Raw genomic sequence first — 59,900 nt, 5'->3', positions numbered from 1 at the left:
CCCACTGGTGACCACACACTTTTAACCAGCCTCCAAAATAGAAGATTTCTACGTTGCCGGCACAGCGGTTTGGCCCATCCGTCAGCTGCAGCAACAGCTCTTGGAAAGATATAAAACACTTTGTTAGGCAAAGCGTGGTCTGCTTGCACGTGGTGACATTCGCTTCCTGCTGTGCAAGAAAGCGGAGAAGCCAAAGAGGGCCCCGAGCTCCTGGAGACCAACGGGGTCGCGTGCACCCCAGGAGACCCATGAGGGCCAGAACCTTCCCAGCAAGGGGGCCTGCGCTCTCCGCTTTGGGCACCCTGCTCTTCTGCAGAGAAACAGGAGGCCGTGGGCTCTCACATCCTGCCCAGGCATGACTGCCCCCATCATCCCCGTGGGAAAAGCCTCCGGCACAACTTTGGCCGCAGCCCCACCTCGGGCTCCCGAGCAGATGCACAGAGAGATGCGGAGGCAGCAGCTCACGCACACATCATGGTGCCCAGGGGAGGACGCCCCGGCAGACAGACTCACCATCAGCTATGACAGCATCTGTGGGGAAACACAAACACACACACGCACACCCATGAAAACCGCAGCAGCGCAAACCCCTTGGGAGGAAATAACCAGGCTCTCGCACATACACCCGCTCCCAACAGAAAGCTGAGACACCACCGCTTTGATGGGGAGGCTCCATCGGAGTCCCCTTGGCCCAGGCAAAGAGGGGCAAAAGGGCTTTCTGGGAATGGGGGGCCCTGGCAATCCTTTCCCCAAGCACCCTGCTGCTCTCAAAACCCGCTTGCCAAAAAATATACCCCACGCATGAGAAGCAGCTCGTTTGCAAAAACAAACAAACAAACAAAATGGATCAGAAATTTCAGAGATTTCATTACACTTTATGCATTCCTGGGCTCACCAGAAACAGCCACCAATAACTTTCTTCCACGAGGAGTTCTCCATAAACTCACAGGAGGAACAGTTATCCATCACACAATTTAGGTTCTGAATAGCATCACATCAATACTTCTGAATACAAGTATTCCATACAAATGATTTCCCCGCAGTGGGCAGGATGCTCAAAATATAAAACTATGGTTCATGCACATCTTTTAAATGAAAAACCTAATAAGTCAGACTTACAGGTAGTGGACTCAGTAGTTGTTGGGGGAGGTGTACTGGTTGTTTCTTCCAGAGGAAAAGGAAAAGGAAAAAAAAAGATACGTGACACACTGCAAGGCGATCGAGCAGGCCAATATAATGTGAAACCTCCCCGGGTTACTGTCCCAGCCCCTGGTGGCAATGTGTGGCTGAGACAGTCTGGAGTCAAGAGGTTTCTTTCCGTTTTACCAGACCTCACCAGGCTTCTCCTCTTTTAGCATATCAACCTGCTTTGTGAACCCACCTAAACTTCTCACATCCACCTGGCCCAGGGGCTCCCACAGCCCCCCGGTGTAAAAGGTGTCTCTTCTTGTTTGTTTTGAATGTATCTGCTGGTTTCACTTAGTGGCTTGACCTCTTGTACAAGAAGAGGCTGTGAACAATTGTCTCCTCCTCCTCCCTTTCTCCACACCAAGAGCAAGAAAGCAACCCAAAGCAGCTTAACAGAAAGGAAGGGGACAGGAAGCCACCTGGGGAGAGGGTCAAACCAAGGCAAGTGACGGAGGGAGGTTGCACGTCCCTTCCTCATCCTTCGGTCTGCACAGCCCCATGCAAAATGGCACCCTTGAAAACTGCTGGCGGATGGCAGGTTTGGCTTGGTCCCACCACACTTAAGTTGCTTACTCTTGCTCCCTGCCCCTCCCAAACCCCACTCCTGGTCTCGGCCCACAGCGAGCAGCCTAAATCCTGGCTCTGGGCACCCCGGGAAGGCTCCTGCACGGCACACAGGATGCAAAGTCCTCCAGGTGGCACCAACAGATCAGCGGCACCTCACGGAAAAGGGCTCTGGCATGCCAAAAGGGGTCATCTCCTTCCTACTGTTTCCCTTAGCCTCACCCGGAGGGTTCAGCCGGCCTGAGCCGCAGCTTTATATCGTGGAATAGCTAATGGTGTATTTCACAGACACAAAGGCTTCTGCTCTCAGGGAGCACACCTACTGATAAGAAACAACTTGGCCCTAACGGGAAAATACTCCTTCACATAACACAGGTCTCTGAGTGCTAGCAATGTCTAAACACATGTTGCTTATCTTCACCTGGATGCTGTTAAGCTTGGGAAAAAAAAAAAAAAAAAATCAAGCAGTGATCAACTGCATACTAGTTAATCTGTGTTCCAGAGTATGAAAGATAAAGTCTACATGGCCTAAGACTGCAAAGTTTGAAGTCAAGAGGTTTCTTTCTGTTTTATCAGACCCCAGCAGGCTTCTCCTCTGTCAGGGTATCGTGTGCATCTCATATGCATGATTTCCCAGCAGCAGGTAGGAGGATAAAAATATAAAGCTACCTTTCACACTCTCATTAGGCCTAGCATGTAAAATGAGATTAAAAAGCCCTGATAAGTCAGTCTTACCAGTAGTGGTCTCAGTCGTTGTGGTCAAGGAAGGTGTACTTGTCAATTCTAGAGAAAAATAAAGACGCACAGTGAAACCCCGTTTTTGAAAACATGAACACAGCCCGGAAACATAATGAAAGAGATCCCCAAGGCCGGACTGAGGCAACGATAGCCTGTCACCAAGACAAGAGTTACCAGAAAGGAAGAAGACTAGCATTCTCAGGAGGATGAGGCTGAGGAGAAAGAAGAGTCTAGCAGAAAACAGAAGCAATTGGAACAAATCAGTGAAAAACAGCCAACTGAGTTAACTGAGGCCCATCTAGATGTGGGATACAGGGTCCCTCAGAACAGGTAGTTAGCAAACTCAAGGGATAAAATCCGCTAACTCGAGTGCCGCTCATTAGCAAAGTCCGATTTCCCATCCCACGCAGCTGCCCGGGAGAGCCACCTTCCCATCGCCCCCAGCGGCCTCCAGCCTTGGCCACTGGCACGTGCTTAGGGAAAAGGGGATGCAAAGGGCACAGAGAAAGGGAAGCTTCCCCAAAATACTGTCCGTCCCACTGTCAACATCCACCTCACCACAAGTCTTTGGAGAACAGCAAGACCCCGGGCAAAGAGGCTCTGCCATGCTCCCACACAAAAATTCCCTCCCGGGCGTGTGCCTGCTCCCCAGGCTGCTGCACCTCAGAGCCTTTCCCGGTCATCTCTGCACCCCTAGAGCGCAGGTCACGAAGGCTTCTGCTCTCAGGGTGCACATCTCAATAGAGCATGGAGAAATTAGACTAGGATCATGCAACAGCACTGAGTCTACAATCAAAACGAAATGATCATTTCACAGGGGTGGTTCCATTTGGTCTGTCTACAGTTCCCAGGAAAACACAATCTGCAAACCTGTACTCAGTTAAAATTTCTCTCTGCCCAAACCATGGATAATTTTACTCTGCAGTTTCAGATGCTCGAAAACTGCTGCACTTACACTGCCTCAGTTTCTCACACAGCAGTATTACTTTAAGGTTTTAGATGAAGCATAGATTTATTTAAGTTTTTCATTGCAGCAATGATTCACTTTTTTTTTTTCTTGGAGAGGAGTGACATGTATATGCAATTTTATGCTGGATTTTAAGTGCATGCATATGCTGCCATTTAGATTCTATAGAAGCACATTTCAGCATCTGGGAGCCCAGTCTGATTGGCACTGAATACCTGACTATATTAGTAATTTGACTACATTGGCTACAAATAGACTAGCCAAGTTTTGAAATGTAAGCATCAGCCTGGAGACAATATTTATTAAGAACAACTCAAACAATGTACATTTCTATATAATTTTTAAGTTACCTGTTGATGGATGATCCGTTGGACTAAAAATTGTATATGCCCAAACTGCAGACATCATCACATGCAACCAAAAAAAAAAAGTTTGAAACTTAGTACTTGCAAAAACATTGTATGAGTTACAATAATGATTGTACAAGGAAAGTTTACATGCATGGGATCTCCTAGTGACACTGACAGAGGGATGTCTGCTGACTTATAAGGGGGTAGATGAGGTTCAGCTACCCCTGGATATAGAAAGCCCACTCGGTGGGCAACCTGGCAGTTGGAAATATTCCATCACTGACTAATGTAATGTATGGCAAGTTTGTACATTTAAAGTGATTTCAAGATGTAAAGGAAGATCCTAAGGGGGAGTTACATTGTTTACTCAGTGAGTAGGGAATTCTGATGAGTTCTGACCCTTCCCAGTTTGCCCCTCACATGTGCAAGGCATTAAACATAAATGGATTCAACGGTTAAACAGCAACTCAATATTTTCCAGTTCAATATCAATAACGCAGCTCAATTTTCAATATTCATCCTCACCTCAAATATTTATAGAGGGAGCAAATAACAAGAGCATTAAAAAACCCAAACCGAGAAACAACACTAAATTGCTATTTCCTTCCATTGTGTGCAAGAGCGTGCGTGGAAACAAAGAAAGGGGAAGTGGGTTTTTTCTCCCAGTTCATTAGTCCAAGTCAAATTAATGACAGAACTTCACAGTGAAAGAGAAAGGGATGGAAAGACAGCAGCTGTCACAAACTCTTTTGATCTTTTTCTGTTCCGCCCTCCAGCAAAAAGAAGGCAAGAGCTGTCGCTTAAAAATAAATGCTTTGTTTCTCACAGCACCATCATGGCACTCTGCTGACACAGGGAAACCTCACCTAAAAAAGGAGGGGAGGGTCTTTTTGGATGCAGGAAGACCACTTTAGCTTGTTTCAACTTTTCATAAGAAGCATCCTCCCTTCCATCAAACCCACTGATATTTGTATTAATCCCCAAAGGTATAAAAACATCTGTGCAGATCACTCAGCAACCAGTTCAGATTAGATTCATAATAGGAATTAGACTGTAGGAAATTATAATAATATGAAATTAGAGTAATTCCTGTTGTATTCTAATGATTACAATAACAATAGAAACAGGAACATCATACTTGTTTTTATCTCAAGCGCTCTGTCATCAAACACCACCACCATGTTATTCATTACAATTACCTAATCAAATATAAACTGCATGGTTCAAAGAGCACCTGACACTCTAAAATAAATGTGCATTTCATCAAGAAAATACTTGCCTTTAAAATCATTACCTCAATACAAAGATTTGGAAAAATCATATCACTGGCTTACAGTATATTTATTTTAAATTTACTTTACTAGCCTCTGTAACAAAAAATGGGTAAGAACAACAATCTAAATACATCTAAATAAACTGTTTAAATAATAGATATAATTATTGATTTGCTCAGCTCATAGGTTAGATCAGCTCATTTTTCAACAGAGCCAAGCTGTGCTGGCAAGTTTAATCCTCTTTTACTTTTAAAACTCAATATTAGCTTGAATGTGAGATATATCTGTGAAGCTGATCAGAAGCAAGACTCTTTACCTGTATCTACCTGAATTCCAAGACTTATCATTACCATCCAAGAAAAGACCATGGTAGGACCCATCTCAACAGAGCTCCTGACGGAAGAGGCCATCGGAATTTATAGGCACAGAAGCTAAAGGGGTGTAGCTCAGTAGGTCCACCTGGCCCTCGGTGAGTCAATACTGAACACATGCCCACACTGCTCTTACTTCACCTGCACATGAAGATATGCTTGATTTGTTACCCAGCTTTTTATAGCTTCCTGATTCTACAAGAAGATAACAGGGATTCCTCTGGGAAAACATTTCTTTTGCTATTATTAATGTAAAATATCCCAGTCTTAGGTTTGAGTCATATTTATCCCAGTCTTGGGTTTGAGTCATATTTGAACCCAAAGTTACTTTTAAAGTCTATGTAGTCTCTGGACGGTTTTCCTTCTTTTTTGTTACTGAAGACTTGGAAGGGGAAGAGTCTGCGAGGAAGCAGTGGAGGGGCTCAAGGAGACCCTTGTGACTGACCTGACTTCCCTTGGGCAGAGATCCCCACCAGGTGTTGGAAGGACACCACCAGATACAATGGTCATGTCTCCAGTCCTTTAAAATTGTTGTGAAGCTACAGTTTTAAGGGACCGAGTCAAACTTCACACGTAATTACCACCAAGTATTTCTCAAACATTAGTCATACATTAGTTAACTTTCAGGAAGTAGAAGAGTTTGGAATTAGGATACTGAGCTGCCTTTAGTTCCCCGTTCCCTTGACTACTTTTATGAGTACTTTTGTCCTGATAGATGTCACATACAAATTCACTAGAAAGTGAGTATGTTACACTTTTTCTGACCTTCTCTTTTCATGCTTCACCAGGGTAATAAGACTTGCACAATAAGTTTGAGCTCTGCAAACCATCTACTGCAAATTTGAAACCAGCAAAGTCATCTTTCGGGTTTCATTGCAAACTCAAGTCAAAATTCAGAGGTCATACACTGATTATTGTTAAACTGCATGAACCTTTCCAGAGAACCAGGAGCTTAAGTCAGGGGATAGGGGGAAGAACAGAAAATGAAGGAAAAGAGTCATAGCCTCACTTCCCAAATTCTCTATTTCTGAAGCTCTTAAAAGAACTTTACATATTCTTTTACACAGTCCTCACCCTGGTATTTACAATGTATTTAAGATACTGGATCCAGCTGAACCTTACAAGGGATCTTTACGAAGAGAAATTGTTTCAAATCATGGATTAGATCTTCAGTGGATCTGAGTGCTTGTCAAAAAAATTGCACTTGCAACAGCACAGCTAAATTTGGCAATGTCTGAACAGTTTATAAAATCCTAGAATGATTTAGCCTGGCAGGGGCCTCTCGGGGCCTTCTAGTCAAACCCCCAAGTTAAAACAGGGCTATCTCCAAAGTCAGATCAGGTGGCTCAGGGCTTTAATTACTGTTGTTGCAGAATAAAAAATTCTGCATTTTTTTCCTACATGAATTGTGCAAACACTTTTTGTAGATAAAGATTTGACATTGTGGTGATTCCTGCTGCTGGTTTTAGATGGGTTTGGTGTCCTTATTGTTTGGTAACAATTTCTGGGGATTCAAATATTTCTCACGTGCCTCATGAAACACACAAAACACACAGAGTAACCGTCCTGACTCCAGACAGCCAGCACCTGAACTCAACAGGACACTGCAAAGGAGAGCTAGGAGATCAAAGGGAGAAAGGAAGCTCTAGCCCTCTAGAAGAAGGGTTACTTTGTGAGACATGTTAACAGCTCATTGACTCTGTAAATAACTGTAAATATATTACATTGACTATGTAAATATAAATATTATCATGGTTTTGCAAGCCAGATGGAAGATGTGAGAATTTCAGAGAGACTGAAGGAAATAAGGGAGGAGGCTTGATAAATGGGTTGAGGCAGCTATTATGCACCTTGAGAGCTGGAGGGAAAAAAAAGAAAAAGAAAAAAAAACAGACAAAAGCAGCGTCAAAAAGAGTTGACAAAAGCTGTTAACATTGAAATGGAAAAAGACAACATGCGAGACAACTCCAAAGACTGAATCTGAGACCTTTAAGTCAAATTTGAGGTGGCTGACCCCAAAGGCACCAAGAGGTTGCTTAAATCCAATACTAGGAGCGTGTCCTTCCCACCAAGCTACAGGCTGAGTCGTCTGCCCCTTTTGTCGGGGCCAGGAGTCGGCCACCCGGGATACTGGGGGCACTGGGAATTTGGACACTTCGTCTCCGGGTGGCATGCCCCGGCCAGAGCACCTCTTCTTCACAATTAGGTGAGCCCGCTTCTTCGAGGCAGCCTGAGCCGCCGCGCTACGCCCGCCAGACCGTTTGCCCCGCCTGGCTCCCCACCGGTGCCGCTGCCCAGGGGCCAGTGCAGCTACCTCACACACCGAAGGACTGTCAGGCTGCACCAGCGCTGCTTATGGGCAGACGAGTAGACAGAATGAATTGCGGAGAAATCAGAGCAGTATCGGTAGCGCTACCCCCAAGGCAGTGCTATTCACAGGACTCGCGCTCCACAGCGCCGGGTGCTTTTCCAACAGACTTCACCCGTAGTTCTGCACAGGCACAGCCTGGCACAACTCTCGGCCCGTAATTCAGCTTGCTTTGCCTTCAGCATCCAGCTCAGGCTTCCACCCCACTTCTAGCTTGGCCCCACATTCCAATGACCATTCCCTCACAGAACAACTGATCCATTTTAAATATGTCCAGTGGCCAAAAACATTAGGTGAGCTATTGAAATACTAACTCACATAAGATGAAACTACTTCTTTTGTTTCCATACCTTTTCAGTTCTACACGTATTGTATCTGTTATAAATTTATGAATATTTTAGCATTATTTCAAGATGTGGGTATCAGAAGAAAAGGAAATCGAGCTTGAAAAAGATCATATCAGAGTCCATTCTCTTTGACTGGAACTGCTCCCTGATTCAGAGGGAGTACAAACGGGTCAGAAAAGGACAGAGATGCTTACATATAAGGAATATCTATCCTAAAGCAAAAATTTGCATATCTTCCTGAGGTAATGCAAACATTTTCCAGCATGTGGAATTACAATCAATGACAGCATCTGTCCTGTACTGGATTCTATTTGCTTCATTTCCAATAATGTTTACATGATCTCTGATACTGCAGAAAAAAAATCCAAAATAGTCCTCTAACATTGCCCTGACTTTTGCGCAAAACTTTCTTCACACCAGGTTGGATGGCCTATGGGGAGGTTTCTTGTCTCTTGGCTCATTTCCCCAGATCTGGAGGCTGCTTACAGATATGATTGTCAGTCTGGATCCATACTCACCCTAAAGGTCAACTATGGCATGAAACATTTATCTTTTGGGTGGGGGAAAAGGACACAACCTGTTCGAGCTGTTTTTTGTTATTGTTATCATTCAGTTCCTACCACTTGCCAACTCCTTTAGTTCTACTGATATCAGAATTTCTAGTCCTTTTCTTCCTATTACAACACCAACGGTGCAAGGCCTTCCCTAGACTGGGTTAAAGCCAAGGGCAGAAAGCACAGCTCAGTTAGCCTCTTTGGCACATGCCTTCCCCTGGTCCCCATCCTCTCCTCCCTTTCTTTGTTCACTCTCCTAGCACCTCTGTGCCAAGCTTTGTTTACATGCATGTTCCCAAAACAAATTTCAAGGCTGGAGTGGTTTCATTACATAATGAAATCAAGAGTTATGATTAAATTATATTCACTTGGAACAGAGGATGAAGCAATTCAGTCAGCAACTAGAGACTGCCACGCAGCTTGGGCTCAGGAATACCGGGCTCCCCCCTCATGCAGAGGCCTCGTGCAACCTCCTGGGCTGCACTTGCTCACAGTAACGTTCATTGCTGAATGGCCATTAAGGAATAAATGCGTACAAGCGACAGCAGCATGTCTTAAAAGAGAAAAAGGAGCCAAATTTACTTTCCTTACAGAAGACTTGCTTGCGCTTCTCCAGTCCCCATCCTCTCCTGCTGCTTTGCTCAGCCACGTGACACCTCAAGCTTGCTTCGCTTGCAGCTCATATCCTACTCAACACCACTTTCGCAAACATGCTCTTCATTTCATCCCTGAGTTTTCCTGTGACACATCTCTGGCTATGTTCACTGTGGATGTGTGAAAGCCCATGCACAGATATGACAAAACTAATTTACTGTCTTTCTTGATCACAGTGTATCACGACCAGAGAAGTCACAGCTGTGGAGACCTGTGTAAATGCTGCAGTCCCCACAGCACGGCTATGTGCCGATCTCGCCTGTTTGCTCCTCATGTTTACCTTCTCTTGGCTCGCTTTCCTCTCCCAACCCTTTCCTCTGATCTCTATTGCTAATTCCTTCTTCCTGAAGAGAAGCGGTGTTTAAATCAACACCGGCAGCTCACCGGGTGGCCCAGTGCAGGACCGCGGTGCCTGCTGCGTTGCAGCTGTGAGTACCCAGGTAGATTAAGTGACACACGAAGAGCTGTTCTCAGGAGCTGCATAAGGAAAATCATTTGCAAAACATGTTTTACTGATCTTATAATACTCAGGATTTATGACACACGTTCCTGAGCAATAATTAGAAACTTGGGTGGAGCGAACATTTTTGAAAAAAGGGAAAAAGAAAGCTCTTCACAAATTCAGGTCAAATTCAGCAAATAACTTCATATGCTAGAGTATAAAAAAAAATTTCTGTTCTGTATCAGTCATAATAAAATATTTTAAATTAAAGTTGTTTGAAACTGACCTAATCTTGTTTTTAAAAGCTTGAAGAACCTGAGAGCAAAACTAAACAGCTCCTTTAAGGCAGTATAAGATGAAAAAGTATAAATTGAAAAATCTGTTATTCACCCAGTGCCGCTATCATTGAACTGCTTGACCGCTCCCGAAAGAGGTGTTGTGTTGATCGCTCGGGGAGGAGAGAGAACTCGAGATGTCTGGGGGAAGGCGACAGGCAGATGGTGATGAGAGATGTGAAACGCGTGTGTAGGTTTTAGAGTCTCCGTGTTGTGTTCCTGCTAGTTGTCCCTCACCTGCTTCAAGCTCTTCAAGGAAGAGAGGAATCGCTGCCGACTACAACCCACCCAAGTTAACAAACACCAGCCTGTTCTCCACATCGGAGTCAGAGGCACAAGCTCATTCCCTCCATGACACTTACACCCAACAGGATCTGTTTATCAAAGGATCTGTTTATCAAAGGTCTGTACAAGAAAATGGAAATCAAGCACCTATACCCTGAAGTGGGGGGTATAGGTGCTTGATTACAGAGCAGAAACAGTTTCTTACACAGTAGAAACAGTTTGGGTCCCTGTTTACTTTCTGATAACAAACACCCTGACATACTACCCTTCATGTCAGAGCACGAGTTACACCTTATAGGAAAATACACTCCCAGACCCCAGCTAGTAGAGAAAGATAAATAACAACTCAATAGCAAAGAACAAGCAAATGAAAAAAACAATCAATCATCTCAGAAAATATCTTTAACACTGTGAAATCTAAATACTTCCTTCTAAGTCAGTTGGCTTACATAAATAGTTATTGGGGAAAAAAATAAACGGACCTACAGCAGGAGCTAGGACTCCTTATTGCCTGTTCTTAAGGATCTAACCCTGGGGATTTCCTTGTCAAACAGTCTAACTCTTAAGCTATTATAAGAAGGCTTGAAAATTTACAGCTTTTTGCAACCAGTAACACAAAAAAACAAAACATAAGTTGGGATAAAGTTCACACCTGTCATGAAATGCTTCATTCTGAGTGATGTCACGTTTAACATCATTTTTGCACAAATATTGACAGTGTTCCACAATGCTTATGTAGTGGGAAAGAAACTAACAGTGCTACATATTATTAATGCGTACTTTAATGTACACAGTTCGACTAAGTTTCTGAACAGTTCATCCCATCTAGTTCTGAACTTAGGGTAACAGCTTCATGAATTCAGCTGGGCTGGTTGCTGCTAGTTCTAAACTTAGCAGCTATGCCTCTTTTTCCAAATGTGATTAGTAACTATATCAAATACTTCTGCCATCCTGACAAAATAAATAAGTCCATAGCCACTCAAAAAGGCAAAACCAAGAGCATTTCTATTCAAAAGAGGGAAGACTGTGTCTTTAAAGATATTTGAAGGATAAAAGGAAAAACACAAAGTTACGCTTCATCAGGGGAACAAATGTTTGACCAGCACAAACACAGGACTGGATTTTGCGGTTCTGTATCCTACTTCCTTCTTGCAACATGTTTTCCAAGATACCACATGGTACTTTGCTAAGTGTTTTCCAGCCTACTGAGTATTCAAAGCAATATTCAGAGGCAAAACCGACTTCTAACACCAGTCTCTAGAAATTCTGACACTTAAGACTGCATCCAGGGGTTAGTAAGGCCACCAAAACCATGAATGATCAACAACGTCCAAACGCAAGTTCCCCCCGCTCTGAGGGACCAGGCCACATCTCCCAACCAGGGCTCCAGCCTGGTCCCAACTCTCCCAGTGGAGACGGCTCCCAGCTCTCCTTACTGCAGCACCGCCCTTTCTAAGGGTGCAGATTTTCTTTCTCTTTGCCCCTGCTTGCCTACAGGAACTAGGATTTCCCCCATATCATACAACATGCCAGACACTGAAGATAAATGCATTTGTGAGCTACTGAGGAGGTAAAGGTAAGAGGGGACTTTCATCACCTGAGGACTTGGCCTTGGTGCTCTCTGCAGTGACTCAGGACCCCCCTTTTCTCTGCCACAGGTTTCTGTGGCACTTCCCATTCTCTGTTCCTCACAGTCATTGCATGGTGTCTAGGAATAATTTTCTACAGACATTGTTTTAAAAACATTGATTATATTTCTCTACTGAAGCAGTCTCTCCTGCAAGCACAATTTCCCTACTGTGACTGAGGGCTAGCCAGGGTCTGATCCTGAAACAGAAAATTCCCCAGAGCAGATCTCAACCAGACTCTCTGTAGGGCAGCAGCTGTGAGACTTACAACCACCATTTTATAAAAAGACCATACAGGCAACGTGCTGCCTCAATAATGAAGCACCAGGCCAAATCCCTCTGGGGAACCATGCTGCTTACCAACACCCACCCCCACTGCACCCTTCGAACAAGGCCAAGTTGCAGGGGAGCACCTGGGCCATCCCACCCCACCCATGGCACCAGCCATCTTCCCAGTATCATACAGAGCTACTGTACTTTCAGTGACACCTGCAACATCAGGGAACCTTCTCCAGGTGCTTGTTCAAGATCACAGAATCACAGAATGGTTGAGGTTGGAAGGGACCTCAGGAGATCATCTAGTCCAACCCCCCTGCTCAAGCAGGGTCACCTAGAGCACGCTGCACAGGATCGAATCCAGGCGGGTTTTGAATAGCTCCAGAGAAGGAGACTCCACAACCTCTCTGGGCAACCTGTTCCAGGGCTCTGTCACCCTCACAGTGAAGAAGTTTTTCCTCATGTTCAGATGGAAGTGTCTGTGTTTCAGTTTGTGCCCGTTGCCTCGCGTCCTGTCACTGGGCACCACTGAAAGGAGTCTGGCTCCATCCTCTTGACACCCTCCCTTCAGATACTTGTACACGTTGATAAGATCTCCTCTCAGCCTCCTCTTCTCCAGGCTAAACAGGCCCAGCTCTCTCAGCCTTTCCTCATAAGAGAGATGCTTCAGTCCCCTAATCATCTTCATAGCCTTTTGCTGGACTCTCTCCAGTAGTGCCATGTCTCTCTTGTACTGGGGAGCCCAGAACTGGACGCAGTACTCCAGATGGGGCCTCACCAGGGCTGAGGAGAGGGGGAGGATCACCTCCCTCGACCTGCTGGCAACACTCTTCCTGATGCACCCCAGCATACCATTGGCCTTCTTGGCCACAAGGGCACATTGCTGCCTCATGCTTAACTTCGTGTCCACCAGCACTCCCAGGTCCTTCTCTGCAGAGCTGCTTTCCAGCAGGTCAACCCCCAACCTGTACTGGTGCATGGGGTTATTCCTCCCCAGGTGCAGGACCCTGCACTTGCCTTTGTTGAACTTCAGGAGGTTCCTCTCCACCCACCTCTCCAGCCTGTCCAGGTCTCTCTGAATGGCAGCACAGCCCTCTGGTGTATCGGCCACTCCTCCCTCCTCTCTCTCATAGAATGGCTTGTTTCAAACAACATAATAAGGAAAAAACAAAATGTCCTAATGTATTAAACATCTTGGTCCATACAATTACAAAAGCCCTTGATAGGTGCCACACAAGCAAGTATGGGACTCAGGATGGTGCAGCCCATAGAAGAGGGGTTTGCTTTACAGTGCTCCCCAAGAGTTAAGGAACACCAGGTGTAACACGGCTGGAGTTACCAAACTGTGGGGTTGCCATAGCTCTCCAATGACCCCATGATTGCTGAACAAACCTAGAGAGCAAGGGGAAGTGACACTGCAGACTCACGCTGTAAGCATCTAGGTACTGTTGAACTTTGCGCTGGGTTACATGTTGAACATTCGTACTGTTATCTGTTGACCATATTGTGGACATATCCATTCTGTTATTGACTGAGGCCATCTGTTCTATTGTGTAACTATGGTCTGGCATTGTTTAGCTGGATAATAAACTATACCTGGGAAGGATAAAAGAAAGTAAGCCACATTCCTCTGTGTGGACTTGTTACCGTCAACTGGCCTGCGGACCTGACAACCCACCCATCAGTGGGGACATCCCTGGTACCAACTGCTGGGGAGAACCTGAATCATCTTGGTGCAGCTCAAGCGTGGTGAGAACAATCCAGGGAAAACTATATTGGAGGAGTGGCCCATAAGCACAAGGAAAGGTCATTATTCCGTGCATCCAAGAACGGTCATTGTACCGTGCATCCATGGCTTAACCATAGAGCTTTGATATGTGTATTCTATTTTTAGTTCTGTTACATTTCTAGCTTTAATATACTTTTTAGCTTTGTTATACTTGTAGATTGTCTGGTGTTAATTGTTTAGTGTTGTCCAGCATTCATCATATGTGTAGAACTGCTTAGCTCTAATAAATTCTTATACATGACAAAATATGATCTCGCGAGTTCAGTGCGACTAACTCCAGAATCCAAAAGAATCCCAGACACCCCTCTATTGGCACGTCACAGCCCTGCAAAGCCCATCCCAGACTGTGCGTCCTGTTGCCTTTGTGAGCAATGCACAGTTCTATACAGGAATCCATGTATGCTTGACTTGCACATCAGGATTAACCCTTCTGAGTTGTTGCCTGGCAGAAATGCAGGCAGATAAAATGTAAACTTAATCAACTTACTTACATGCCATAAAATGAATTTTATTGTAGTTATCTTGATATCCAGAAGGTCATCTCTTCCCAAAGGGATTATTCTTGTTCAAAAGGATAACAGTTTTGTTAAATGTGAATGTTTGGGTGGGTTGTTGAAATTGTGTTTTCTTTAATGAGTGCAAGGTTTCAAGTTGTAGTAGTAGTAGCAGCATAATGAACATAATATAACATGTTGATGTAATTTTGACCAAAGGGGTTTGCACAACCAATTATTATATTTGAATATAATAATCCAGCTGGATTCTAGAGAAGGTTTTACTGTTATATAAAATAAGGGATTAATGGCATGTTATTGTCACTTGAGAGTTATATGATAGTTATTTAAAGACTTCCCTGCAGTAACATCTGGATATCATGATATCCAGACTGTGTTATGGTAAACAAAGGTTAAAAAAACCCTTATAATGTTAGTATTAAAGCTAACATTAAATAAAGCTCTACCATTTCATTTCTGTTTAAGCAAGCCTAGCACTTCTGTAATAAAGATAAGAAAGTACATTTGGCCTTGTTTAATCTTGAGTTTATCAGATAGCCAACAACTGACTTCTGAAATACCTGCAGCTGGAGGGATAGGACCTTTATGTATAAAGATTTTCTACTGGGAAACTGTGTGATGCCCTAACTTGTGAGGGGAACAGCTGAAGGAAAAGCAAGTCAGAGCTACAAGAAAGTAGTCTAGTCAGCATGGAAGGGCTGTGGAAGTACCCAAGAGCTGATAGAGACTTCCAAGACTTAAAACTATACATCCAGAAAACATGCTATCTGCAGGAATGTGGAAATATACTTTTTTTAAAAAATATATTTTATATCTTGATACTTTAAAGTTATATAAAACTTAATATAATAAACAACTCAAAAGTCTCCCCTGTAAGGAAGGTGTGAACACAGACCACTGGATCTCATCGCCCCCCTAGAAAAGCCACACAACAGTGCTCTGCGCAACACAGGCAAACACGCTGAGCCCCCCATCCTCACCCATGCAATGAGGAACATATTGGCAGTTTCTCCTCATGCTGCCTCTTCTCCCCTTTACCGATATCCCAGTATCATGGAACAAGAAGCCTCTCAACTACAGCCAGAAAGCAAACTACCATGTTGAACACTCGGTTTCAATTCGCCCCCTCGTGGACTTATCTGACCACTGTTCCTGATAAATACATATTTCTTTGAAGGCCCTGCAGCTGTAGGCTCAACCCCATGGGCTGCAGCTTCTCTCTCAGCTCTCAGTGGGCTTTCAAAAACGGGAGCAGCCAGGCAGACACAGGCTAAATCACAGTATTCACAAAGAAGGCAGACATAACAAGGACTATGAACTATTGTTTCCCACCATTATTTTTTGTCCGTATTGCTCACACCATTATTTTCCTCTGCAGAGAGGTGATCAGCACCTTTATCTCAATTTTGCAGGTGGGAAAATGTAGACCATGCTTCCACTAGAAGCAGCCACAGTTCATAAACAGATGACAGAAGAAATGCAGCAACCCTGTGTGTGAAAACTGCCCCAGAAACTCAACGAGGGAGGCAAGCAGCATGATGCAAAACTTCACAAGTGTTGCAAGAGAGTGGTCAGCTGGAAACACTCAGTGTTTGCAAGGTTACCTTGGAGTTCAAAAGAAGACAGAATGACTTAGACCTAAGTAATGGTGCTTAAACCCTGCACACAATGGGGCTCCAGATGAAAGCAAGGAAGACCCTAACAAAAACCTCAAGTACAGGATCAGATTCTCTGCTATGATAATCCTGATTGTTCGTTTTAAATAGTTTCCAAAAGAATGTACCTAAGAAAAGTAGTAGTGAATGTGAATTAAAGTGATAAAAGGAATGGAATGGAGGAAGAGAAGAGATTGGTCTGGTTTTATTAGTAACATGGACCAAATATTCATCTTGCTTTAATTATTCAGGACAAGTAGTTTTATATATTTGTAGATCAGTCTTTGAATATTGGAATTGAAATCATTTTAGTACAAAAACAAAAGAAAATAAAAAAACCCACAATGCTTTACAGACACGGAATAAACTAGGCTTTTCCATAACTGCTTTTCTAATGGTTTTTCATCTTGACCTGCTTTGAAAAAAAACTTCTGTTGATTGTAGTGACTCATGGGAAGTTACTGCATGGAAGAGCTAGAATATTTGAGCCATATCTACACAATGAGTCAAGCAACAATAGGGTACAGATAAACTAAGCAGTTGCCATTGCACAGTGCCCTAATCCCCTGGACTGAAGTAGGCACATTCCCTTTCTGATGCAGATAGCTTTGTAGCCGAATCCATGGCAAGATGAAAACGTACATAAGCAGCAGAGGGGTTTTTTAGCAGATTCAGAGAGATCAGTAAATTGCAACTGCTTAGACTGTCAGATACAGATACCTGACCAAGCACCTTCCAGTACTAGTGTGCTCGTGTAACACAGTCTGCTTTCCACAGATACCCTTATTAATAATTTTCTGAGAATCGTTGCACTCTCAGTGCATAAACACCAAACAGAACAGGAAAGGAATGAACAAAACAAATAGATTATATTTTATTCTCCAGAAAGCTAGGCACTATTTCCAAGCTACTAAACTCCTTACCAAACTCAGTAAATCAGAGACTCCCATTCTTTAGCTCCGGCCCCATTTTCTCCTTAATCATTTCCTGTTTATTATCCACTTCCTTAGAGAGTTTACAGGGAACAACAGAGTCCAGATATTACTGTACCATGGCTGCTAAACAAGATTATGAAACTTGGAGGAAAACATTCCAAAAAGCTCAGGTAGATTAAGTTGAAGAGCTGCTCTGGTACCCAAACATGGCCTAGCACATGACAGCTTCCTTCCTAAACTTTTTATTTCCAATTAGCTGGATTATATATTTGCTGGGTTTTAGTAGCAATTCTGTGCAATAAAGAGCACTTAATGAATCAAGCTATTGCACATCTATAGAGTAACAGCACAAACAAGCTGAAACGTAATTAATTCCTGGAGGCCCGGGGGGTCCAGCTCTGACTTCCTGGCATCTTTCACAAGAAAACTAAGTTTGGGAGCAAGAGAAGAAAAGAGATGGAAGAGTTCATTAGTCATTTGCACTAACTGCACTGTACAGATGTGCACACAATGTAGATATGTACAGAGTATACACACAAAGAATGTAAAATAAACTAAGCTGTCTGCTACCAATTTCTGTAAAGCTGAGAATGTTGATAGATGTCACATTATGAGTAACATTACCAACCCTCCTCCTCAGATCAACTTTACCTGATGCTAGTTGTACTCTCTATTCTAGATGGCAGGTTGCCAAGTTGAGGTTTTCATCCTAACTTTGAAGAGTATGGCAAGATAAGCAGCCCTGCAGTTATCACTTCTCTGTTTGGCTCCTTCCTGCCTCACACGGATGTTTCTGCATCTCTGTATGGAGAAAGACACACATCAGCTTGTTGACATTAAACTTCAAAGTGTGATTAATCAGCAGCCCAGGGTAAAATTTCAGTTTCCGTTTTCTGACAATCAGCAGTACTAATAGAGAAGGAGCATGCGTTCTTCTCTGCATGAAGAATGCCAAGCCACATCCTTATTTTCTGGGTGGAAGAGGAAACTGTGGGAAATACTATGAGAACTTAGGTATAGCTGGAATCATCTCAAATATAATTTAATCAAGGAAATCCCTGGTACCTCAAATGAACTTTTCCATTCTTTTTTCTCATTCTAAGGATGGACAGGACTCCTGCAATTACATACAATAGCATATAAATACTTATGGCACAAATCAATACTGCTTTGGATTGGTAAACACTACCTTCTTGACCACCATTATTTCTCCTAGATGTCTACAACTGCAGTTTTAATCACTTCTACAGTATTTTTCCTGATACGTAATAAGAACACATATATGGTCTAATGCCCTCCTAGAAGACTCTCCAGCTGTGAGTAATATGGAAAGATGTAGCTTTAGAAACATTCTCAGCTTAACACAAAGGCAAAGTAATTATGGAGAGGGAGGGGAAAAAAAAAAAAGTCCTCTTTGGCATTCAAGCCACAGGACTTTACTGTTTGGGGTATAAGCCACAGAAACCAGACAATTGTTAGTCATGATCATTTCTTTTACAGCTCTGGAGACTTTCCCCTCATGGAATAAGTGAATTAGCTTTTCAAAACTATATCTGAGTGCAACCACACATAGCAATCTACTCAGCATCACATACGCAGAAACTTTAATTTCCATTCCAGACATTTCAAAATACTGAAAATCATGCCAGGATGTCCGATTTCCTTGATTTGGCATTCAACGCTAACTAAAATGTCCAGGAAACTCATATTTATACAGACTGTGCCAAAACTATTCCATATGAAGTATTTTCAATTGCACTTTGGAAAAACTTTGTGTCCAAGCAAATAAAAACTATTCTAAATCTGTAACTGTTCCCAAGAATACATCTGAAATTCATGCTAATTAACTGTATTAAAGACAAACATGACTTATTTGTCTCTGCAGATCAGTAATCTTATTTTAAGCACAAATATTTATAGACAATTTTGGTGATAAGAAACCATCTGGGTAACTGCAAACATAGTTAAATAATTCAAGAGGGAAATCGAGAGTTCTTAGGGATATCCATGTATTTCTGGATATCTGAGGCAAAGAACTCAATTGTGCTCATGAAGAAAATTAATCAGAAAACTGCTCTCAGATGTATGACAAAAGATGCCAATAGCATAAAAGCTCTTACCTCCCACTAGGTGGAGCTAGGGGATGCATCTACCCAGTAAAGCAGTATGGACAAACATTTCACTAATTTCAGCGGTACACAAAAAACATTTATGGAAGTTCATTTGCCTCCTTCCTGTTCTACAGGCAAAAATGACCCATTGTCCTGAGGCTTTTATGCTTCACAGTAGTATCTACGCAAAGCGCACCCCTAAAGATATATTGTGCTCACTGCCACTGAAAGGACATCAGAAAGACAAAATTAGCTAGGTAGAAATCAAACTAAAATGTAATGTTATTGCATATCAGGAAAATGAAATAACAAACAAAATAGGAACAAAGAGCATCAACCAGTTTCATACATTATGCAACTACTTGTTTTGAAATAGAAAGGTAGATGAAAAAGAACATCTCTTAAGTACAATTTCCTGATGTTGGAGCTTGAGCCTTATTCTTGAATGACTAGTGGGGTGAGGTGCAGGAGTGGAGAAGCTAGGTGGATTTTTTTTTTTAGTTCATTTTTGCTGAGATCTGCATGTTGCTGTGCTATGCACTGTACAGGCCATGGATGATCTGCAAAATATATTACTATTTCAACAGGAAGCTGGAACACTAATCGACATCCATATGATGAGCATTCAATGGAAACATAGTAAAAAGCAATTCAGCAAGATTACACTAGCTTGCACCTTTCATGTTAGAAAGTGTTGCAGCCCTTAAGTGCTTGGCACCAACATATCTTGGGAGGCTCTCAGGTATTTGTGATTTACCATAGTGACTGAAGAAATAAAACATAATAGTTGGGTGTTCAGTCATGTAAAGTGTCAGTACACACATGGTCTGACTGTGCTAGCACCTGTTGTGCAAGTGATCCCAGGCGAGTCAAGGCAGGTACTGGAGTCAGCGGATACAGGGACTCCCCAGCTTGTCATAAGCTGCCTGAAACAGCACTGAAATACACTGGCAGGAGAAGAAACACTGTCAGGGATCTGAATTTAGAAGACTTCTTGCTGTAATTGCAAAGAATACAACTTTCTCTTTTAAAAATAATACACTGCCAGTTACCCAGTTGACGAGTTGCATGAAGAAGCAATAAAATTAGACAGCACCCAAAAAAAGAGCATGTTCAGGAACGAGAATCACTGAAACTACTTGTAAACCTTGAATTAATTCTCTGAGATATGTATTTGAACAAGGACAAAGCAAGAGCTGCTTAGCCTCTTGGGTGTTCATGAGTATTATGCAGTAATTTATAATTTTGTTGATTGTTTTCACCTTGACAGTAAAAAAAAAAAAAAAAAATTCCCTACCTATGCTTAATTATTCCTATAATCGGAATATGTAAGTGTCAATATTCATGTTACAGTAATACCCAATATCCTAGTCAAAAATCAGTTCCTATCTTATGTTCACCAGCATTCAAGCTGCGAATAAAACAGAGCCTGTTTTAAAAAGCTTAAGGCCAGCACTGCAAAAGTTACAGATATCTGAAATATAACAGTATACAATCTGTGATCCACAGTTTGAGAACTTCTGCAGTAGGCAAACAGAATTTCAGGCATTGGTTAAGTCATAATCAAAACAAAATGATAAGGAAAACATAATAACAGGGAAGACAGACAATCTTGGATTGCCTATATGACATATTAGAGCCAGCCATGCTAGAAAAAGCAGATGCACAAGAGCACAAATACCAGCATATACTATGAAGTGGAAGTGGTTTGGTTTATGATGATAAAAATGAGCACATCAAGACACCCCTTCAAGCAGATGTGCCATTCAGAGACAAAACATTTTGTAAGAAGAGGCAAAATAAATCACTCACAAGAAGTACTGTTGAATTCTTTTAATAACACTAGGAAAATATCATAGTATTAAAATTCTGCATGGGATTTTGAAAGGATTATTTTTGTTTGGGATTTGTGTTTATAAACCTTTTTTTTTCTTTTAAACCAACTACTCCTTTACAATGGTATTTCCAGTTAAAACACAGCTAACCTATAAATACCTGAATACCACAACACACATTGTGTGTGTGGGTTTTGTTTAAATCTCAGCTGAAATAATGGTAAATCTATCCAACGCAGGGAAGCAAATGTTGACTTGTTAAGCGGGGAAAGATGTAATAGCCAGTAAAGAATACATTGCATACATAATACAGAAGGAAAAATTATCATCTGGAGTATGTGAAATTACACTAATTTTGCACCTTAAACCTATTAGAAGTTACTCTGTTGGCCAATACTAATCCACTGAACAAGCAGAACGTTGGTCAGAAGTCTAACATTTCCTGTACCAGCACAGAGAGAATGTAAGCAGTCCAATGCTGTTAAAAGAAAACATGAAATCCAGCTCATGTTTCTGGTTAGGGATCAATTTCTTCAGGAACTACTGTTAACATAACATCTTCGTTGCCCCTGCGTACAACCAAGTTCAAAGTACTGTCCTTTTTAATAATGTCACTGACATCACTGGCTGAAGTTATCGACTGTCCATTGATGCTTATAATCACATCATTGTCCTTCAGGCCACCACTGAAAATACAAAGAAGCAATGTATTATTATAATTGCCACTTTATCATCTTTACAATATTACTAGAGAGATCACTGAATTTTTCCTTTTTCCCCATTCAACGGCATCGGCACAGAGACACAGCAGGCATGCAAACAGCAATTACAATTTATGTACCAGGGCACATTAGAATACAACACAAAATCTCAGAAATCAGACTGAGGTACAAGGATGATGAATCTCATATTACACTGTCTGCAAAGGAATTTGCTACTTTTGCAGTAAGGATCCTAGATGCTAATTCAGTATAAGAGATGGAGGCATATTTTCCTTTTAGAATAACTGAGACAAGGTACTTCTATTTCAGAGAAGAAAACTTCCAAGCCTTTATTCATGTATACGTAGTAAAGCAATTTGAGAAGCACTATGCGTTAATACATCAGGAATTTCAGTCCCGGATCTGTGCTGATATATATTTAATATGCCTTACTGCTCTCCTTATTGGCAGCCTCTTCGCCTTGCCTACATATTTGAAAGTTAAGCAAAATGACAATCTAGCTCAGCCACCAGAAATGCAGGTGTCCCCTTTCCCCTCTTCCAGCTGCCTATAGCACTTCAAATCCCTTGTTGTAACCTGAGTGCCATATGCAAACTCCAAACCAAACCCTCCCGTTGCAAACGTTTTTGCACCCCAAAACAGGACACCACAGAAAGGGAGCGGAGCACAGCAAGGCACTGCAGCTTGACACGGCCAGACGGAGGCTCTGCTCTGCCCCAGGCTGTGGGTCCCTCACAGAGAACTAGGTGAGACTGCCACCGAGACTGAGAAAAGGGGTGTTGAGGGATACCGTCGACCATAACGTCTTGCCCAGCCTTGCACAACGATCTGGCTCCAAGTTATGGAAATATTAACCAAGTAACCAAATCAGACATGATTCAGCTCTTCAGCATAACCCTTTTTACAAAACCACAGAGTAGTCATAGGCCTCTTCTGCCCACAGAAAATGCCTTATGTGAGTACCTATCTCAACCAGGATGACTCGGCCAATGTTTTTAGCCAGCTAACAAATCTGGTTGTCTACCTAAGTCTTGATTTTCAACATGTTCATGAGAGAAACCATTTTGGATTATCTCAGTCTCATACAAAGGCAGCTTAACAGAGATCTCCTGTCAACTCAAATCTAGCACAAGCTGCTGCAGCAGAACTCCTCTGACTGTCCATCCAGCACATCTACACAAAACATACTGTGTTTCCTTGGTAGCAGACCGAGGAAATCTATATAACAGGACTAAGAGTCAGGGAGATGGAGCAAATGTGAATGGCATTTGAATTGCCAGGTCAGCCATCAAACTAACTATTCTGATTTGAGTTTGCTTTCAAGTTATAGAAACGTTACCTCACATTTCTTCTCTCTAATTTCTTCTTTCTCTCTGTTAAGTATTGTCATTACCGCAATATAGTAATGTTTTTTTCTGTGATTTCAACATGCGAAGGCAGTAAGTTCAGGCCCACACGTGCTTCACAACAGAGCAAACTATGTTATTCCTGCACTAACTGAAAAGTAATTCCCCATCACAGACATACACCAGTATTCTAGATGAACAATGTTGCTAACAAGAGTTATCTACAAAAGGCAGCAATATTTTAGAAAACAAACTTGACAGTTAATGCTGTATATTTTACAGCGTCATCCAAACTGCAACACAAAGGACTCACCGAACCATCCTCTCCCTTTCTCTCTAGGAGATGATAAAAATGCAGCTCCAGAAATCCAAGCTGTTTCCTGCGTACATGCCTTTGATACTACATATGCTTCTTTGTTGCCACAAAGATTTACTCTTTTCTTATATAATGCCTAGTTTCAGAAAATGAGTAGAGTTTCCTATTTCCTACCCTGGATTACTGAGTGATTTCATATTAACCAAATTCTGAAAGTGTCACCAGCAAGAACTAGACAGACCAGTTCCAGTGACCAAAGATCAGATGCCTTATTTCAGCAAGGCATCTTGTGAAGTATGGTACCAATTAGCATTTGAGGTTCTCAGCAAATATTGAATAATAATATAAAGGAAACATCAGTTCACCAAAACCAAGAGCTTTTCCCAGTAATGTGTCTCCTGATAAAGCTCTCTCAGGGAAGAATGTCTCGTGCCAAGACAGAATTTCCCTTCAGACAGACACACACCAGGACAGCTGATGGGTCTGCAGTTAGAGAAGACTGAAACACTTGGTCTTGGCTTACTACCGCTAATTTAGCGCTAGCATTGGTAGAAGTACAATGGATGTCTAGGAAGCAATCAGCGAGAAAATGAAAATTGAGTTTACACACCCACTGAATGCTTGCCCTCTTAATCAGGAACTCTGACAGGGTTTCACTGCAATACTCTGATACGTTTGTAATATTGCCCATCAGGGACTGAACTAAAACCACAGACTGATTTCAAGCAGATGACCTAATAGCTATCAGATGGTCATAATTAGGTTAATTTAGCAAAATCAAGATAATCAATTAAGCATGAAATGTTCTCTATTATTACTTGTTCAAGTCAGAGGCAGTGGTTTTAAGAAAAAAGCACTTTAACTTACACTTCAGCTGGTGTTTCTGGAATTACTTCAATAACGTAGGCCCCAGAGACAACATCAGGGAAGTCTTTATGGCGATCCTTCAGCTCTTTAGCTTTACTGGAAAATAAAGTAACATTAATAAAAAACATTTTGTCAAGGGAAGTAAAACCACATTTTTACTTAACTTAGTTAACATTTACTTGCTGAGGTATTTTAGTCATGTTGATATGACACCTCAAATTTCAGATTAACCATTAAAAGTATTTCAAGAATTACTACACTTTTTGTAGCCATACAACTTTTTAAACACCTTTTTCTTGTAATGACAGTCATTTCAATACATACAGAAGATCAGAAGTAAAACAAAACATTTAAAAATTTGGTCATTAGTTTAGAACTAGAAGATTCTCAACATCTTAAATAGTATCTCAAGTTTTGAATGCCTTGTTTCATTTCTGATGTTAAGGAATAGTCAACTGTCAAGCACAGCACAACCACCCATTTGCTGGGTGACAAAGGCAAAGTAGTAAACTCGCATCTATTATGGCCCAACACAGACAGAACATATTTGGACCACTCTTAGTAAAGTAACAGGGCATCTAGAAACATCTGCACATGTACAAACTTCTAGTTATTTCTAAAGGACTAAATATTACCTGCTCAGACGAGTTCTATCTGGCTGGAGTTTGAGTAACCAAGCCCACAAAAAAGCTTTATTTTACATTAAGTAAATTTTAAATCAAAAGAATTAGGTATAAATGAAAAAATGTATGTAGCTGCTGTCATTCTTGAAGGCATGACTGTCCTGTTTCCTCTCTGACCTTCATGACAGCACAGAACAGATGGCGACAACAGCAGTGTAGCCCCAAGAAAAATTAACAACTACTCAATATTCTCTTATGAAGTCTTAAGGTGGGGGGGGAGCCATGGAATTGTTTAAAAAATAAGTCAGACAAGAGCTTGCAGAAGAGTTCAACCATGTAACAGATACAGAGCAAAAGGTGGCACAAATTGGCTGAAAGTTGTCACCAGAACCTACAGTGAGGCACATACTGTTGGTTCATCTTTTTAGTCATTTACAAAGATCATTAATTTGATCCAAACGCGCGATGTGATCACACTTAAGATTTAGAAGAATTACCACTTCTACTTACCTAGGAGTAAGAGACATCATTCGTATGCCAATGTATTTCTTTTTGGTTATAGCTTTTCCTATAAAAAGGGGGAAAAAAGTCTTGACCAAGTGCTCTTACCAAAAAGACAGAGCCTCAGACTATTGACTTTGTTGTATTATTATTTTTAGATTTATCTTTCAAAACAGTGAAGTACAGTACCTTTAGCTTGTCTGTCATGAGATTCAGTTAAGAACTTTTTGATTTTGTCAGATGGAATAGCAAATGAGATCCCAGCTGTGACTTTTAATGTGTTAATTCCAATGACTTCACCATCCTGGAGAAACAGGAAATTTTTAATAGCAAATGTGAAATGTCTTGAAGAAAAAAGGATGATTTCTACCACACAATCACAAAGACAAATTCACACAACACATTTTGTAGCTGGTTTTCAATTTTCTAAATTCAATTCATTACTATGAGGTTAAACCAAAATGATTTGTCAATAGTCTAAATTGTCTGGATCATCTACGGTATAAAAAGTACTCCACAGTTTTGGAAAACTGATGTGGATACTCATATTCACACCAAGATAACCAAAGTCAGAATTTGGCAGCTCTTCAGCTTGTAACAGTATAGCAGCATATTCCACAGTGAATTTCAGTCTGTTTATTTCAGCAAGGCATCTTGTGAAGTATGGTACCAATTAGCATTTGAGGTTCTCAGCAAATATTGAATAATAATATAAAGGAAACATCAGTTCACCAAAACCAAGAGCTTTTCCCAGTAATGTGTCTCCTGACAAAGCTCTCTCAGGGAAGAATGTCTCGTGCCAAGACAGAATTTCCCTTCAGACAGACACACACCAGGACAGCAGACGGGTCTGCAGTTAGAGAAGACTGAAACACTTGGTCTAAGACAGACAGATCTTCGCAAGGTAGGAGCAAAACTTCTCTCTTGCTCTCCTACAGGAACTGACTGCTGGGACACTGGAGGGTATGCACAAGCAAACAGCTTACTACTGCTAATTTAGCATGCAGGGTTTACAGCTCCCATACATCTCACCCAGATGAGCCTTACCATTATATCACTGACTCTGTTTCATTAAATATTGAAATATTTATGAATTTCAAAATAACTTTGTACTGAAAAATGTCTATGGCAGGACCAAGAAAGAAGATAAGAAATAAATCAGTCTCCTATATCCCAAAGAACAGCCACTGGAGCTTGTTATGACTACTCCAGTGTGTGGACAAGTGGGAAAGGGCAGCAAGCAAGAATATTAAATGTGTTTTTTTTCCACTGATAAAAGTCCTCTGGTATTGCCTGATGTGGCATTAGAACATTTCTGAAATCTCAAGAGGAAATAGTTTCCTTCCCTGATCTATCCAAGATACAAAACTTACTGGACTTTGGTCCCAACTATAAATTTTAAAATGCAGGTTATTTGTGCTGAAATTCTACAGTGAATTGAGCGAAAAAAATTGCTAAATCTGCAAGGCAGGAACTTTGCTTAGCTCTTTCTTCCAGTTTGTATTGTCCCTTGTTGAGGAAGACTGCCTCTCGTCTACAAGATCCCATAAGCCCCTATCCAAGGGGTCTTACACTACAGTCCAGTCTCAAAACCTCCTTCAGTTGTTCTCTCTTGAGCTTATTCACAACTGTTCTAAGGTCATCTACTATCTACAGTGCCAGCAAATGAACTCTAATATCCTGATAAAAGTGTGGGTTTTCCTACCCCACCAGAGTGGATCAAAATAAAGGGATATATCAAATTCTGAATCCTAAACTGAGCTTCAGGATGCAAAAAAATTTGCAGCTACACAGTATACAGTGAATATAACTTAAAATCTGCCTCAAATTTAAAATGTACCTTTTACATTTTGCAAGGCACGGGTGAACAATTTGGGCATTACACTTGCTCAAAACTATGCAAACTGTAAACACTTTAAATACTGAAATCCAAGCATATCCTGTGATTAGCCAGCACAAATATAGACAAGTGATTAGTAAGAACCACGTGAATTTTGTGTAATCAGCCAAATATCGAAAGCTCTGATTCACATTTTTGGCAATTTTTTTACTAACAAGAAAAATAAGTAATAAGGTTTACACTAAGCAAACAAAGAAACTCTTACCAGATTTACTAAGGGTCCTCCAGAGTTCCCATACTGAAAATAAACATATGGCAAGAACATGTTTTAATATCTACCTCCTTTAATTCATGGCAAGCAAAACTTAAAAGAAAATTTTGAAACAGTTGTTGTAATTTTTCATTGTTTATTAAATATGTGCAATAGAATGCCCTTTAAAAATCCAGAGCTATTCCCCTCTTAACATCAGCTCTTTTTAGCTGAGCTTTGCAAACTTTTAGTTCTCTTCTCTTGCCAGAGTAACTTAAGAAAGCCAAGATTTTTTATTTTGTTTTAACAGTACCACACTAGACTCTTAAAAGATTTTAGGACAGCTCTGGGAGTTGTTAGTGAAAATTTCTTACGGGGTATAAGTACAAAATAAGTATAAGTACAAAAGCTATTGTTTTGCCTTAATAAAGGAACAAACTTGTATTTTTTAACTAAGTTTTTCTTCTTTTTAGAAAGCATAACGGATTCTGAAAAGATATGTAGTCACCAGAGAATACTGCCTCCTCCCTTGTAATTTATAAGGATTTTCAAGTGAAGGCAGATATTGGCGTGGTTCCTTTGGGGACTTTTTAATAACAATCAAGCACTGCTGCACTGCAGATGTCCATCTTCATATGGATGAAAGAAAAGCCAACTATGTTCCCTGTTCTTTAGAACGATATTATTGGTGACATTTTTGAAGCAACTAGTCATGAAATCTAAGAGCTTAACAGGACAAGGCTCAGAGCGGGACCTACATTGATGATGGCATCTGTCTGAATATAGTCCATGTCAGAGTTGCGGAGCCCCAGCTCCTTTCCTCCACGCTGAGTGGTACTAACAATCCCAGTGGTCACTGTGTTTTGAAGCGAAAATGGACTTCCAATCGCAACCACAAATTCTCCTGGCCTCAAGTCTGCAGACTGACCAAGCAGAAGGACTGGCAATTTACCCTATAAACAAAACAAAGCAAAAAGAAAAAAACCAAACAAGTGTTATAAAGACATTACTGTACAAGTAGAATGAATTCTACACAAGCATGATTTCATTAATAGAGCAGAGAAGAAAAAAAAGAAAAGCTTTTTTCCCTTGGGGATTTTGCTTGCTCTTTTTTCTTTGGGTATTTCGTGTGGCTATGTACAGAAACAGCATCTCAGTGCACTTCTGATCTAGGGAGTGTGCTTTTTAAGACTGTAACAGTGCTTTTTCCACAACAGGTACCCATTAAATCAAAAACAATTAAAGACTAAAAGAATATTTATGCACTGCTGTACAAAGCAAACATGACATGATACCAGGATTGAGTTGTTTCCAACAGTTTCTTGAAATAATTGGCCAACAGCTGTTGATGTAAAAATAATGCACTGCTTAACAGTGAACACTAAAGAGTCATGAAAACAACCAAAGTGTATCAAACAAACATATGCATAGTTAAAAGCATTTCATATTCTCATAAGACACCAGTTAACATGTTTCATCTTACATACTCTTCAATGGAATATATCTTTTAAATAACTATATTGTCTCTTATACCCACTGATGTCTTTTTCTGAAGATGTTAGGCTTTAAGGAGTTTATGGTATTTTTCTATTATGACAGTAGGGAATACCATTATAGTCTCCCTCAAGATCGTATCTCTAAGCAGTGTTAACTAGCACACTGCTGAAGATACTCCCACTAAGTCAGAAAACATTCCTAAAATCCAACATCTGTGAAGATCACTGGAATTCCTGGTAATTAAATTGGAAAAAAAAAAAACAGTGAAAGTCGGAATTGCACTCCTGTACCAATGTAATGGATCAAGGAAAATGAGTATGGTCCTTCCCAGACACCTTAGATCTGGAGAGGAACTGAACTGGATGGATAACTGATGAATCAAAGAGCACCAGCAACCCCACAGAGCAATCAAAAAAAATGGCAGGGAAGTCCTCAAGGTCTCCTGCTCAGCAAAGTAATTAAGAAGGGCATTCTGAAACAGACATTATTTCAAATTAATACTTTGCCTTTATTTAGCATCTGCCTGTAAAATATTTACTGGGTTTCATTTTTTCTTTGCTTCACGTTTTTAAGAAAAATGTCTACCCTTTCAGTGACATTACACATTTTTTAATCCTTCTAAGTTTAACATGGTTCCTGCGTGATCCCGACACTTTACAGGTATTTAATCAGGTCACTCAACTGTCTCCATTACTATCAATGGAGTAGGACATGTATGAAGTCAGGCTTCAACATAAGCATTTGCAGGATAAGAAACTAAGTTACTGAAACCTAAATCAAAACAGAAGTCGCACAAGGTATATAACTTGCTTGGTAATCCTAACTTTAAGATAGGTTTCCTCCAGGCTCACTCCACTTCAAAATTCTTTCCTTTGCTCAGCAAACATGGCCCCAAAGGAAAAATGCATTAGTCTAAACTTTCCAAACAGACCAGTGATTATAGACCTATGGATAACTTAAACCGATTTTCAAGGACTGGGTAACATAAACACTTTCTTAAAACACAGAGTTCCTTCAAGGCATCCTTGAGCCATGTGCCTAAAAACAGCAGTACAGATTAGTTTAACACCCCCTCTTGCAATTTATTCCTCTCCGGAAATTTGTAAAGATGACTTCTTCATAACATATCTGTCCCAAAACACATGAAGATTTATATGTCTATACTTGATGGGATCATAAAGAAATACTGGATACTTGTGTATATAAGAAACAACATAGTATTTAGTATACATTGATTATTTGTACATGTTCCCAATTTACTGATAATTCTGCTTGGGTATCAGTGAAAGCTGAATGATTATTAAATTTTGGCAAAAAGAGAAAATATTACATGTGCTTAAACTGGAAATCAAGAGCTAGCTCTTTACTGGTATTTTGTCATCAGCAACTTGAAAGCCTGTATTGATAAATCACCCTTAGGGACAGAAATCCACTAATATAAACTAAGCTAAATGTGTATCACTTAGTATTTTTCACCTACAGTTTTATTTCACACATCCTAGGAAATATTCAATGCCTTTAAGTAGAAAATAGAAGACAGCAGTGCTGTCACTACACGCTGTAGTAAAGACAGAAGTTACAGTTCTAATATTTAACAAGCCTGATTCCAGCGTACCCTTTTATCCAACTCTGTTCTACCAGCAATATTTTACTCAGCTTCACATACTGTTTCAATAAAACTGATTGCCAAACCCTTCAGACAGGATAAGATGCTCTATGGAAATATCATCTCTCCATCTCAGGACGGCAAGAAAATTAACCAAATGCTGGCTAAACATAATCAGTTGGATGAGCAACAAAATAGGCAATACAGTAAAAAGAAAAACTTGTCCCTAATTATCTTTCAGAGGAAAGCTTTCAGAAGCAGCAATAGCCTGTTATTAACAATGATTATCTGTGGTCTGTATCGGTGCCACAAACTTAGATAAATCTGACTAAGGCTGTAGCTGAACTCTATTGGGGGTGGGAGCTCAACAGCAATACCAGTGCTGCCCGTCTTGTTTGCAATGCAGCAAATAAGCAGCAACAGCCCAAGTCGATATTGCTGAGGAGTTTGTTGAACAGCCTCAAAGCCAAGGGAGCTTCAGTACACCAGGAAAGAGGCAGTTATGATGAGCTATGCTGGGAAGCACACAGTATATGCAACACAAACAACTCCATATGGGTGCTGTTTGGATAGAGGGAGGACCCTGGCTCTTCCTCCTCCCTCCAGATGCTATTAAGTTTACGTAGGAGCACATGTTTTCAAGACATGGTTGCTCAAGAAGCATCCCCCTTTCTGGCACTGTTTTTCCCCTTCCAAAGAAAAAAGATAGCTTTTATTTGTATACCAGTCCACTGCAGACAGATACTTTATAGAGAAAGAGGACATTTTATCAGTAAATGAAACAGATTACAGTAACAATAAAAAAATAAAAACCACACAGAATAGGCTATCTTTTCTGTTGTAAATAGAGAAAAAAGACTGGCTGAATACAAAGTTAGCAAGATTTATACAATGTTACTGAGATGCAAAAACAGTCACAAAGCCAAAATTGCATTTGGCAGCAGAAAGAAAAAACATGAACAAAATCTGACTAATACAATTATTTTTGATTGTGCTGAGTGTTCAAGCCTGTGCCTATACTAGTTCGACTTCAGTTCAAAGTCTGACACTGTACGGATTGGCTGTGGGTCATCTGTGTGATTCAACATGCCTTCTGGAAAGAGGCTAACCTTTCGTTCGCTCGGAACAAAAATCAATTGCAAAAAATCTCCTCGCTCAGCACATATTATGAAACATAGCTTTGGAAAACGTGTTCTCTATGCAGTATGTTTCTAGAAGAGATATAGCCTTATCTAAAAATACACTAGCTCAAGATAACTACAAATGTAACTAATGCATTTGATTTGCTGTATTCTGTTTACCCAGATAATAAATTTTTACCTGTTATAGAGCAGATGACCCACACAGGTATCTTTGCACACTTCAAGAACAAGAAGGATACTGAGCAAACTTCAGAGAGCCACAGGCCTTAGGAGCTTGTGTTGTAAGTGAAAAGCAATGAGATTTGTGAACTTTTTAAAATGTTATTTCTTATTCAAAATTTCTCAGTGTGTTGCAGAACACACTAACAGTAATAAATATAAACACTCTCATTAATGCCTCTAAAAGTAAATGCCACGAAGAGTTGGTTATGATGAATATATGCATTGTAGTGGCTTTACCTTTTGTTTTTTTCTAAAACAAAAGGAAATAAAACCTTAAAAAAACTCTGTCTCACCCACAACTAAACTTTCTATTATCAAAAACTTCAACAAGTATTTATTTAAATTGTAGGGGGAGGTTTAAAGTGCAATTATGGCAAAAACAATCAAAATCCTTTGGCATCATGAGAATCAAGTGATAAGCATGTCCTTTTGCAAGTCGCAAGAGGAGTGCTGGGAATACAAGGCATGTATTTATAGCGGTGGCTGTAACCAAACCGTTACCAGTGCCCTCTCACACTTCCACTAGCGAGCTCTTGCCTGGAATTTTAAGACAGTCATCGTAAACCAAGGTTAAATGTCTGAGTCTAGGACCCTTAACTACACTTAATAGACATTTTTTTCCCCTCAATTTTTACATAACCTCTGATGGTCATAAGGGTGCTGTAACAACTGTTAGAACTCGTGATTCTCTTAACTATAGATTTGCCCCAACAGTTAATTAAAATCCCAGGCATACTAATATGCCTGGCAGCATAATGAACAGGCAGCCAGAAACACCCAACATGTAAGCCCAGCTTTCCCAATGACTCACTGTATGACCTTGAGCAACACAACTTTTTTCCCCTCCATTTCTCCTTTTATTAACTCTCACGCTTCTGCCGGGATCCGTGTTTACTCAATAAAACAAATCTGCAAGCATGCATTCTGCAAGTATACTGAAATACAACTAAACACGCAAACCATAAGTGGCACATGACTCACTGTTTACACTCCGTCAGAGAAGGAGCCATTAATTAGTGTTAATATTTTAAGCGTTTCTCATCCCAAAGCGCTTCACACATTTTTATATATGGATTTGACTCAACAAACCCTGGGCAAACACAACTCCCACAAAATGGAGAGCAGCACACCACAACATGAAACGGCCTTATCCAACAATAAAACGCAGCTATCACGTGGATGGAGCGCGGCAGCTCAGCATGGGAGTTCAGGACAAGTACTGAAGAACAACATACTCAGCAGAGCCTTGACAAATGGCATCAGCTCTGAAACTAAGGGAAGAGGCAGAATGTAATCACCATAGTCAGAGTACGGCTGGTGACAGAGTGAAATTAGTAATGTGAAGTGACAGACAAACACGAACAGTAGGTATTTCAGCTGGAATTTTTTCATCCATGAAATACATGCATCTGTCTGTTATGTTGGCATTGAAAGCAAGTAAATCCCTTCTCCGCTCCATAACCTGCTTAACTGGTGGAAGGAAGATCATGAATTTGCAGAAAGCAGTTTGGAGTTCAGCAAACTGAAGAAGAGGAGACGAATGTTTTGAATTCAATTTGTGTTAAATAGGGCCACATTTCCTTTGTGCTCTTCTATTTTTAGGTGGAAAAGAAACAGATGTTTGTATGCTATGCTAATTCAGCTGTAAGTAATTCTGGCAAAATACATAACTTTCTTGGGAACTGCATTTCTATTCTCATTAATGAACCTGTTTAACTTTCAGAATGTTATGGCAAAATGAAAACATAGTCCAAAAGCATAAAAAATGTATAGTATCATCTACAATCTAGAAACTGTTTGACAAAATGCCAAAGAAAATGAAAAAAAAAAACAAAACCAAACTGAATGTATTACGAGTCTGCGAAAGAATTTCATCTATAGTTAGAAAAACAAAACTGAGTCTCCATATCCAAACATAGAGCATGGGAAGCTTGCGGGAGAAAAAAAAAGTAGAAATGTTGTTTCACTATGTCACTGGGATTTAAATTGCCTGGCAAAATACTGGTATTCTCCCTCAAAATAAAAGATTTAGAAAATGCAGTAACAATATAAATGTATCCAGCTATGTTTCTTCAGTCTCCTCTGTAAAGCAAGCAAACCACGCTGCACAAACTTCTGGTTTCACCGTTCAGGGGGAAAAGCCCTACCGTGGGTCACGAACACGGTAACGCGCTCTGCACTCACGACGGGCACTGGGACATTGGCACGTCCAGCCGAAGGGATTCCTGTTTTCCCCTCGCAGAACCGAACCATGAGCTACGACAAAGAAATCAAGCTCCCGTCAAGGCGAGAGAGGGGCACAGCTCGGACAACCTCAGGAACAGGGCTGCAATGCCCGGAGCCCCGATGCCGGCAGAGCCCCCGGGGCCAGGGAGCGTTGGCTCGCAGCGGGAGCAGCGCGGGGCCCTCGCACCCTCCCGCCCCGCCGCAGCACAGGCCGCCGGGAGCTCATGACGGCAGGAGACCACTGCTGCCTGAACGGGCCAGCGAACGGGAGTTTACACGCAACCTTTTGACCGGCCGTTTCATTTCCGGGAGCCCTGACGGCTTCTGGAGCTAACATGAGGGCTTCCTCGTGGTAGACTCCTGAGAGGAAGCAACGTAATACCCAGCGTTAGATTTCAAAGCAAATCAGCATTTTAGAAAAGCCACTTACATCTGGAATGCAAGTAGTTTGTTTTTTCAACATACTGGCTACTAAAATATTGATACATAAACAGGAACGTTTGCTTTCCTGCTTCCTCCGGTTTGTACACACAGGGGAAAAAAAAGCAAATCCCCTCTGACCGCAGAGATACAGACACGGCATTGCCTCACAAAACCACCAGGGGAAGGAGGGCAGAAGGCCCTGTGGATTTTAAAGTGTCAGACTAAGTGGCCATTAGTTAGACGCCAGGCGGGAGGGGAAGAGTTGAAGTATCACCACGAACTCAAGATCTATCACGAACTCACTACCTCTTCATCCCTGAGGCCATAGCCCACCTGGGATACAGGAGCAAGTAACCCACCATACGAAGGAGCACAAACCTCCTGCATTTCCTTGGCATGCTTCCCATAACACAGGTGCTATTTCAGAGTCCGCGGCAAGCGTCTCGTGGTTGGTTTGTAAGCAGTGGAGGAAGAAGATGCACCTCAGAAAAAACACCCAGGGACCCGTTCACAGCACTCCCTTCCGCACTGGCTGCCAAACCATAGGCAACTGCTACAGAGATCATTTTGGCAGCGCAGAGTCAAATTCTGAAGGACGAAAAGGGTCTCTAGGTAAAAACCACCTCCACTGCCACTGCTTCTGGCTTCCAGCTTGGATCTGGGTGAGGGCCCGAGGCTCTTTTGTAACTCATAGCTATTTCACCTCAGCTCAGTGTGGCAAGTCTTATACTCAGAGAATGCTTTATGAGAATCTGATTTTGTCTGCGCTCCATTAAGCCTCCCACTGTACATTAGACCATCTTCAAAGTTTCCTTCCCCCTTCTGGTGTTTATAAACAGCTGCATCACACTTAGTTCTCCTTTAACAACATTTGTCTTAAGATGCATTTTATAACCAAGCTCTGCTAGCTCAAAATCATCTGCTTGCTTTGGAGTGTCATATAACATTTTTTGATGGGTTTTATTCTCATTGCAGTATCGTGTGTGCAATACAGGATGGATTAGTTCACCAGCCTCTGCCTATGCTGCCAGAGTCCAAATTTTTCTAGGAAAGTTTTACAGATTTTGGATGTTCATATCCAAATTGTCTGCAACTGTGCTGTTTCCTTCTATTATTGCTGTTTCCTTGAAGCTGTTTACATTTAGAACCATCTTCCTCAGTCCTCTAGGATTATATAGCCTTTGAGTTTCTGAGGGCTGAATCCAATTTTACTGCTCACTTTTAAAACTTCAGCATTCTGTAGTATTTAAATACGAATGCAAGAAATACAGTTTTTCTCTTTTCTAGACTGTAAAAATGACCATACTTTAAGGTCATACCATACTTTTAGAACAATCCCTCCCCAAAATTTCTGTTTCTCATTGACTTTAATATGTTTTTCCTCTGAGAAGAATTTAATCAGGGAAAGCAATTCATCTCTACTGGTGCCTAGAGTTTACCATCCTATTTCATTTCCTATTCCACTCAGCAAAGCCAAATTAGTTCAAGTAATGTCTTTGGCCAGATGTGTACAATTTAAAGAAAAATAGCATGCATGCTGCTGTGAAATCTTAAGTGTTTTAAGGATACCAGCTGACAGCCTAAACTCGTACTTCAAACCCTCCTCTGTCTGTTCCTAACCACAGACATATTTTTTGTCCTTCAGATCCTGCCTTAACAGGCCACAGCAAAATAGAAGGAAAGAAAAAAAGCGTTCTACATCTTTGATGTCATCTACAAGTAACTTATTTAAAAGGAAGAACTTCACCTCTTACTTTTGACAAAATTCTTAGGGATGGTTTGCATGCCAGACCTAGATTTTTAAAGGGTCATCTGTACTGCCCCATCAACTTCTTTAGTCATTAAAAAAGTTTAAATTTAAACAAATCATTACCTCTGTAATTTCAAAAAGCCTTTTACGAATATGAATGGTTGAAAGGCATTTCAGTACAAAAAGCAAGTTCAAACACTGAACCTGGCTGGATATATGAAAATGTTCCATGAAAGTTCAAACTGAAAATCAACTTCTCAGTTGACTGCGTTTCACACTTCCATTTCCACTTTTTGCTAATGTGCAAGTTTTATCTTTCTAATTCTCCAAGTGCAAAGCATCATGTATATTGTGCAGAGCCATGCTTCAGGCCTCATTCTGGATGGGGATTTTCAAGTGCTATGTGTTACTTGAACACGCAGTACTTAATAGTTAGCTGGGAAAGCATGCTGCCATTGCAGAAAAACAAACAAAAAACTCACAAAAAGCAACACAAAAAAGTTCTCCCTAAGTCTCAAAGTTTTCCTGAAATGCAAAGGGCAGGGGTTGATGGGGAATACACATGATGTAGTAAGTTGTACAACCAACAGGACACTTAACAAAGATATGTAAGACCCAAGTTTATATCCATAGTCTACCTAATTTAGAGCAGAGATATGAAACAATCTCCTACAACAGGAGAAAAGGAGAAATCCTACAGATGGACGTGCAAAGCTGACATTCCATGAGGAAGAAAGCGGCACTTCCTCGCTTCATCCTGGCGAAGAGCTCAGCCTCTAGGCACTAAGACACTTCCCTAAAGTTTCATTAAAAACAGGCCTTTTTTCTCATAGGCAACTGAGTTTTAGGAATCAATTCCCCCTCGCGCACATGAAAAACATAGCTGAAAGCTATATATATAGCTCAGATATATATATATAGCTCAGATAGCTGTAAGACAGAGAATGTTGCCTGCTTTAAAGAATTTGCAACTATCTATAGTTCTGTCTATCTGTACCTAGAATTTGCAACTACAATCAACTCTGTTGCAATGCTCAATTTGAAACATGCACTATATTGGCCAGTTTCAGCAATCAAGACATCTCAAGCCAAAACACCTTCTTGTATCCTGTGTCAATAAGTGGTACACAAAGAATTATGAATGTCTGAATAATTGATTTTAAAGAGGTAAAAGCTGCTTCATGTTAGATCAACAAATCATATACTTTGTTCCCCAATTGAACAATGTAAGATGATAATAACTTGGAATGACAAACACTTGCAAATGACCAGCTGGCAAGCCACTTGTGAAAGGGGGTCACAAATATGTTAAAAAAATTAAAGTGATGGAAGAAGATGATGACAAACATTTAATTACACAGCTATGATTTTTAAAAAGAACAATATCTGTCATCTTGCAATATATAACAAGAATTACTGTTTCATGTGCTATGGAACTATTTTATGCCATATATTTCTTTTCACTTTTCCAAAATTATTTTACCTCTCAGGTAACACAGACTAGCATATATGTTAATCTGGCATTTCCCTGATTACTGACATCAGTGAATCATCAGTTCAAGCTCTGTTTAACAGTGGCCTCTGCTATAGGCAACTAAACTGGGTGCATCTTCTTTTTTACCAAGCTGCTTCCACAGTCCTTCAGGTTCTCCCTTCCCACAGGCAGCTCACAAAGCTGGAAAAGCTAGAAAGAAATGTTCTGACCGGTGCTCTGCAGAAGCTTCCAGGGTCTTCTCCGTCTGCACAAGTGAGGTCTGTTTTTTAAACATCCTCATGCTCACTCATTAGGCCTTCCAGTGCCAGGGAAATTTAGGAACCATTTATTTAGGGTACCATATAACAACAAACTGCTCCCTCCCTGAGTCCTCAAAGCAGTCTGCCACATCAGTGCGGTGTCTCATATCTCTCTTCGACTTGCTACCTTCTCTCTCCTCTCAAGCTAGCTTTCCTATCACCCTCTAAGACCTGTCCTTCTCACCACCATTTTCTGCTCTACTTTTGCCACCTTATTGTGCTTCCAAGTTTTATATTGCTTTTCCAGCTACCCTTCGCTCCCTGCCATGCCCCACTCAGTTTAATGCTGCCAGTTCTTATCCTGGGGGATCTTTCCCCTTGCTTTGCCACTGTTTTCACATCTGCTTTTTCTTATTTTAGCATACAAAAGAGCAAATAAACAACTGGTGGATGTGTAAATAAGATGAAACAGAATGCTCATTTGTATGTGGTGAAGCAGAGTTAACTTTTGTTCATATGGTTACTTGCTCAGGAAAACAGAGGAGAAACATTTTTGAAATTATGAAGGTTTTTTTGCCGTGTTGCTGGTAAGAAGCTTTTAAATAACAAAAATGATGAAAGAAAGAGCCTTTAAATGACAAAGGTGGCAAGGGAGCAGCAGGAGCGCTACATATCTTCGGTCATCCAAAGGTCTGCATTAGATGTCTGATTTAGTCATGAACTCTGGCACAAACACTTTGACCTCGCTGGGGAATAGGTCTGAACTAAAACAACACTGCAAGATCTACACATTTTTGAGTCATGAGTTTTAAATGAAGCATTCTTGCCTGTTAAATTTGGAGGTCATTAACTAAAAGTCCAAACAAGAGAAACGAATATGAGCAGTACCTCAAGAAATCACATACATCTAATAGCATCTACACTACACAAACTATTTCAGCATGATATACCATTTGCACTACACTGTCGATGTGCGCAGAATCGCATGAAAGAATTTTTCTGCTCTTGCAGGTACTAGAATAACAAGATAGACTAATTATGTTTGATGTGGTTGAAGATTCTGCATGTAGTGTTGTATTCTCATTTGTTCAGAAAACTACTTGCAGAGGAAGAGTATCTTTCCAAGCTGGCTTTAATTTCAATATTGAAGATGCTTCCTAAGATATTTTCCCATTTTAATATCTATATTAGTCTGGCATAGTGCAGAGGTGAAATATTATTTTCTAAAAGCAGTCTGTCAACTTCACTATAGGCATATGAGAAAGACACATTCATCCCTTTACCAACCACAAGGTGACCCCCACCCCAACACTTCTTCTCAAAACAAGAGAGTTATATTAGCCAGTGTGTGTGTTAATCAGCTAGTAAACTATGTTCTTGGTGGTGGTTTTACTTTTTTGGGATGCATAAAGGTTGATATGTACTTGCTTGCATTACACTGATAAAATTAACCACCAATACACATTATTACTTGGCTTTTAAAAAAAATGTATCTACCTTGTCAACTCAAAGATCTTCTAAAACTCAGACCACTAAACTCCTAGGCCTTCCTTTAAACTTTAATATTAGCAATAACTTTTAGAAAGAAGGATAGCAAATTAAGAGGAATAAGTGTCTTGTTTTAATAACTCACCTGAGAATCTATTTTAATTAGTGCAATGTCAGCTTTTTCATCAACATCTTTAATTTTAGCTTCATATGTTTCACCATTCTTCAGCTCCACCTTTACCCTGTTTTTGTTGGTGACTACATGGGCATTTGTCACTATCAGGCCGTCTTCTGAGACAATGAACCCTGAGCCACTGGCAACAGGAATCTCCCTCTTTGAATAAGGAAGTCTAAAAGACATGGGAAATAAATGTTTATCTCTGCAAAAAGCTCAAAGCATTGAAAAATCACAAATCCTTCCAAATACACAGCCAACCAGAATTTAGTATTTTTTAATGCTGTAAAATATTTGCTATTATTCGGTATAAGATAATGCACATGAACTAATTTACCTTTGGTCAGGACTCTTAAAATATCCTTAATTCTTAAGCATGACAAATATTTATCATCTCAAAAGCCTCTTTGCTATTATGTATCATTACATTTAAAAAAAAAAAAACATTTCTGGCACACAGTCAGTACTGTTTTCAGGAATACAAAATCAAAACTGGGCATCTTGTTTACTTGCGAAATAATTCAATGTGAACCACAGCAGGAGCTATCTTCTCCACCACATCTGCAATAAAGTTGTATTTGTGCCGCAGGCTATTAGGATGTTCTTGGCCTGAAATAGAAACAGAAAACATGTCATGAGTTCTTCAAATGCCAGGAGAAGGATCATTGCAAAACATCTGAATTAAAAACACTAAGTGGATATCTTTCCCCTCCCTAAAAGCAGTCTGCAGTGTGACTCTCACCCAAAATTTCCCTTATAGTTTTTTGCACAGAAGTGGCAGTATGCTTTATTATCATGAGAAACAGGTCCATGAAACCTCCCTGTTTGCAGCACACAAAACTGGGTCGCGGAGCAGCACATCCATCACCTTGGGCAGTTCTCTGCCTGCCCCTGGAGCCCGCGCCAGCCTCACCCCGAGCCCAGCCGCTATCCCTGCAGGAAGAGCAGTTTGTACTCGTATGCCTGTTTTTCTGCTCTCACCTCTTCTCTTTTCCAGATCATCTATTTAGCTTTTATGGTCTTTGGGAGGGAAGAGGCTAAACAAACAGGCTCCCTTCTTCTGCCTAAATGTCTGCTTACTGATTTTTGAAGTCTCATGCTGCTGCATTTGTAGAGAGCCTAGGACAATAAGGCCCTAAACCCAGTTTAAGCCTATAAGTAGCTGCCGTCAAAGTTTAACTCAGTTATGAGGTTTGAACCACCTCAGTCCTCTGACAGCTTCCCACAGTCCTGCCTGTGGTGTCCCTGTCACGACTTTAACCACCTGGCTCTGCTCAGGACCTAAAGGTGGATGAGTGTTACTTACACACTACACAACTATACTCAAGGCATCTTTTCCACTGCAGCTGGCTGTGGGTCGGTTGCAGGCTCCACAGCAGGAGCAGATGTCATTTATTTTGGCCTGATTGGAGTTACTGAACCACCCCTAAAGCTATAAAATAGATACACTCATGGAAGCAACGGAACCATAAGGCTTAGCATTCCTACGAAGTATTGCAGTACACAGGCTCATGGTCAATGAGTATTCAAAAGAGGTCAGTAGGATTTTAAAAAGCAGCTGGACACCAAATTCCTGTTGTGGCCAATGGAAAGTCCGTTTACACCATTAGATGCCTAAAATACTCTGAAAAAAATCTCAATCCTGACTCAACTTCCCTTTCTCAGTTTTCTCAGTAACTAAACTTCTTTTAAATTGGAACCCCAGCGGATTACTTTGTATTTCCGTAGAGACAAGAAACATTGTTTGTATTCATTAGTGTTCCTATTTTATCTGATACATGGATCTCAATGTTATAAAGGCATAAACAAAATCTGTAATTGACTTTTAGATTACTATTACGTGATGTCCTTCTCTCATCTATCCTTACTATTTGGCTTTTAGAACATTTTTTATACAATCTGTAAAAATAAACACTTCTACAGAAAATCGCTATGTCCACAAATGCAGAAGTCTGAAAAATTGTTCTATATGTGATTCAAACTTACGAAAGATTTTGATATAATGCTAGCGATGTAAGAAGTTGTGAAAGCCACCTTCTTGATTGCCATAACAGTCACACAAACCCTCACTTTTTGGATTTGCTAAGAACATGAGACATTTTCTGCTGCAATGAACTGAAACATAGGAATTAGAAGTGTTCTCTGTTGAAAGGCAGATAGACAAGCACCTAGTCCAAATCCCTTCATGCTGTAATCATCTCAACTGTCCAAGCAATCAAAACAGTACACAGCTTTTGGATGTGCTGCAAGTACTTGTAATGGTATAACAGAATAATTTAGTTTTAGAATCCTAGGAGGAGATACAGGACTGTTCTATGAAGCCATCCCACTATCTATTACTGGACAAGCTTCATTATCTGAAAACCAGAGTGGAAAAGTTTGCGAATTTCCAAGTATCTACTGGAGGGAAAAACTCATTGCAGGAGATTCAGAAGGAAGCTTGGACACAAATCATTGCAGCTCTTAAACTGACTAGATACTGGTTTAATTCAGGGATAGACAATGGGTTTTAGATGACTTACCAACTAGCATATATTCCCCTTATGAGCTGGGTGATCAACCCAAACACTATCTGATCACTTTTTTGAACCTGATTTTTTCCCATTTCTCCCCCATGTAGCATCTCAAGTATTTTTAAATGCAGTCATGAACAGCAGCAACAGCAATAACTACAGGAACCACTATGCAGTTTCAGATCAAAGTTTGGACATGTTAACCTAATTTATGAAATGGGAATGTTGACTAAAGAACTCGTGTTCTCACCTATGATTTTCCTGAAAAGTATTCTGTGCTTTGTCTGACTTAAACCATTATCCTTGGACTTCTATGCCAGAAAGGCTAAAGAGCTTGCTCTTTAACAAGCATCCTGTCCAAAGGACTTATGTTGTCTTTATTAGAAATATCCAGTGCAACTGAACCACATCATCATTATACATAAAGTTCTGTTGACAACTATAATGGGGGTGTTTGGGAAAACTGGTTGGAGAACAAGAGCTGCGATTTGGAAGTATTCATTCATATTAAATAGGAGCCTTGACAGATTACCAGATTAGATGAAGATTATGTTGGGATAAAAAGCCACAGGGCATGGCTGTATCCATCAATATGCTTTTTGATCACTGCTTATAAAATGACTTCATATTAGTTACTATTCCATAGGCATTTAAAGGTCACATCCTGGCCTTGAAAAAGAAAGCTCCCAAGGACGATGAGGGAAACTGCACAAGAAACACATAGCTTTTTTTTTGCCTTCCGATCTTTTTTGCATTTGCTTGTTAAAGAAGAGAAAGGTTGCTGAAGCTGTACATGGTGAGAATACTAATACTCCATCTCAGAAAGCTGCCTTCACTTTGAATATCAAGCTATGAATGCCAAGATTTCAGAAGTGACACTGTTGCTTTGTGTATATATAAACTGCATCCTTGTGCAGTCAAACTGAGGTACACAGTTAAAATGTCAGAATTTCATACTCTGAAAATGTTAGATAATAAATACTGATTCATGGCATACTGACCTAAATAGCTGACAACAGCTTACCACGCCTGTTTATTGTTTATGTATTAGGAATTCTTGCATTGTGTAACACAGTTTTGCAACACTCTTGAACAACTGCCCACTTAAATGGAAAACATACCTTTTTTAAGCAAGTAAACAGAAGTCAAAGTACTACTCAAATGAATTTATCGGTGAATACTAACAAGAAAAAAAATCCATAACAACTTTACCATCATATTAAAACATGAAATTTAAAGGCAAGAGCAAAAGAATTAGTAATGTTAGAGAAGAGAAGAACACTTTCTGCAATCACTCAGAAGGAGTACCAGGGACAGAAAACAGACCAAAATGGACACACATACATGTACAGCATTTGCCTATTTTGTGCACACTTAATGCTCACCATCGCAAATTACTCTTTGGGATTAAGTAGCAATGTATGCAGGAGTTGAGTGGTGTATTCACCTTTCCTATAAGCAACAACCACCAAGCGGAATTTTATTTTATGATTTGAATCACCAGTAGGCACAGGCTACTATGTGGAAGTCTAAATGGCAATACAAACTCCAGTAACACAAAACTGGTAAGAACAGGTGTCCATTACTCAACAATTGTATGGTAGATTCCAGCCATCATTAGCTGCTGTAGAAGACAGCAGTGAAATTCAGAACTTCAGCAGGAGATATTCTCCCCTTCTAAAACAGGTATTTTCCAGCTCTACTGACAGTTTAGAGTTTTAGGAGAAAAGAAAGTTATGAGAGTGGAAAGAGTAGCAGGCAATGTTCTCCACATTTTCAGATTAAAAGAGCTGAAGACATTGTACTAGTTTAATGGACCATGCCATGACTATTAAAAAAAAAAAAAAAAAAAGTCTGAAGTTTTGACTAAAGACATTATCAGTCTAAAGGATGACACAGCATGCAAATATCTTATGTAATTATTCTCACCACTTTTGAATGACAGAAACAAAAACTATCAGGCCCCTAATGATATAGTTTTGACTATTCAATTCCCACTCCCTGTGTATCTTTACACATATCTCAAACCACAATGCGCATCCTGACATACAAGGATCCCACAAGCAGGAGAATATTTCTTTCTTTAATTCCACATTTAAATTTGCCTAAAAATGTAAATTTCTCAGTTAAAAATTGCTTCTTTAGTATAATCAGTGTTGCTGAATCCACGTGAATTAGTTTCCACAGTCTTCTGCCTTTTTTTTGTTTTGCTTTCTTAAAACCACATCATTTTGGAGTTTTGTTCCTAGTTGGTTCTTTCTTTTTGGTATTTCATTGTTTTTTGTCTTTTTTAAAAAAACATTTAGAGGTGGGCTTGAAAAAAACTCTAGTTCCTAAATACCTTTAAGGCTTTGATGTTTAGGTCTTCTAAGATTGTTCCTCTTTCTATGCCACTATTATTTGTGTTTTGTAATGTTTTTATTGACTTACTGCAAAATGCCCCAAATGCCCAAGAGCATGGTTAAGAAACTTTATTAATGACATTATGAAGATGACTGTTGTGTATTCAATTACAATTACCGAAAGCTAATTAAGAAAACATGACTAGGTTGCAACATGAAAAAATCCCAAGGCAACTAATTCTTCAGGGATTTCAAAGGTGTGCTGGCTGTCAGGCCTTGAATGAAAAGAAAAAAAAAAATCACTGCCAAGACATTAATAGGGCTATTATCAGTAAACAAACTGCTAGAAGGCAAGGCAATTAGATACGGGCAGAATACTGAACCATGAAAAAAGTGCAAGTGACTGTAAACAACAACTGTGATAATATGGTTTTATAAAGATGAGCCAAAAAGCATACTTAAACCTAGGTTTTGATTAGGTCATGACTCAAAGTGGCATTAATGCTTTAATGCTTACAGAACCTATCCTGTATATGCTGCTTTTGATAATATTTTGAACTAAACTGAAAGGATGCTTTGGAGATAGAAATCTCATGAAAGTAAATTCCCCCCTTCAGTTGTGAGAAGTGTATCTGCTGTCTGTGAAGGTCCTCAGTATAGGCCCATGTTTCATGAGAACAGCTCTTCACGTAAGCTCTGCAGCTAGTCTGTGCTACAGCACCCTCAACCCTTCAACATCTCCTTTCCACTCTATGAAAGTAAAACCAACACTAATGTTCCATTCAATGTGTACTTTTATGTTATGTGCAGAAAAAAGAAGGCACACCCAGATAATGTCTCTAGGAACACAGTGAGACACAAACAACCACATGTTAGTGCTTTCAGGAATAACCAAGGGTACTCTCCAGCTTGGGTAGTAACAGGAGATGGGAGACTGTTCGATTCAAGCTCCTGCTGCTTGTCAGAGTGGCTGGCTCAGGAGCCACCACTCTCTAAAAGACGCGACAGGGACTCTAATTTGACACTTGCACATCACAGGTGAGCATCTAACCAGCAGGCAACCACCAGCAAGGCTCTCCCTCCCACTCCCCCTTAACGTGGCCACACCAGATATCCTCAAGTCCCTTCTAAATCAAAGAGCTTGGATTCTGTCTGGAAATGGTCACTTCAATTTCTTTAAAAACAGCAAGAGACTTTCATTCCCTTTAAGGTATCCCCAGTACCACCCATACAAACTATGGTCTGAAAGAAAAGCTTAGGTTCCTCTGAGGTTGCCAAACTCCCTGCAGGGCTGGAGCCAGCAGGGTTTAAGCACTCACAAAACTTCTGGGCTGGCAGAATCAGTGGACTACTAATATAAACCACAGGACTGTAAAGTTTTACTTGGAGAACTTCCACTCTCCACCGTTCGGTGTTTGTGCAAACTTCCATTCATGTCATATAGATAAACATTAAACCTCTGATGCTACTGTGGAAACAAAAACTAGAGCAAATGTGCTTAGCTCACATTGAAAACAGTGGTATCAGCAAGCTCCACTGGAAAGAGGCGAGGAAAAAATGATGTCTGGGAATCTTCTGCCACTTTTTTTTTTTCTAAATTACGTAAAACTGCAAGCCTAAATATTCCATTTCCTATTCAAGGATAAACTGTGTAATACACCAAAAAAGGATATTACGCAATGAAAATACTAAGAAAATAAGACACAACATTCTACATATTGTAGACAATTTGCTTAGGAACAATTTTTAGTTCAAGGGAGGGAACTGTGAAAGGTCTAAACCACAGAAGCAGTACTATGCTATATATAAACTACTGTTATACCGGTACTTTTTTCTGTATCATCCAAAGACAAACTAAAGAAACTTCACAGATTTCCAAGAATAAAATCTACATTACTACGACATCCCTAACAACAACAAAAATATTTTCACAGCACTAAATGCTGGGAAGATTTCAAACATCTTATTCTACTGAATAATAAACTGCACAAATCTCATCTTCACTTAGAACATCTCCTGCAGCAAGAACCACTACAAGATTAAAACAAAGATTTAAAGTAAAGATCCTTTTTGGCATGAATACAAACTTAAAAAGGTACAATGAAGTCCATTTTCATCTTCATAATATTTAGACGATCAACTCTTTCTCAGCAACCTTTAACAAGGAAAGTATCACACAGACCAGAGACCTTGCAAGGAACAGGCTTCAAACTTCTACTTTCCCTGCTAATGCAAAGGCCTTAAACCATTAATTTTAACTCATTTAAACAAACAAAAAATCTGCCTTGTTCAACAAGACAGGGAACCCACACAGAGTTCATAGAAATAAACGGCTCTCAAATTAATGATAACAGAACAGTGTTTAGACCAGCGTTGGCCATTCATATAAAATAGCACCTTTGAGTAGAAAAATGAAGATGAATAAATTGCACAAGTTTTAATTAGCATCTTCACAAAGAAAAATTGACTTTGCTGATTTGCAGGCAGAAGAGCCTGAAAGAAACAGCATACCCATTGGCAATCAGGAGGTTTCAGCTAGTGCAAAGAACTGCTGGGACTTGGTTCCTTCGGGCACCAATTCTCCCTGTCCCCAACTATCAAGAAGAAATTCATGCTTACCTGCCTCTAAGAGAGCTTGAGAGGGTAAGTTATTTGAAAATGTAAATGTATGAATAAGTAAAATAAGATACTGGTAACGCATTAATGATCAGATTACATAAAGAGAATGATACATACAGTGCTCTTGTGCATTTATAAGACAAGAAAACGTGGCAGAAAAAAAGTATTTGAAGAAAATTAAATTTTCAAGCACAGTGTCTTCAGAGGACTTTGGTCCAGCATGTGTTCTAGGTTCTTAATATGAAATAGGCCTCTTTCACATCCATTTCCAATGTAATGCTGGATTTTCTTCTCACTGAAAGTAAGTGGTCAATGCCCTTGTGCAATGTGCCTACAGCTTTCTTGTTGAAAATTCACATATAACTTTATATATATAAACTTAAAATTTTAGCATTTCCTTTTTCAACAGGAACTTTTCCTAACACTTCTCCAAAAGGCAGAAGTAATGTATGAATTGGATACAGGTTGTTTTCCATTGCAAATCAACTACTGAATTACTAGGTAAATGTCAAGTTTTGTAGAACGTTTTGTGGAAGGAATAACATCCAGAATCTGTGTATCTTAGTCTAAGCTGTACTACTCGGTCTCTATGCAACTTCCAAAAAAGGAATTTAAATCCAGTGTTTCAGCTTTATCTTTAAAATGGGTATAATTGTATTTTACCCCACAGGATTAGTCTCAGGCCTTAATAATGTCTGCAGAACTTCACATGGAGAAAACGAATAAAAGAACTCTACAAATTTTCAGAAATTCTTTTATAAACTGATTATGGTAATAGAAATGTGTGAGGAAAAGCAATAGACTTTCAAATTGATGAGGATAAAAAACATTTCTGCATAAACAGAAAGGAAAAGAAGCTACAGAGGAGTGACACAACAGGAAACTACGATTCCTTCTGTAAACACCAGCGGTGAGGTGGGAGGAAACCCAACTTCTGTATAAACAGCAAGGCTCAGGCCCCAGCCCAGGGAGAACGCAGCCCTGTGCAGAACACACTGTTCTCTGAGCTCGCTCGGGAATGGGAAGCAACGCTGCCATATTAATACAGTGCCGAGGCCAGGCTAATCAGAGATGACAAATTAACTTCACTCAGCAGCCCACTGACAAAGATGCTCTGCTTCTGGCAGTCATGCCAGCAGCCCTCTGTGCGTTGCAGTGTGCTGCACGGACATACCAGCATGTCCGGAGGACAACGAGGGAAAGCAGGGTGCAGAGCAGGCGCTGCATGCTCAAAGCTTCCTCATACCAAAAGCTCATGCAGACACAGCACTGGAGACAAAAAAAGTGAAGAGCAATTTAGGACAAGGGCGAAGAGTGCAGAACTCGAAAACATCATTAACTGTAGTCCTGTCTGAACTGGAAACATTAAGAAATTTAAGTCAGGTAGTTACGGAAAAGAGTCTGCCTTATTTCCTGCAGACAGATTAAAAGAGTATTTCAGTCAACAGGTTATGGCAGACATGGTATTCTCTTCTTTGCAGAACTCTGAAAATATAACAGATGAGTCAGGAATAAGTTCTCCTCTCCTTTTTCCACCCCTGTTCAGTTTACAACCCTCAAGCTTTCAATTCAGGTTGTCACTCTGTTTCTGCTTCCCAGTTCCATGCATCTCAGAAGAGTGAATAAAACATCCACTAAAATGTCTGCTAGGTAACACTGATGTCGTAACACCTATATTCCATGCATAACCAAGAGCTGTCTGATCATGAACAACCCTCCTTGCATTATAAAAACAGTAAAGTCACATTTAAATAAGCAAGAAACTTTTGCATTGAATATTTAGCAGATATCCCTGTTTAGGAGAGACTTAGCTTCAGTTTCAAGGAACCCTCCTGTAGACACCAAAGAACCTACAAGAAAGTTTTGCTTTTGTTTTTTAAACAAACTTTTCTCTAATGGAAAACATGAAAGAAGCCTCCTAAGATACATCCCCTCCAGAAAGAGAGAAGGCATTAATTTCACCACCTGGCTGTGCCTGGAGTCTTCTTACAGTGACACAGAGAAAGAAAACGCACAGAAGGACCAAACTGATAGAAGATGAAACACATAAAATGAAAACAATAATAAAACACACATACTCCTCCTCCCTAGGGCTTCATAATGGTAGAATACGTAAGTTTAGCATAATTAATCACAAAAGATACAAAGATCTGTACATTGAATAAAACCTACAGTTTCTGTCAATATTGTCTGTATGTGTCTTAGGAATCATGCTACAGAAGTTTCAGATTTTTTTAATGTACACATCAGAAATCAATGAATGTCTCAGAAATGAAACTGGATTAATGGAGACTATACTTCTGCTATCTCATTTCGAGAGCTACAGAAAGGAGGTGGCATTGTCATTGGCGAGACAGCACGTCTTCAGAGTGCCCTATTCCAGGTTACATATAGTTTCTTCCTAAAGTTTAAAAAAAGGATAGATTTCTATTTCACTATATGAAAAGACTCTCTTTCTCTCTGATATACATATTTTTATCATTTGCAGATTGCTAATTATTGTATTAATCCTATCAACATTAGCCATTTGCAATTTACATTTTGATCCACACATCTATCCCAATTTATTCCATGGATCATCTGAAGATTTTTCTTATAAATGGTTTTGTCTTTTCCAATTTTCTCTCTGAATACAAAAGAAAACAAAAGCTAGCCAAGCTTTACTTTTATAGGCAAAAATCTCTGTACCAGGAGATCTGCAGGTAGTGTGCAGACATGCCAACAGTGTATATGCTGTCTTGCAAAAAGGAAGGAATCACATCTTCACTAACACAAATGTCAAAGTACAAGATTCTTGGGGTTCTGTGTTTATTTTCTGGGAGAGGGATTGCGGGGAGAAAGTCATTTGGATTTCTTTTCCGTATTAGTGCTCAGTCAACCCACTTCTTTCCTTTTCCAGTATTACTTTCTGCAGAAGCAGATTGACAGGTCATCGATTCTGTTTGCAGAACTTCTCAGCCAAAATTGCAGCCTGCAAGTTTAAGAAATAAAGTAATGGAAAAGAAAAGTAATGGAAAAATGGAGCAGCAATGTTGGCAAGGGGGAGGAAAATGAATGGGGACTCTTAAAACCTCAGTTTGCACTCAGCTCTGCTACTGGCTTACTGGCTGACCTTGACTAAAGCTCTTTATCTTCTTCTGCCCTAGATTCGCTATCTGTAGAACAGGGTAACGACATCAGCCTCTAAAAATACTGTGAGCTCTCTTAATGCTCTGTTGTGCCACATACTGCAAATGATTGCAAACCTTGGACCATCAAAAAACCACTAGGCACAGTTATTTCACAGAATCACAGAATGGTTGAGGTTGGAAGGGACCTCAGGAGATCATCTAGTCCAACCCCCCTGCTCAAGCAGGGTCACCTAGAGCACGCTGCACAGGATCGCGTCCAGGCAGGTTTTGAATAGCTCCAGAGAAGGAGACTCCACAACCTCTCTGGGCAACCTGTTCCAGGGCGCTGTCACCCTCACAGTGAAGAAGTTTTTCCTCATGTTCAGATGAAACTTCCTGTGTTTCAGTTTGTGCCTGTTGCCTCACATCCTGTCGCTGGGCACCACTGAAAAGAGTCTCGTCCCATCCTCTTGACACCCTCCCTTCAGATACTTGTACACGTTGATAAGATCTCCTCTCAGCCTTCTCTTCTCCAGGCTAAACAGGCCCAGCTCTCTCAGCCTTTCCTCATAAGAGAGATGCTCCAGTCCCCTAATCATCTTTGTAGCCCTTCGCTGGACTTGCTCCAGTAGTGCCACATCCCTCTTGTACTGGGGAGCCCAGAACTGGACACAGTACTGCAGATGTGGCCTCACCAGGGCTGAGTAGAGGGGGAGGATCACCTCCCTCGACCTGCTGCTAAATTTAATAGATTTAACATGCATTATTTTGTTCTTCAGTTATTTGTCAGTAAAATATGTGAAAATCTAATTACTATTGGAAATGCAAAGCGGTTCTTAATTCTAACCACCTTACCTCCATATCATCAATATTTCTAGCAACAAGCCTGCAAAACCAGATATCAGAACTATTTGTTGCATATCCCTCTCTCCCACCTCACTAGAAAAGACTCCAAAATTTTAAAATAGGAGGGAAATACAAGACAGAATGAGAAACTGTAATGGAATTCGATAGGAAAAAATGACGGACAAGAAAAGGGTTTGTAACTAGTAACACAGAAAATTTTAAACAGGGTATAGCATAACTCTGCTGTGATATTCAGTACAACCTCAATCCTGCAAACAAACTAGCCTATCTTTAGCACTGCTTCCATTAACACGCTGCTGCTCATACTAACAGGGCCACTTATAGTCCCCGCGACTGCTTGCAGAATTGGAGCATAATAAATGCACAGGCTAATGGTTCTATTTCTGTCTGTGAGCATTACATACATACATTTTTTCTGGCGGGTGTGTGCACACCTGTGGGCGTACACACACGCACAAACGTACCTCTGCCCCCCAGAAGCAGAACTCCTGGCCGAGCACTCGGTGAACTGCACGACCCAGCTGGCCTCCAGCCCTATGCTCCTTATCAGCGCACCAGGGGGCGTGATATTCACCCAGAAATTCAAGACCTACCTTGTTGGGCCGCCTAATTCATCTGCAGTTACTAAAACATGGTAGACAAGATCTTCTCAATTCACTAAACTTTAAAATAACACGATTAATGACCTGTGTCCTGTATTGCATATTTAAAACATTATGTCTCCTGCTACTACAGATACAAGGCCCAAATCTTCAGCTAGAATAAATTAATGCATTTTTACAGCACTTCAATATAGGGGAGTTCAGATTTCTTTCTCAGTTATATTCTTCTCCTTGAGGCATACAAATCAGTCCAGGAAGCACTATGACCTGTATCCACGTACCAAAATAAAGTCTTTTTTCCTACATCCTGAACACAGTATCTGAAATAATATTATATATCCACCTGGGCCCAATCACAAATATGGCAGAACTTACAATACCACCAAGTCCAGTCAGGGATTCTAGAAGCCCCAGCAATTTACGGGAGCAATGATTTTATTTACAATAAAAGTTCAGTTCCACACTACTCCAGTTTTATTTCTAGCATTGCTTTCTTTCACTCCAAGTGCACGTAAATTCACATTTGAAAAATATTTTCCAGCTTCTCAAATTTCTTGGACAGCAGATACTTTCCTTTAACTGCTAAGGATATACTGCTTCCATCACATCCAAACTCAACTTACTATGACTCCTACTGCTTACTCATGGCTTTTATGTATTCCTGTTCAGTCCACGCATACCTTTAAATTTCAAAGCCCAGAAGATGAAAGGGTTGAATCTTTTCTTGTTTCAAATCTTTATTTACTGATTTTACTGTTTGATGTCTAGAGACTACAGAATTACTGCCAACTCCCCAAGAAGGAAATCTAGATGTGGAGCAGGGAAAAGGTGAACTTCTTTAGACAAACCACTTCTTACAGTTGTCTCTCCTTAGAGCTGAATACTTGGCTTTGGAAAAGCTTTTTAATCCCACACTTGGGAATTGGTTCTCTTCTGGAAATATTTTACTATTTATTTCTACTGTGTTCAGCTGCCTCTTCCCTCCCTCCCATTCTCCCTCTGCTGCAAGAAAGACTGATGAAAGTCAGAAGAAAATGACTCTCAGACCACCCAAACACAGTAACTGGGGGAGATGAAGTAGGCTAAAAAAAATTAACCCCATGGCACTGGAGCATTAATTTATGCATCGAATGTTTTCAACACCCAGTCCCACACAGGTCATTTTTATAGACTCAACACGTGGCAAGTAACCTGTGAATTTCTCTTAACATTTCTTCAGTACACTAACCATGAAATATCTATTATTATCTTTAGGGAAACAGCTGAAAGCTTGGTTCACAAAAACAATATCAACTTTCCTCTTGATAAATATTTGGCTTAGTTCCTGACCTTCCCAGATTTCTCAGTTGAGTTTCTCTTCCTGTCCTGATTATTCATTTCTGCAACGCTTACCATTGCCAAACCATTTAGCCCTATCAGTACTATAAGCAAAGAAATTTAAACAGTTGCATCTACTGTTCTTTCCCATCATTTGATGCATGGTTTTCATTTTTACGTTGTTTACAAAAGACTCAGAAATAATGACAAATGGTTTATTGACCGCTGAGGTCATTTTCTTTTGCCAGATTAATTATGGAGAGTCACTTTATGTCTGGTGCATTTCAAAATACTACATCAGCCATTTTGCAAGAAAATGAGTTTCAGTGATGGATTTTTTTTTTTCACCTCTGGAAGTATGAAATGATAATATGAGGAAAAGAAATAATAAAACCTGGATCTGTTGATGATACAAACTGTTCTGGAACTGAGAGTTTCTCCTAAACTCACCTCCTCCTGCCCCCCATGCAAGAAGTAACCGACCTGTTTAATCTAAAACAGAACAGCATGCACATCTAACAAACTCCAAATATGATGCCATGGTACAAACTCTCCTGTGACAGAAAAGCATGAACCATGTGTGACAAGATGATAGCATGCTGAGGACTGCTGAGGATACTGGGACACCATAGAAGACATAGAAGACTAATACAGATATGAAGACCTAAAAATCCAGCCCAAAAAGGGCCAGAGGAAAGAACCGAGAGCATTCACAAGGAACTTTCTTCCTCTTACTCTGTTTAAAGATTAAAAGATAAATCTCAGTTAATTTGTATTTTGTAGTATAGTTCTCCAGAGCACAACATGGAAAGAATGGCACACTGTCCCAAAATGCCTGCTGGGAGAAGTCAGGAAGGGAAGATTGCTATTTAAGTTCTATGTAGCTGGTCCTGAGCCTTCTTCCCTCTGATATACCAGCTGTTCAAGATGCCAACAGGTGGAGTTCAAAGCACAGAGAACACATTTGCAAAAGAAAAAGAAAACATACTCCTGACCTGCTGAACATTAGACACCCTTAAAGCACCCATTAGGTAGGTATGAAACACAAAACACTGGAGGTTTCATTGCACTGATCTCATTCTAGAGAGCAGGACACCATCTACGTGGTTACAGTTTCCATTCAGAGGACCTTAACCTTTCTGTGTCTTTTTTGTGTCATCTTTTTGTGTCACATATGTTAAGCCATCCCATGTTGCCCAGCAAGCGCTGAGCCTCTCCCTGCACATGCTTTGACAGGCCTAAACACTCTCTACCAACATCACTCGCATGCCTTAAGAAACACGAAGATTGCTTTTGTTAAAGCTTCAGCTCAGGAGTCCTGCCCAGACTGGCACACAAACGGCACACAGCTTGCCAATGTTATGAGGGCTCATTTTTGATATGAAAAGCAGGGTCACATCATCTGCCAGAGGCAGGAGAACATCTGCCCAGGGCACCCGTCTGAAACCAACGCCCGCGTGCTGCTGCCCACTGCAGCCGCACAGGAAGGACAGCTAACGCACAGGAAGGATAGGTAACGCAGCCTGGGGCAACACCAAAAGGAGGGAGGGTGGAAAAGAGGGATGGAAAGAGGGCACCACACCAGGCATGAGCACAGGCACTAATGAAAAGGGTCAAGCAGTCAGCATGTATGCCTCACACAGCGCATAACCCTGCTCATCACCTAACTCACCCTGTTTTAACACAGGTGAGTCTATACAGGGCGCCTTCCACCCTGCTCCCATCCCATGCGTTCAGCAAACATCAGTCAAACATACTTACTTCCTGCCTGTTCCTGGAGTTTCTCCAGACATGGCCAGTTTAGCTCTCACCCCTTCTGTTTCAGGAGTCCCCATGTATTTTCTCTGAGCGCCTGGCTTGCAGAGCAGGCTGCAGAACGATCCTGCATCCCCAGACCACATCACTAAATTGTGGCGGACCCCTCAGCACCTCAGTGTGACACATTTGCACCTCGCCAGGACCCATCATCTTACCAGTGTTTAGGCCCAAGGCTGGAGCAAGGTTGGGAAGGCTTGTGAAATTTTAAGCTTTAAGACTCATATTCCTATTTTGCATAGGAAAACATTACCCTCGTATACACACAGACCCAGAGCAACCTCATCCCCTACTTCTCTCTCATCCCCTCATAAGCACACGCTGTATTTGAACAGATGCATTGAGAAACATTAAAGGAAAGACAAAAGAAGCACCCCAGAATGAACTGTGATAGATGAAAACTGCAACAGACAAAAGGCTATACTTTATGTGATATACACACCCACTGAATAAGTAATTATTTTAAACTAGATGCCACATCACATTTGCATCTTCAGGGTCTCCTGGCAGCCCTATTATTTGAAATAGGGCTATTAATCCTAGAAATGGCCAACCATTGGATTCTTCTGGTAAGAATACTTAAAAACAGAAGATAAAGCAAAGAATTGCAGAGATAACCAAGAAGAGAAGAGCTTGGAGTTTCTTTGGTTTTATTCTGTTTTCTTTCTGATGCTGGCTCCTGAATTTAGATGAAAAGGAGAATAAACTCCTGATACGGGGCTTTGGATAACAAGACAAAAATGATCATTTTATTCAAAGGCAAAAGACGGAACCAGGAGACAAACTATTGATGAAGTTATTCTGCACAGTAATGGCCTGAATATTTTCAGAGTATTACAAGCAAAGGCACAATAGCGTACTTGACCAACTACTAAAATGATGTGAAACTTAAAGTGTTTTCCAAACACTTTCTCCACATCCCCATTCCCTTGTTTCCCTGGACCATTGTAATATATTCACTAAATTATTTATAAAGATATGTTACTGTGAATGTACAAAAATATTTTATCAAAGATAATTCCATCAGGAAGTAGAAAAAGCACTGCTGAAAATGAAGCCAAAATAAAATAAAAAAGTAAGAACTCTCCAAGGAGTCACATATTAGGCAATGCCTTTTCTAAATAGAGTGGTTCAATCTGCCTGTAGGGAATGCAGCTTTATAGCCCACTCTCCGTTTCTTTTTATTTTAGGTTCTTTACATTTGAATAAAGTTTTGCTTGCAGCAATGTTTGCTCTGTACGAGGGACAATGCGGGACAATACTACTACTGGTCTGCTTTTCTAGTATCTTCCTTTTGTCCCTACTGATACAGATATTAAACAGAGCTCCAACCAGAGGTGCAACAGGGGCAAAGTGGTTGTCTGAACATACACGTGATGTGATGCATCTCCTGGAGCTTAGTTTTCCTGTAACAAAAAAAGTCACTGTTCAGGACATCTGCTAAGTGCCAAGCTGTAAAATGAGCCAATTCCATCCTATGCATTTTCATTACAACCTACAGGAGATATGCATTACTCACCAGCTCAGACAGCCCAGGATTTTCTGTGAACGTTCAGCAGAAAAGACTGTGAGACAACAATATTGGTTTTATAAATTAAGAATAAAATCACAAAGCATTATATTGTACGGTAGATCAGGAAACTATGGTGTGAAAGCTTTAATTGTTTGTCTTCACCACTAAATGCCAGCGATGTTCCACTGGAACACAACATAGCCTTTAAACTGAGGGGAAAACCACAGGCACAAAAAAACCGATTGTGTGATACAAGAGTTACGAATTGGATCTCTAAGACTTCAAGATCTGGATTCTGCCAGAGCAGAGCACAGTCATTATAATTCACAACATTCTTCTGCTGGACGGATGAGGGATAAATACTGGGGAAAAAGCACAGAAGCTTTTAAAGAAAGAAGTGTGCAAATACAGTACGACCTACAACAGAAGGATCGATTTTTAAGAAAATAGCATTAACTTACTAAAATACAACTACTGGTGCAGAAATAAAGCCTTAATTCACACTAATTTTTACATATTGGCCCCTAACAGTACTGAGTGATTAGGAATGAATATATAATCTTAGTCCATAAAAAATTAAACCAAGCTGCATCAGGAGTTGCAAGAATGCATCTTGCAAACACAACAGAAGGGAACAGATCACACGACCTTTGCCTACCAGTCTGCTTTTGTATTGCTGTGTCATGTCCTGCACTAACCATCACTAGACATAAGACTGGACACTCCAGAGGGCTGTCCAGTACAACTATTTCATGTGCAGAGCAACAGCTTCATAACCCAGTAATTTGTCTTTACATGGTTTACAAATAATTGGCATTAGTAATCTGTCCTGTAGCACTGAGAATTCAGTTACATCCAATTCAACCAAAATAACTACAACTAAATAATAATGCTAAAGGGAAATTACTATGCTTCCTTAGTACTAGCTATACTGTTACTTCTTGATGACCATTCCCTTCTTCTCCTCCTCCTCCAAAAAAAAATACTGCAAGTCAGACGAATATGCTGCTCAGTTTCAAGTTTCCCCCTCTCCAGAAAAGCTATTAGTAATAATCAGAGTTCATCTGATAAAATGGGCAAAGGCAGCCAACTGCCTGCTCTGCTGCATGGACATACTATAATCAGATTTCAACAGCTTCTACATTCCTGATTTTATTTCCCTGGCCATTTCTTTGTGATAAAGAGCCTGGCTGTAAGTGCCCTCATAAAGAGGTCCCAAATGGTTGCACGGTCGGGCTCAGACCCTTAACAGTACAGACCTTCCAAGTTCTAAAACTAATTTCCCCCAATTCCAAGTCTTGCATCCTCCTCAAGGGTTACTTTTCTGAGTGGAGAGAGGGAGGGAAGGAGATGTTTAGTTTTAAAGTTGGATATAGGATTCTTTTCCCCTGACGTTTGGCAGACTAAAAACACTGCATTCTTGCTCTAGTTTCTCACTGAACTTGAATGCCACACTTCAGCCAAGGACAGCCCTTTCCTTTGGTGCTCTCCTAACAATGCCAGCCATAAACTAGGATGCCGGACTGCTGCAGAGCTGTTTGCATTTCAGCAGTGCGATCCCTCCCTAGAAGGCGTGCATCACCTTAAGCAACAGAGCCCTGAGGATGAAAGTCCTCGCCCTGGGTTAGCTCATTCCAGACAACGGTGCAGTGGCCAAATCTCAGTCCTTGCAAAGCCCCAGCTCCCCAGCACCGAGCACCTCCAGACTAGGGCCGTACCTCTCGTTCCTCCCCATCCAGCTCTGCACACTGCAGCTGGAAAAGGAACTCACCTCACGGCCAGAAGACTTACACTTGTAAGTAGGGAAGCACAGCGAGAATCAGGGTTTAAGTGCTATTTCTCTGCTTAACCCAAGTTTCCAGCAAGTGCATGAGAACCATGGTTTAAGTGCCGTTTCCCTGCTTATCCCACATTTTCAACAAGTGCATGAGAATCACGGCATAATCGCTGCTTTCCTGCTCATCCCAGAATTCTGATAGGTGCGCGATGACCACGACTCAAGTGCTGCTTCGCTGCTTACGCTACGTTTTCGGTAGGCGCCTGGGAAGCAGGACTCGATTCGCCCGAGCTCCCAGGAAGCGCGCGAGGGCCGGCTCAGCCGCCGCATCCCCGCCGCCCGTGGCGGCCCCGCGCCCCCCGCTCGGCACCGGCCCGCGGGGCCCCGCGCCCCCCGCTCGGCACCGCCGCCGCCGCCGCCGCCCCGGCGCGCCCTTACCCTGCCCGCAGGCGCCGCGCTGGATGGCGATGACGGGCGGCTGGCGGAGGCTCTCGGCGCGGCGGCTGGCAGCCCGCAGCTGGCAGGGGCTGGCGTAGGTGACGGCGTCGCTGCCGCAGACGGGCTCGCTGCTGGCGCAGAGGCAGCGGCCGGCGGCCGCCCGCTTGCGCACGGTGCCCGAGGCGGGCACGGCGCCGGGGGGCACGACGCACTGGAGCCCCTCGCCGCAGGGGGGGCCGCCGTCGCCGGGCCCGCCGCAGGGCTCGCCCTCCTCCGCCCCGCAGACGCGGCAGCAGCCGCAGGCGTCCAGCACGGCGCCGCCGGGGCAGGCGGCGGGCAGCGGCGGGCAGCGCTCCCGCTCGCAGCGCTCGGGGCAGGCCGGCGGCGGCGCGGCGGCGGCGGCGGGCAGCAGCGCCGCCAGCAGCAGGCTCCAGCCCCACAGCGGCATCGCGGCGGCGGGAGGCGAGGCGAGGCGAGGCGCGGAGCGGCGCGGGGCGGGCGGCGGCTTTAAGCGGCGGGCGCGGGGGGCGGCGCGGCGCGGGGCGGGGAGGCGCCGAGCGCCGCCGCTCACGCCGGCCCCGCCGCAGGTCAGCGCTGCCAGGGCCCCCACCCCCAGCCCGGCCCGGCCCGGCCCGGCCCGGCCTTATCTCTTTTTTTTTAAAAAACACCTATTTAGGGTGTTTTTGTTTTTTAATGCACCGCACGTGTCTCACGCTCAGTTTACGAATAGGATTCTGCGCTGGACGGGAAATAAAGGGGAAGCACTTAAGACGGCGACCACGTTTCTTAGCACGTCCTTGCAGTGAGAACACAGCCGGGCGGGTTCTCCTTGTTGCCGTCCAAAGGCAATGCTGCTCCAGAGCACCGGGTGAAGCAGCTGTTAATCGGCCGAAAACGCTCATAAGAGGCTTCTGACAACAAAGAGGGTGTAAAGTTCTACATTCTTCCCCCCTTTAAGGATGTACCGGAAAGGCAATCTAAAATTAGCGCTGAGGGCATTTCTTTCCGAGAGAAAGATGAGTAGATACGAAGGCCAGGGCAGTCAGACAGTAACCTGAAGGAATCAGGAAGGTGCTTT

General features: G+C 41.2%; 2 protein-coding genes across 2 annotated transcripts in view; both read right to left on the bottom strand.

Annotated features, from left to right (window-relative positions):
- Positions 1 to 1,358, bottom strand: part of LOC106499017 (deleted in malignant brain tumors 1 protein-like) — a 19,762-nt gene extending 18,404 nt beyond the window's left edge. The window contains exons 1-3 of the mRNA XM_067299617.1: positions 1,337 to 1,358; positions 514 to 531; positions 1 to 99 (exon numbers count right to left, since the gene is read on the bottom strand). The exon at positions 1 to 99 is cut by the window's left edge and continues 201 nt beyond it. Coding sequence (XP_067155718.1) covers positions 1 to 99; positions 514 to 531; positions 1,337 to 1,358 — 139 coding nt within the window. The remainder of the gene's footprint in view (positions 100 to 513; positions 532 to 1,336) is intronic.
- A 19,806-nt stretch (positions 1,359 to 21,164) lies between these two features.
- HTRA1 (HtrA serine peptidase 1) lies at positions 21,165 to 59,281 on the bottom strand. Its single transcript, XM_067299565.1, has 9 exons — positions 58,823 to 59,281; positions 40,419 to 40,518; positions 39,880 to 40,084; positions 28,405 to 28,599; positions 27,662 to 27,694; positions 25,746 to 25,860; positions 25,566 to 25,623; positions 24,433 to 24,528; positions 21,165 to 21,867 (listed from the first exon to the last, which is right to left on the bottom strand). The coding sequence occupies exons 1-9, from the start codon at positions 59,268 to 59,270 to the stop codon at positions 21,699 to 21,701; spliced, it is 1,419 nt and encodes a 472-aa protein (XP_067155666.1). The 5' UTR covers positions 59,271 to 59,281; the 3' UTR covers positions 21,165 to 21,698.
- Between the last annotated feature and the right edge of the window lie 619 nt (positions 59,282 to 59,900).

This window comes from Apteryx mantelli, chromosome 7 (genome assembly GCF_036417845.1).
Source record: "Apteryx mantelli isolate bAptMan1 chromosome 7, bAptMan1.hap1, whole genome shotgun sequence".
Taxonomy (NCBI): Eukaryota; Metazoa; Chordata; class Aves; order Apterygiformes; family Apterygidae; genus Apteryx; species Apteryx mantelli.
The sequence above is the reverse complement of the archived record's forward strand: the minus strand, read 5'-3'. Positions and strand labels throughout refer to the sequence as shown.

Bases quoted from the DNA above. Each gene is read 5' to 3' on its own strand.
- HTRA1 (XM_067299565.1), bottom strand. From the start codon at position 59,270: ATGCCGCTGTGGGGCTGGAGCCTGCTGCTGGCGGCGCTGCTGCCCGCC. The intron at 40,085-40,418 runs GTAAACAAGATG...CATGTCTTTTAG, and splicing joins CACATTGAATTATTTCGCAA to ACTTCCTTATTCAAAGAGGG. The intron at 24,529-25,565 runs GTAAGTAGAAGT...TTTATTTTCCAG, and splicing joins ATGATGTCTCTTACTCCTAG to TAAAGCTAAAGAGCTGAAGG.